Genomic DNA, 60,948 nt, shown 5'->3' on the forward strand with positions numbered 1-60,948 from the left:
CGAAGCCAAATTCACATACCAGTGTCTCCAGAATTGCTCTCAAAGGCAAGTAATGGCGTGACGTATCAAGCAGCAGACCTCGGTGAGGAAAGCGGGGAAAGTCAACTACATCTGTCTTGTTTATGCGGAACTGTGCAGGGGAGAAGATGAACAACAGTCAGGAGAGTCTCCAAAACCCTTCGATGGCAAAGAGCATCCCCAGGGCCCAGGCCAGTTTTTACTACTGCAGCCTTCCCCAAACCTGATGCCTTCTTCCACCCCCACCCAATGTTGTTGGTTCACATCTCTCATCACATCTGAGCATGGGCCTTCTGCCTGGTATGGGGCAGCTGCTCCAGGTTTGCAAGTCTCACGGGCATGCCCTGAAAATAAATGGTATTTGCTGGATTATTCCAATCAAACACCCCCAAAGCACAAGTTAGCAGGTACTTCCTCTGCCCTGTCATCTCAAATCCCTTGCCTGAGGGAAAGGATGACAGCTGGCAGAGGGCACGGTGGGAGTGAAATGCAACCCATTTGACTCAGGAACTGGGCATTCTTGAACTTAGCCTCTGCAGCCGTTTTTTCAGCTGGCCCTGCTGAGCCTCATTGTGGCTAGAGGTGGGGAAGAATATCCCATGGGCTGTAATTCAGATGTTCTGTGATTCCAGTGCAGTGAAAGGAGAGCCTGCAGGATCAGGCCAATGGTCCTTCATGTTTTCACAGTGGCCAATCAGATGCATTACGTCAACATCACCAACCATGGAAGATCCATATTCACTCACCGCCCCATCATCGTCTCTCCAGGCAAGTTGGCTGAAGGTCTCCAGCCCTGTGGAACAAGGCAAGATCAACTTAAATGTACATGGTTTAAAAACAAAACATGGGAGCGTAGAAAGTTGTCTTCTACTGCGTCGACCCATTTGCCCATCGAGCTCAGCCAGCTGGGAGTGGCTCTCCAGGATTTCAAGCAGGGAGTCTCTCTCTACCTGCAGAGGCCAGGGATTGAACCTGTGACCTGCAGCATGCAAAGCAGATGCTCAGCTACTGAGCTATGGACCTTTTGCTTACACAGGCCCAGGAAGCGGGGCCGTGGGGAAATTCAGTTGCCTTACCTCTGAGAGCTCCCCATACAGTATGTGCTGTCAGAAGCATCTGCTCATCTGAAACGGTCAGCTTATCTGAAAGAGCATCAAACAAAAGAGTTGCTAGGACTTCTTAAAATGTAGCCTTTCTCAGAATTATGCCAATATATGGGGAACCTCAGAGAGATAATGAGTCTGTTCTTCTAGGTTTATAGCAGGGGCCAGTAGAAGGCAAATAAAGCATCTATACTGTCATTTTCAGCAGCCTAGACTCCTAAATGTGCAGCAGCAGCAGCAGCAACAAAAGTTCACTCCCATCAATTTGGCCAGCCTTCCCCAACCTGGTGCCCTTGAGGTGTTTGGCGCTTCAGCTCCTATTCACCCCAACCAGGATGGCAAGAGATCAGCGATGAGATGAAAAGTTCAGTCATATCTAGAGGGTCTCAGTTTGACCTCCTCTGCTCTTATTCTTCCTAAAGTACACAGGGCAGTCTCTGAAATAAACAAACGTATCCTAATTCAGCATTCAGTGAGTGATGTCTGTTGCAAAAGGTAAAGGTAAAGGACCCCTGAATCGCTAAGTCCAGTCAAAGGCGACTATGGGGTTGCGGCACTCATCTCGCTTTCAGGCTGAGGGAGCCAGCGTTTGTCAACAGACAGCTTTCCGAGTCATGTGGCCAGCAGGACTAAACTGCTCCTGATGGAACGGAACACCATGATGGAAATCAGAGAGCACGGAAACGCTGTTTACCTTCATACCACAATGATACCTATTTGTCAACTTGCACTGGCGTGCTTTCAAATTGCTAGGTTGACAGGAGCTGGGGCAGAACAACTTAAGCTCATCCCATCGTGTGGATTTGAACCGCCGACCTTCTGATCGGCAAGCGCAAGAGGCTCAGTGGTTTAGACCACAGCGCCACCAATACCTGCTTGCAATACTTTCCAGCTGCACTAAAGCAGCTCTTGAGCACAGTTGTTCAAACACAGTAGCCCACACAGCTCTGGAGGTGGTGCTAAGACACTTGGTTCTCTTACAGCTCTCTGAGGAGTCCAGCGAAGGGTAGCCATCACACCCTGGCTCAGTGACACTCACAAGAAGCTCATTACAGGGATCCTCAGAGTGGGCGTTCCCTGCGAAACACAATTGAAGCAAGCAAGGAAGAACAAATGAAAGATCACAGATAAATCATTGTCTCTGCTAGCACAGGAAACACCTGTCAATGAATTTGGGCAACGATTACACTTATTCCCCCCCTCCCCCTATAATATTATGAAAATTATTGGTAGGGCTGAGAATATGGTGACCATTGTATCAAAATTGTATTGATGATGATACAATATAAAATTGATTTGCAATAGTAAAGAGTATGTGTCTTAGGCATAGATTTATGAGTTTTTAATTCACATTTTTCTTTTGCTTGTCCACGCAATTTATTATCTGAAATAAAAGAAAGCTCCTGTCCGTGGTGTTTGATGCTGCTCGTTCAAACGTCCTGAGATCTCCTGGCAGGTGTTATTGTCAAATGAAATGACAGGTGTCTACTACTACCTACTTACATTCCAGAAACAACTGGAGGCATTTTTGTTCCAACAAGTTTCCCCAACTGCATACCTGGGTTTTTACCACGAATGTCTGCTTTGTATGGCTCTACTTCTATTTGAAACACCTTTGCTCTTTTTGTGCTTTTAACTGTTTTGCATTATCTTTAGGGTACATTGCCCTGAGGTTGTTGTTCAGAAGGCAAATAATGACCCACGTTCTAGCTGGGCCAGAGGCTAATGCGGGAAGAGCAAGAAATATAAAATTGACCTTTGTATACCAGGCTAGTTGCTACAGGCCCCCCCCCCAATTTATTGCAAGAGGTACAACCATGTTCAAGGACTCATTTGAGTGAGACAACAGCAACAAGAATGTATGGAGGGTGCCAAGCAGGGACTGTGGAGGGGCGTGGCCTACAGAGGGTTCTGGGGGCCAGATAAAAAGTCTTAGAAATGCAACTAAATAAACATGACTTGCGTTATTTTGGACAACAGCATTATTAGTGTAGGGGTACATTTTAAAATAATGCACATGACTGTGTTGATACTCCTTTTTTCCCTACACATACACACATCCCAAACAGCAGCAGCACCTCCTACCATAATATTTAGTTTATCAGAATGAGTACAAATGAAATCCTTTGCATAATTTTCAAAGTTTTAAAATTGAAATAAAACTGCTGGATCCAATGCTTTCTATAAACAGAGGTCAGACTCGGCCACGCTCGGAGCTTTCAGTTCCCCAGCTTGGAAGGGAGGAAGCGGCGTGTCTCTGGGCATGCACAGAGTTCCCCTCGGCAATCAAATCCCGCAAGCCCCGTCCGGGATGGCAAAGCGTGCAGATATGAAAGAAGAGCGGTGCTTCTCCTTGAAAATCACCCTTAGCCCCCCAACCCCGCCTGACCTGCGTCTTCGAGTCCGGGAAGGAAAAGCAGCGCCCAGTAACGTCGGAACGCCTCGTCCAGCACCGAGCAGCCGGGCCCCACGGCCGACGAGTCGGCATAGCCGAAGCGGAAGCTCCGGGCTCGGAGGCGGCAGCCGCCCTGGGCAGCCTGGAGCAGCGACTGCGGCTGCGGCCACACGGCAGCGGAGGCGGCGGCGAGCAGGGAGAGCAGCGCGCAACGGAGCCCCGCCATGGTCGCCAGCCGAGCGCGCGGAGAAACGCCGCCGAGCGGAGGATGCGGCGCAGCGGGAGGGTCATGTGACCGTGCAAAAAAACCGGTCGGAGGGGAAGCGGGTACTGCCCCGGGGACAAGGCGGAGTCGGGGAGCCGCCCGTGCCAACGAGCCTGGGGAGGAGAGGGCGAGGGGTTTGCAGCCCCCTCTGCTCCTGCAACCAGCGCCGGATTTACGTATAAGCTAAACAAGCTCTAGCTTAGGGCTCCACTCTCTTAGGTGCTTCCCCCAAAATTAAAGGAAAACACAAAGTGGATGTACATTTCCGAAATATAAGAACCAAATAAAATATAACCTACATACAGCAACAGTGTTTTGTGTTGTGTAGGCTCCTATGATGTAAGTTAGGGGTAGGCAAACTAAGGCCCGGGGGCCGGATCCGGCCCAATTACCTTCTAAATCCGGCCTGTGGAAGGTCCGGGAATCAGTGTGTTTTTACATGAGTAGAATGTGTGCTTTTATTTAAAATGCATCTCTGGGTTATTTGTGGGGCATAGGAATTTGTTCATTTTTTTTCTTTCCAAAATATAGTCCAGCCCCCCACAAGGTATGAGGGACAGTGGACCGGCCCCCTTCTGAAAAGGTTCGCTGACCCCTGATGTAAATCCTGGGCCCTGCCTGCTAGCCAGCTCCCTAAAATATCACTGGTTTGCTCATTTCTATATATAGGGTGCCTGCATTCTGCATGTGCAAATGGCTTTAGATACCTATTAGGTCCATAAATTACCATACAGCATGGACCCCTTCTGATGGATGCAATACCACACTGGACTTGTACATTGACTGCTTCCGCCACAGAATCCAAACAGATGTGACCAGAAAACACCATCGCTTACAACAAAATCTAAACCATGCTGAAAGGAGAGCCATAGGATTGGAATAACACTTGTGGTTTAATGGTGAATTTTGGATCTAATGGAGATGTAAAATATTTAGATTATTCTAAAAGATGCAGGAGGAAATGACTAACAATAGGACCCACAAAGGGGAGGAGGGAAGTCCAGGAGATGATTTGGAATCTTGTTTTTATGCCACCGGTATAAAGTTCACGGCGTGTAACGCCTTAAAAGAAAATATTATGAAAATGATTTATAGGTGGTACATGACCCCAGTCAAACTTGCTAAGATTTACCACTTGTCTGACAATAAGTGTTGGAAATGTAAAGAGAATGAAGGTACATTCTTTCACCTCTGGTGGACGTGCCCAAAGATTAAGGCTTTCTGGGAGAAGATTTATAATGAAATAAAAAAGGTATTTAAATATACCTTTCCGAAGAAAGCAGAGGCCTTTCTCTTGGGGATGGTCGACCAGTTGGTGTTAAAGAAGGATAGGATATTCTTTATGTATGCTACATCAGCAGCAAGAATACTGATCGCGAAGTATTGGAAGACAGAAGAACTACCCACCGTGGAAGAATGGCAGATGAAAGTTATAGACTATATGAGACTGGCAGAGATGACTGGCAGAATCCGAGAACAGGGAAAAGAGACAGCGGAAGAAGAATGGAGGAAATTTAAAGACTATCTTAAGAAACATTGTAAAATTGTGGAATGCTGAGACGTTGTGGATTTGGAAAATATGAGGTTGAATGCTGTAACCATTATGTAATATGAAAAGAAAGGTTAAAATTCATTTATTAGAAATTAGGGAAGGATTTGTTGATCAAAATTAATTAGAGATTGGAATGCAGTAAGGGGAGGTATGAGGAGGTCGGGAAAATCTTTTTTGAAAACAGGGTTTGAAATTATACATGTGGTGTTTTTTGGTGTTTTGTGTGTGTGTATGTTTTTGTTGTGATTTGTGTTTTTATAATTTGTGAAAAACTAATAAATATTTAATTTAAAAAAAATAATGGAATCTTGTTTTTATGTTATACGTTGGATCAGTGGCGTAGCGTGGGTTGTCAGCACCCGGGGCAAGGCAAGTAATTTGCGCCCCCTAACCCGTGGATTTGCGCCCTAACCCTAACCCCCAGATGTTGTGCCCGGTGCGACCGGCCCTCCCTGCACCCCCCACGCTACGCCACTGCGTTGGATATGTGATTGTAAAACTAATTTGAAAAACCAAATAAATAAATAAAAATTTAAATAAACCTTTGCGGAGATTCTCTTGGGAGGCCTTGTCAAAGTGGCTTCAAGGGTTGAGGGATTGGAGAGACAATCAAAGGACCGTAAGAGTTGGAAGGGAGCCAAGGGTCATCTAGTCCAACCCCCTACAACGCAGGCATCTCAGCTGAAGCCAGCCATGGCAGGAGGCCATGCAACCTCTGCTTGGAAACCAACAGGAAAGGAGAGCCCACCAGCTCTCTCTGTTCCACTGTCTTGCTGTCAGACACGGGGGCACCAAGGGGGCAGCTGCCCCCCTAGATCAAGTAAAACAATAGAAATGCTCAACTAACTGACCAAGCTTTCGCTTCCTCCCCCCAACAAAAGTCCTATTCCCTTCCCTAACAAAAATCCTGGCTACTCCCATGCTGTCAGAAAGTTCTTCCTGATGTTTAGTCCGAATCTCCTTTCTTTTACAAGCCATTGGTTTGAGTCCTACCCTCTAGAGCAGGGGTCAGCAAACTTACCGCACCTCAGGCTGGTGTCTCCAGCGCCGATCGCTTGTTTTGTTCATTTTTAAAAAGCAAGAGTCATTTAATGTTGTTGTTGTTTTGTCGTTTAGCCGTGTCCGACTCTTTGTGACCCCCTGGACCAGAGCATGCCAGGCACTCCTGTCTTCCACTGCCTCCTGCAGTTTGGTCAGACTCATGCTGGTAGCTTCAAGAACACTGTCCAACCATCTCATCCTCTGTTGTCCCCTTCTCCTTGTGCCCTCCATCTTTCCCAACTCAGGGTCTTTTCCAGGGAGTCTTCTCTTCTCATGAGGTGGCCAAAGTATTGGAGCCTCAGCTTCACGATCTGTCCTTCCAGTGAGCACTCGGGGCTGATTTCCTTCAGAATGGATAGGTTTGATCTTGCAGTCCATGGGACTCTCAAGAGTCTGCTCCAGCACCATAATTCAAAAGCATCAATTCTTCAGCGATCAGCCTTCTTTATGGTCCAGCTTTCACTTCCATACATCACTACTGGGAAAACCATAGCTTTTACTATACGGACCTTTGTTGGCAAGGTGATGTCTCTGGTTTTTCAGATGCTGTCTAGGTTTGTCATTGCTTTTCTCCCAAGAAGCAGGCATCTTTTAATTTCGTGGCAGCTGTCACCATCTGCAGTGATCATGGAGCCCAAGAAAGTAAAATCTCTCACTGCCTCCATTTCTTCCCCTTCTATTTGCCAGGAGGTGATGGGACCAGTGGCCATGATCTTCGTTTTTTTGATATTGAGTTTCAGACCATATTTTGCGCTCTCCTCTTTCACCCTCAATAAAAGGTTCTTTAATTCCTCCTCACTTTCTGCCATCAAGGTTGTGTCATCTGCATATCTGAGGTTGTTGATATTTCTTCCGGCAATCTTAATTCCGGCTAGAGATTCATCCAGCTCAACCTTTCGCATGATGAATTCTCATGATTCACATGATTAAATTTCTGTTGGCTGTACCGCAGCCAAACCCTCCATCACACAGAAAGGGGAAGCATCACATATGAAGCATATGGGATATGGAACATTGCTATTTATAATAAGCACGACTGAAATGTTTTGAAAGGTACAGAAAGACCCAGAGACTTTTTAGTGGAACTTTATTGCATATGTAAAGACTTGCAGTGGCAACAACATCATGCAAAATCTGGAATCCCTGGCAATGCTTCTGGAATAACATCTTTTACTGTTAATTTCAGGTACATCAATATGAATGGTATAAATCTTCACTTATTTATGGGCATCTGGAATACCCTATGATTTTTCTGATTTTGGTATTAACCATTGTTGTAGTAGTTTTGTTATTTTAAATTCTTAATACGTTTTTACTTATAATAAAAAAGATGGAGTGGACACAAAGAGCTTAGAGGAAGCTGTCTGAGGCTGAACTCTCATGTGTGATGCCATCACCAAGAAGAGAGTTACTCTGAGCATGTGCTGGGTACTTTGCTTTACTAATGAGTAGCAAAAGCCAGTCCTCCAAAAGCGAGGATTAGAGAAAACAGCACTTCCCAGGTCAGATGTTTCCAGGTCACTGGTTTCTCAGTGGACCTGGGCGTTAGTATTGCTTTTTAAAGACATTAATTGCTGTCAAGCCACAAAATGCATTCCCTCACAGTCCACACAGCATATGGTTACTGCTTTTCCTTGTTGTCTTTTTGATTCATACTTCGTGCCCTGTATTTATCTAAAGTGGACTGCATGTTTTGTTCTTTTAAAAAAAGGAAGAGTCATTTAATAGCAGTTAGCAATTGACCCTCAAAATGTGTGTTTGTTGGGAAGGGCAATCACATGAACTTAGTCAGACAACCTGATGACCATGAATGTTTTGCTCCACGCAGTCTTGCAAGAAAGTTTAAGTTTTTTTTTAGCAGCCCTAGAATACCCTCTCTCCCAACAGACTTGCCTGGTCTCCTATGTTGCAGACTTTTCAGCACCAGAGAAAGACCATTTTTATTTATAAAGTTTCCTGCATCTAGAATTTGGCACTATTCTCCTATGCTGGATTAAGGCTGGTTCTCTGCTCATTTTATGTTGTTTCTGTGCTAGTTTTTACAACGACATTGACTTGCTTTTCTGCTGATTTCAGTTTTATTTTTATGTATTAATATGCTTGAAGTATGCATTTGTGATGTGGCTTGATTGTGCTTTTATACAGTGTTGTAAACTGCTCAGATGACTGTGCTGAATGAGCAATATAAAAATAAGTGGTGTCCCTGTCTACTGAGAAGTAAATGCCACTGGGTCTCATTCCAAAAAGCCTAACTTCACATATATGTTGGAAAAGATGAGTCTCAAAATCTAACCGTTGGAAACAAAGGCATTGCTTGGAATGAGGCGAAGTTTTGTATGCCATTCTTCAATGTTTATACTTGTTATCATTTTCTCTTCAGTTTTGATTCAGTTATTTAATCAGGACAATTTTTTGAATTGCTCTACACGATGGGTATAGATTTTTCTTGGTACTTACTGACATTATTATGGAAATGTGGCATACAAATAAAACATGATGTGAAAGGGCTTCTCCACACAGTACATAATTACATACCTTGTAGAATTTGCTACAAGATGTTGTGGCGGTTGCCCACTTCTGTAGATTTAGACCACTGATGGCCAAACTTGGCCCTCCAGCTGTTTTGGGACTACAACTCCCATCATCCCTAGCTAAAAGGACCAGTGGTCAGGGATGATGGGAATTGTAGTCCCAAAGCAGCTGGAGGGCCATCTTTGGCCATCACTGATTTAGACAAATCCATAGAAGATGCAGGTGCCCATAGCAGCCTGCCTGTGAATGTTATTGTGGAGCAATACATCCAATATATGTTTATTGTCGGTGGGATTTTATTTTATTGAAATGGATGTCAGGTGTTTTATGGGGAGCAATTCACATGTGGCATCTAACACAAATCAACAAGATGCTGAGGAGATAGTATGGCATACATTTTCCAGAATGAAATTACAGTGAACCAGGCAGAAGGCCTTTTTCGGTGGCCACACCTTGTACTGTGACCTCCCTGCAAGATGCCCAAGAGTTAAAACAACTACATAATTTTTCGCCGATGTCTGAAGGCAGCCCTGTTTGGGGAAGCTTGCACTGTTTGATGCCGTATTTTGTTGGAAGCCGCCCAAAGAAGCTGGGGCAACCTAGTCAGACGCGCGGGGTAAGAGAAATTAATTGTTATTCTTCTCTAGCAAACTCTTGCCACAAACCGCGCGCCACTTGCCCCCAAACCCCTTTTGCCACACCCAAGATGGAGGCGCCCAACCACTCCCTTTCTGAAGGGGAGCAAAGCGAGGAAGGAAGCCTCTCCCGCTCAGAAAATGGCCGCCGCACTGGAGACTCCCTTTTATTGTTCACGCGCGTGGCCACACTCAATATGGCCGTCACCACCAGCCTCTTCTCTCCTCAGAAAAGCGTCAGCGCGCCGGTCTTAAAAAAAAAAGGTGGGGGGGGGGGAGAAAAGAGGGGCGGGGCTTGTCGCCGCTCTTCCCCACCCCGCTCTTTCTGGCCCGGCCCGCGACGCCGGCGACGTCACGCGACGCGGGGTTGCGCCCCGCCGCTGGCTGCGTGCGTGCGTCGAGGTGACGGAGCGGGCCGGACGCGTCCCTTTGTTGGCTCAGCGGCGCCTGTGAGGAGAAGCAGCAGCAGCAGCAGCAGCGGGCAGAGGCAGCAGCGGCGGGTGTTTGTTATCGGTCCGCCGAAGGGAGGCGGCCAGGCCGGAGCCTTCGAGTCCGCCCGTCCCCCCGGCGGCCCGCTGGGGCCGGCCCCGCTCCGCGCCGTCTCTCCCCGCCGCTCCAGCCGCCGCCGCCGCCGCCGCCTCAGCCGCCGCCATGGACTCGGACGAAGGCTACAACTACGAGTTCGACGAGGACGAGGAGTGCAGCGAGGACAGCGGCGCCGAGGAGGATGAGGACGAGCCCGACGACGAGGACGAGCCCGACGACGACAACCTGGACCTGGGCGAGGTGGAGCTGGTGGAGCCCGGGCTGGGCGTGGGCGGCGAGCGCGACGGGCTGCTGTGCGGCGAGACGGGAGGCCTGGGCCCCGGCGGCGGGAGCGGCGGAGGCCTGGGCAGCAGCGGCCTGGGCGGGCCGGGCCCCGGCGGAGGGCTGGGCCACGAGCAGGAGGAGGATTACCGCTACGAGGTCCTGACGGCCGAGCAGATCCTGCAGCACATGGTGGAGTGCATCCGAGAGGTCAACGAGGTCATCCAGGTGCGCGCGCGGGGCCCGGCCGGCTCGAGGGGGCCCCCGGCTTGGCTTGCACGCGGCGGGTGGCGGAGGAGGAGGAGGAGAGGAGCGGAGCAGCCGCGGCTGGAGGAAGCTCGGGGGGGCGGGGGGAGAGGGAAGGGGTGGGCGCTGCTCGTGCAGGAATGCGGGCCGTGGAGGGCCAGGAGGATCGGCCGCGGCCTGCTCCAGCCACGCCTTCGCACAAGCGCTTCGCCCAGCCAGCGAGCTGCTTGGGAGGCCCTTGCTTTTCCTCCCCCGTCCTCCCTCTCTAAGCTCTTATTTCTGCCTCTTGGCAGGGGCGACGCGGAGGGGGAGCAGGATGAATGAGGAGCAATGGCTCGGGGTGCCGTTGTCTTGTTGCGATGGGTGGAAGGAAGGGGGAATGTGCTCAAGCGGGTGTTGCCGGCTGTGTTAGTGTGTGTGCGCGCTCAGGGTTTTCAGTGAACCCGGCGTGGCAGCCGAATGGGCCTTGCTGCATTAGAAACAGCGGCTTTGTGGAACTTTAAACCAACAAACAAAATAACCTACGCTTATACGAGCTGGAGTTCCCTGATGCATAAAGCATTGTTCCCAGTTGGAAGAAAGAGAGGCGGATATATACACACACTCTTACTTGTAAGCAGTGGAGGGTGACTAATAGCCATGAAATGCATGTGTATGCATAGCCTGTGACAATTCTCTGTGGACCTTAAATGTGTATATGCCATCCCTATTATCATCAGAAATAATCGATGTTAACACTATCTTAGACTTTTTAAAGAACTGTAGCCTGTAGTCAGCCAGGAAACCATTGTTCAGAAGGTTGTACCCCTATGATCCCTAGCCATCTTTTTAAAAGCTTCTGGACTGTGAACTTAGGGATTGCACCCAGGCCCAAGAATTGAGCCCCAACAATCCTTTGTAGAGTGCACCTTCTGGACTGTGCTGTGCAGCTTTTCAGTATTGCAAAATAAAAGCAACAGGGCAGGGCTCAAGAATATGGAGTGGTGTGAGTCTGGAGTTTTTAGGTACTGTTGTGGCCTTGTGAGCTGTATAGTTTCAGATATGCTTTAGTCTGCACCCACATGTTTAGAAACACTCGTTCATGTTGCACTTTTTGCAGGTTCCACAGATACTAGAACTTTCTCAGAACCAAGGTTAATCATACTTCAAGTAGTTCCATTGAAATTGATGGACACAACTAGCTTCAGTACATTAATTTCAGTGGGTTTGTGCTGAATAGTTGCCAGGTCTGCTAGAAGGGGGATGAGCCTTCCAACTGCCAAGGGGTCTCATCTGTCTGACATAATGCTTTTTGGCTACAGTAAAATATGAGTTTGGGGACATGGAGATGCCATTATAATATTTTAGGGTGGTGTGTGTTAAAATTCTACTTCGTGCAAAATAAATTGTGTATTGATTTTTGTGAACAATTTTATTCCTAATAATGGTCATGAAGCTAGATGGTGGTTAAAACCTTTTTAGTTCTAACCAATCATTCATATTAGGCATCCTTACATGTTGCTATCTTGAAGATTGCTGGTTCTTATGGTAGAACTAGGAAAATCTCATGCTTTTATCTGGGTATTTTTCTGTGACTTTCAGTCCTCAAGATGACATACAATTGCCTAGGGTGTGTGATCCTGCCCCCCTTACACAGACAATAACTATTAAGGTAGGCAGGCAGGCAGTATTCTGTTAGCATCTTCACCATCATGAACTTACAACCATATTTAATGGTTTGCCTTTAGATAATATACCAGAATAAAACATAAGTGCTCCCTTACACATACTGATCTTGCTGAGAAGTCATTGATTCCTGCAAAATATCATTTGACTTATTCAGGAAAGTTAATAACAGATTAACATGATTCAGGAGCGCTCTGTCATAGGTACTAAAGAAGGTGTTAAGCTATGGAAGTTTTGATTCTAATTTTGTTTGGTTCAAGTTGCTTTTCTTGTTTGGCAACCATGTTACTTCTGGTTGGTAGGAATAATTGTCCTCCCTTGTCTCACAGGTTAGTTGCCATAGCAGGGGGTAGGCAATCAGTGGCTTACATAAAACTCTTTGAAAACTTCTTCCTTCAGCAGCTCCTTTGTTTGGATCAACTTGGAGAGGAAGTTATTTTGATGATAAAAGTACAGGCACCCTTACTTTGCATGGTGTTCACATGGTTGTCGAACTTGGATATAACATAGAAGATAAGTTGCACGGTGCCCTGACTGATTTCGGCCCCATCTGTACCATACTTTAAAGCAGTACCACTTTAGAGGTTCATCACTTCCCCTAAGAATCCTGGGAAGTGTCTTTTGTTAAGAGTGCTGAGAGTTATTCCACAGAACAGTATTCCCCTCACAGAGCTTCAGTTCTCGCAAGAGTCAGTCCCTCTTCCCAGGTAGCTCTGTGAGGTGAATGTTGGTCTCCCAGCAGCTTCTCAGCACTTTAAAGAGTACCTTAAATGTATAGTGCAGATGGGACCTTTGTTTTACTGCATGTGTGTGTTGTAACCATTTTCTAGCAAATACTTTGCCAAATCAAAATCTCCCTCCTGTCCTTTGAGCGGAAAAGAGATGTAGTACTGGTATATCTGGCAGGTGGAAAAAGCAGCAGGAGAGGGGGGCAGCAGTCTAACATTTATTTTAACTGTGATGAGACAGGAGAGAAGCTAGGATTGGAAAATGCATTCAGGTGATACAGAGAGGCTCTTACTGCCATTCTTCTACATTTAGATATCACAGTGATTTGGCCCTAAACATGACTAAAGAGAAGGGGCAGTGCTTTTTTTCCTGGGGAGGATGCAGGGGTACGCATTCCCCTAAACATTTTATTAATCTAAGTTTGGCCTCATTGAAGGGCAGTATTTCAGTATGAGTAGGAAAATGAGAGTACTCCTAAGCATTTTTTTAAAGGAAAAAAGCATTGAGAAGGGGTAACCATGAACCTATTTGGGGTCCTGGAGGGGGTCATTGTGGCCAGAGATTGCTCTCCTATTTCCAACAGAAGACCTGCATGTCAGTTTTATATTGGGCGTAAAACTCTCAGCTTCCAGCCCTAAATCTATAGAGTTAAACTGAAAGCAAACTGAACCCAAACTTTTTTAAGGGCCTTCACTGATGTGGTGAGAAGAATGTGAGAGGTAGTGTACTTTGCCCTGTAGATTGCAGCTGCTGTGTCATTATCTGTTCTTCTTACCCACCCTGTTTGCAGCCTGACAGTTTGCACTTTAAATACGACAAAGTTTTGCATAACAGGGAGAGCTGCAATAGATTCCGACTTCACAGCAAGTAGGAAAATACTTGTGAAGTAACTTGTAGCACCATTTGTGTACTTTTGTCATGTTGGCTACTTCACATTAGTAGTGAAACACTTGCTTTTTGGGAACCTTCAGCCTTAAGGCTTAGTCCTTCGGTGATTTTTTTAAGGCAAGGTGAAAAATGGCTGCAGTTTGATTTCAAATTGCAAGGGTTGGGTGGTTCTTATTGCAGAGTGAGTAACAGTGGGTGTGGATGCATTGCTTCTGCTTCAATTCTGTTCAAGTAGACCCTGCTCTTAAGCTTATCTCTCCTTAATCTGTAGTGTGAGATATGTAAGAAGTGTGTATCTTGGTATATTTGTGTCTGACACTTCAAGGTCAAACATAAGATTGGAGTTTTATTCAGGGAGCAAATGTGCTTGGTCAACTGGATCTCCAGTCTCAGCCTACTGCTGTTGGGTTATATGATCGGCTTCCCGGCTCTTGCTCCGCAGGTCTTCAGTTTTTGTGAGGCTGAGCTAGCACATGCTTTTTACTTGCTTAACCACTTCTACCTTGTGATATATTGAAGTTGTCTTCAATATATTACCCAGCAAACAGAAACTTTAGAATGAATGCCTTCTGGGTTGTTGGTTTTGTGTGTGTGACAGACACAGGAATGACTTACCACTCTGTAATGATGGAATGAGGTGGGGTTACTTGCTCAGTCTTAAAATCTGCATCAAAAGTCTATAATGAGCAGGAGGGAGCAGTTCAGCTAACTTATATAACATCACATGTTCATGTTTACCTACTACTTTTGCAAGCATGCTGAATGCTAAGTTACCATTAGTTATTTTGCTGAATTCTTATCCAGGCACCATGGTTCTCAAATGTGAGTTATTTATTGAAAAGTCCTGAAATGGGCTTTGGAAATTATCAGAACACTATTGCATTACTACTTGTGTTTCTGAATCTGAAGTGCTTGAGTCCACTTAACGCAAGATATTTTAGTTTTTGGAAAACATACCAGAATACAGAATACCAAGCTAGTGTCAGACAGAAGTAAATGCATGTGTTGGTATTTGTTCTTACGCAAGTGAAAACTAATTCTTTCCTAATTGTTGATTGCTTGTATTTTAAAGGTTAAGTGCACAGACCTAACATTCCTTGAAAATTGAAGCCATTAAACAATATTTCCCTTAGGCTTTGAGCAGAGGGTTAGAGAAGAGAGGGGGAGCTGAACATTAAATGCATTAAATGACTTACCAGTTACCACGTAAAATGCTACTTGGTACATTGTGAAATAATAAAATTAACACATTTTGATTCTGCCAATAATCAGGTATATTTTTGATACGAGAGATGGAACTACAAGCTGCTACAGTCTAAAGTAACTAAGCATATCCCCATGACCATGAAGAAATAAATTCATTTTTTTTTACAGACAACTCAAATGAATGAATACAAGTAGGCTTCTGAATAGCTTCTTGCCTAGTGATAAGAAATGCACACAAGCTCTTCTAATAGAAAGATTTGATCTATTTTGCTTTTACTTTGGGACTTTGCATGGAAGAAGAGAATACTACTGAAAGTTCTTAAGCTTTTGAGTGTTATGCCTCAGTATGTGTAGTAGGATAGAGGGTTTTGCATATAGATACATGTTTGCATTAGTGAGAACTCACACAGATACCTGTTGGACACATGCTCTGGCTTACTCCAGAAGGGAGGGAAGAGGATTGACAAACACCCAGACTTGGTCCAAGAACAGTTCTGGAGCTGCTGCTTCGCCAACATCTCCTTGTTTTCTCCCTTTTATGGGCAGCCCTGCAAACTGAGTCCAGATTCTATTGTGTTCTCTGCCTCCTTACTTGTGAGGGAACTGTATTTGTGGCCCCTGGCTTGAGAAATATTTTGTTCCCTTTGTCCTGAGGTCAGCTGCTAGGAAGACACAGCTACCCATGGCCTCTTTAACAACACTGCTGCTTGTTTCTTTTCTGATTTCTCTCCTCCCCCAAATTTCCTTCAACCTCTTCTCTCACTTTAGACTCCATTCTTGTCCAGTGGGCTTGTGTCACAAATTGAAGTAACAGAATCCATGTGTTTAGCTATCTTCTCATATTGTATCTGGAACCAATGGGTTATGGCAGTGGTTTTCAACCAGTGTGCCATGGCACCCTGGGGTGCCTTGAATTACGGTCATGGGTGCCAGAGACAATACTAGCCTCTGACCTTCTCGCTCGCCTTCCCTTCCTCCCCTGATGCCCTCTTGCATCTCTGCCTCCCAAAGGTTTGTGCAGCTGTTTGATGCAGCAGCCCTGGCTACTAGCTCCCCAAGCGAATGGTGCTTCTGGGGCTAGCCAGGGGGTACTTTCCAGGTTCCTGTGGAACAGTGTGAGGAGGCACCTCTCTTTGGGGCAGGGGGCAGCAACAGTGGCTGCCCAGAGGACTCCCATGGAGAGAGGAGAGGAGGCTGAGGGAACACTCCTTAAGGGAGCGTGAGGAGCTACCGGCTCTGCAGGCAGGGGGTGACATAGCTGGGCTCCTGATCCCCACAGGGGTGCTGCAGAAAGAATGTAGTCATCCCTCTGGTTGTGTTTGCTTCATGTTGCGGATTTTCGGGTTGCGAACGCGGCAAACCCGGAAGTGTATACTTCCAGGTTTTGACGCACGCGCAGAAGCGATCTGCGCACTTCGCACATGTGCAGAAGCGCACGTGCAGTAGCGGCACTCTACTTATGGACTTTTTGAGCTGCAAGCGGCACCCCGAAACGGATCACATTCGTAAGTAGAGGTACCACTGTAGTTGGTCAAGGGAGTTGTCGACCCAAAAAGATTGAAAACCTCTGGGTTATGGCACGCTAGCATGCTTTGGAACTGTTATTACATCATGTGATAAATATGATTCCTAAGACCCAAGGAAAGTCAGCATGAAGGTAAAATCAGAATTAGCTCAGAAAAAAGATAAATGTGAGGCCTAGTTCTCACATACAGCTTAACCAGTAGTTAGCCTATCTGCATGTGTCACACCGGAGTGCAAAATGATGTTCTTGTGACCCAACACACAGCACGCTATATCAGAGAAGGCCCTGACTCCTAATTTTCTATGGGGAAGGAATTTTTATTTGATATGGAGGAACATTCATTGATGTGACCCCCAGCATGCACTCAGCCCATGTACTGCTGGATCAAGCCAAAAACCAGTCATGTTCAGCAATTCTCACAAGTTCTCACAGTTGACAACCTGATGTGTCTTACATCATCATCATCATCATTATCATTATTATTATTATTACTACTACAATTTATACACCGACCTATACCCGGAGGTCTCAGGGCGGTTCACAATAAGACTGAACGCAGGACTTGAGGAGTGCAGTGGTGCTGTTCCCACTTATAATGCCCAGCAGCTGGTATTCAGGAGCATATGGCCTCCAACAGTCGAGTTAGAGCATATAACCACATGGTTAGGAGTCCCCGATAGCCCCATGCTCCTTGAATTTGTCTACTCCTCTTTTAAAGCCTGTCCAGATTGGTGGCCACCACTGCTTTTTGAGGGGACAAATTTCATAATTTATGCTGCGTGTGAATGAATACTTTCTTTTTCCCCCTGTCCTGAATCTTCCCACATTCAGCTTCATTGGATGGAGTGCCTCAGGTTCTAGTGTTACAAGAGAGGGAGGCAAACCTATCTGTGCACTTTTCCTGCACCATCCATAATTTCATACAACACTGTTGTGTCTCATTATTCACCTTTTCCCCAGTTAAAAAGCCCCAAATAGTGTAATATTTCTTTAGCTGGTAACATTTCACCAGGTGGTTCTCAACATATTTAAAAAGCTTCTTTGTAAGTCTTTTTTTCAAAACATCTTTAAAAACTACTAGAGAGTTCAGCTGCAGCAAAGTCATCCAGCTTCCTTGACAGGAAGCTTACTAGTCTTGTTCCTTAAACCAACATGTGATTCATATGCATACTTAGATGAATACTGTTCACCTTAAGATCAACAAAGGCTGAAAAGTGCCAAGAATGGACCAGATAAAAAGCCGCATATGCACCCATGATATGAAAGAAAAGCCTAAAGTTATATCATCCCACTTCTCACCTCAAGATCAAAACAAGAGAAAAATACAAATGATCAGTGCCAAATTTACTATTTTACTATTCCTCTTGTCAGCAGCCCTTAATTTTCCTGCTTCAACCTGTTTTCACCTTTCTGTGTGCCTGTGGTGCTATTGATGACATCGGCTAATTTTGTTGATTGACATCTGATGGGAAATGACTCTTGATTCCAATTCCAAGGAGCAGAACATAGAGGTGTTCTTTGTGTCTCCCCAGCAGTTGTGAGAACTCCCTTCCCCTACAGGTCTATAAAATTCTGAATCCATATCCTTTTCTGTACAAGCTGGGGGATAACACAAATTAGATATGTGTTATAAATTATTTTAGTTCTAATTCTTACCTTTGATAAGCTCTTGAAAATGGATTGGACTGAAACTGAGCTCAAAATTCATTGTTCCTTGGACTCCCACTTTATTTGGACTTCCAGGGAGTGGTCCAAAAATACTTACAGGTGTATCATACTGGAAGATGAAGCTTGTTGGATGTGGCCACACTGCCCTAGTGGTTGCTGATGGAAGCAGAATTGGAGGAAAATTGAATTGGTTTAAAAGTTGGGCATTGCCTTTACCCAACGTGAAAGCACATGAGTTTGAAGAATAAGAGTGGATTGGCAAGTGTTCATATATGTGAAACTGTTTTATTGAAGGATCATGATCAGGTGTAATGCTTTTTGTTTCTAAGGTAAGAAGCAATAGCACAAAATTTTAATAAAGAAATTTAGGTTGAATGTTAGAAAGGACTCCCTAGTAGTGATGATGATAATAATATAGCACGGAAAAGATGCCCAGGGATGTTTTGGGATCACTTGCCATTGGCTTGTAAGCAAGCTTTGACACTCTATTTTCATGCATTTGTTGATTTTATTGTAGCAGTGCTTTGAGTGCTTTTAACAGAGAAGCAACTCTTTAATATTAACAATAAATAGAAAGGTTTATATCAGGCTTCCTCAACCTCTGCCCTCTAGATGTTTTGAGACTACAATCCCCATCATCCCTGACCACTGGTCCTGCTAGCTAAGGATCATGGGAGTTGTAGGCCAAAAAAACATCTGGAGGACTGAGGTTGAGGAAGCCTGGTTTATATTCTTTTTGCCACTGGCTAATGGAGGCAGTTGTGGAAATAGCAGCACTGCAGGCCCTCATTGGCCAACCAGAATTTGACTCTTTTACTTCTCTGTTTTTCGAAAGCAGATGAGTAGCTACCACTTGTGACAGTGGCAGGAAAACCAAGCCTTTTGATTCTGGGTTTGGTGGACTGTGCTCGTGTAATGTAGTACTGTAGCTAGATTTGTTGGAGAGACCCTGCCTTAAATTCCTGCTTGGCCACAAAGCCTCCTGAGGAGCCTTGAGCTGGTCTCAGCTGAATCTACCTCACAAGGTGGCTTTGAGGATAAAGAGAGGGGGGTGTATTCTGCTCTGAGCTCTTCAGAGAAAGGGAAGGATTATAATATAATAGCGGAGCAATCTCCAGCTCTGTAATTGCATCTAGCATTAATTTTGTTTGCAAAACTTCATATATTATCACCGATGTACAAAAAAAAGGCCTAGGCTGCCTGTCATTTAAAATGATGCACACTGAAACCATTGGTACTGGAGAAATCTGAGGCTTTTATAGTCTCTGTTTGAAACCTGGCAAAGTAATTTCATACTTGGAGTATTTTGAAATGTTTCTGAGCCTCTGTGGCTGTAAAATAGATTTGTTTGAAATATTGCTGATATTTCAGCTCTGTGCTAATTGTGGCAGCCATTCCAGAAATGAAGACCATTACTTGAAGCTGTCACTTTCAATGCTTAAGTGACTTGCAGATCCTTGATATATTTTTAACTCCAGGAGGGTTGCCTACTGGAATAGGACAGCTGTTTATTTTGCCACTAGCAGTCTTTGGGCAACAAGAGCACAAATGTAATCACCCTAGCCCAGACCTAAGTAGAAAGGGGGTGTTATGTAACATGTTGCTCTCCGAGGGTTTAGAATAAGCTGGCTTGAGTTATGTGGGGTTTTTTTTTGTTTTTTTAGGCTGCAAATATTCTTTAAAACATGCGTAACCTGAATAACTCTTGGGGGGCCAACAGATCATATTGCTGTGTTTTGAGAATACCTGCGATATTTATTCTGACTTTCCTCTAGATTTTTTTTTTGTAGAAATTCAGTAGACTTTCTGCAGTGGAAATTGTATAACATAAACTCAATTGAGAAGACTCCCTCTTAAAAGGGTGGCATGTTGCACTTAGTGACCACTTGATACTAATCTATTCCTATAAAATCTTGATTACAGTGCTGTCTAAATTATTCAGTTGTATTGTATGGGCGTTTAACATCTGTCAAATCTGTGAGGACACGTTACACCACCACAGTAAGTGTAGGTGCACTTACACATGGGTACTATGTAAATTTTGCAGAAAATGCCCAAGAGACTTGGCCTGGCCTTTACTAGGATACGAAAAGCTTTTTTTTTTAAAAAAAGGCAACAAGCCCTGGTAAAAGCTAGTTTTTCCCGGAATAATGTATTAATTAATCCTTTTAGCAGTACTGTTTAATCAAATGCATATTGTGCTGCTGTGGATTGTTCCATATTGAATATTTAACATAGGAAAATCACCTTATACAAGTCAGGCTCCTGGACCACCATGTAGTTACTATTGCCTGTACTAACACCAGTCTTTCTCAGTTTTCAATATGCCAGAGATTGAACCTGGGAACCTCTGCATGCAAAACATGTTCTCTACCATTGGACTACAGCCCTTCCCTTAAGGACATCTTAAAAACTAAGTTTAGAAGCTTAGTTTTTGAAAAATGTCTGAAATTTTAGCATGAAACTCAAATATCTGGCCACCACAGTGTTTTTGCTGTCTCCTTCAAAATATACTGGCAGATGCCTAACACAAGACATTAATATCCTTGATATCTCTTTCCCACTTTTTCAAATGTGTTTCCTTTTCACTCACATTTTCCTTTGCCATATATCTTAAGAGACCCTTCCTACATGATGGCTTTCACTTGGGCAAATTTTAATATGCCAGGATACTCTGTTTTGTATGAAATGACACAGATGTAAAGCGTGTCACTAAAATATATGCAAACAGAGGTGTGACCTTTTTCCATTCACTGTTCACATTTATTTTAAATGCAAAAATAGAGAATTAGATATGTGGACACGTACTGTACATCATGTCAGGTCAGCATGCAACGAAATGCAACACTTTCCTTAAAAGCAATATTTCATCCTCCCACTCTCTTCCTTCTTCCCAAACAGATTGCCAAAACTCACCTCCCCTCTGAAAGAATACCCTACTTTTCTGGTAGAATGAAGCTTTGGGTGGAACCATATGGAAGCCCATAGTTCATTCATGAGTAAAGGTGGAAATTTAATAACTGGGCTGCTCTTTTCTGAAGCAATAATATTTCTAGGGCTTCCCACTTTGCACTGTCACTTCCTGAAGTGGATACAGGTAAAGTAATTTTGCAGTAATATGGTGGGTTGTACATCATTATACAATAAAACCAAGCGTAGGAGATTGTAAACCCATTGTCTCAAATTTCTAGTGTAAAGCTTTTCACTGGAGCGGATTGAAAAAAACACCTTTTCCCTTTCATTAGTTTTCTGGTGCTAGTGTCTTTCCCTTCATTGAGAGCTAGTGTGAAATTCTGGTTAGTTTTTTGAGCTTAGATTCAAGGAGCTCTAGTTTGAATACCCACAAAACTCACTGAGTGACATTGGGGCAGCCAGTGCATAAAATGTGACAAGCCCATTGATGTATGCCACCCTGAGCTTTCTGGAGGAAAGTGGAACAGTAATGTGAGAAATGATGAGTCCGGGCTTCTAAGTACCAAAACTAGCTTCCATTTTAAGCTTCATCATTTGCTCCTTGATACCATGCACTTTCAGGTGACTAGTTTTGCGCAGTTGAACGTTTTCTGACGATTTCAGTGGGAAAGGGTAGGAGACACTTGCTGGCTAAGCATGTAATGAAGCCAGTAGAAGTGGTACATGTACAGAAGCGGAGCCCCTACCTTAAGCCTTGGCCTGTAGGAGAGCTAATGCCATCTGAAATTTTGTGAGTCAAGCGTGTGTCTACTTAGGTAGAAATGATTTTTAAATTTAGCCAGGAACTGTTTGACATGGAACGGTAGGCAGGAATGTTTTGGTAATTTTGAGTTGTGTTTTAGAAATGCTGAATGAAATGCTTCTTCATTAACTAAAATGTGTGTGTGTGCATGCATTCAGAACAAATGGATTAATTGATTGGGCAGTGCTTTTTTACATTTGAACTATGACGTGCCATAGGGAGAGCCAAGAGTTCAGCACTCCTGAAGTCTTTCCCCATTGAACTACCACTGTGCCTATCCAGTGCTTGGGATGCAATACTGAATTTTTGCTAGTCTTATCCTGTAGGCAGATTAATATTGCTGAATATCTAATCAGTTTTTCTCTTGCTTTCTCCTTGCCTTCCAAGTGTCTTTCACTTCCCTTGTATTGAACAACCCTAGGGTGTGTAGCCATGAACACAATTCATGATTTAAGTACTTTTTAATTAACGTTTAGAATTCATACCAAAAACCGACAAAATCTTGCTTGCATTAGTGCGGCTAGGTAATTACAGTGGATGCTTGGGTTGCGAACGCGATCCGTGCAGGATGCACATTCACAATCCGCAGCGACGCCTCTGCGTACGTGCGGGTTGCAATTCGGGGCTTCTGCGCAAAGTGTGATTTGCGCTTCTGTGCATGCGCGACCGCCGAAACCTGGAAGTAACCTGTTCCGGTTTCGGCGGTACGCAACCTGAAGCGTCTGTAACCCGACAGAGCTTGGACCTAATGTTGTTATTTCCTCCCTCCCCACTCCAGATACTGTGGGCAAGAGTTTTGTAACAAGCCCAGGGCAGTCAGCACTGTAGTCCTACAGACTACAGCTACCTTCCCCTCTGAGCACAGGCCATACTGGCAGAGACAGATGGGAGTTGGAACCCAACACTGTCTGGCAGGACACATATCCCCCTCCCACATCTCACTGTCTCCAGTGTTATGTTAGTAGCTGAAGAGTAGGGTATGAATGAAGGGGATGTGGGAACTCCCATTAGATGCTTTTAAAAAGAATCCATGCTAGTTGAGTTGCAACTTCAAATGTGTTTTGTGCTGTGGGCATACTCTTGACTTTCTTGCAATTGGAGATCAGTTAGATATTGGTCTTCAACTGGTGCTGTGGGACTCATAAATGGATTATCTGAGGATTTTTTTTGCATCTCCCTCCCTCCCAGTGTGGATCCTGTTTTGCATGTTGGGATTAAAGGTGGTTTCTGGGTCTAAGAGAATGTTGAAGGTGTTTCTATTATAAACAAGCATAACAAAGTTGCTTTTCAGTGCAGTGAAACTGTTGCATTCTGGTAGATTATTTGTGTGGATACAAATTCTACATGGTCCTAGGATTGACAATTTCCTCTGAGGTAGCAAACCCATAATCTCTTACAAATGTAGCATAGTACTGTAATAGAAATGAAGTGATCAAAGCAACTTGATATTTAAATTCTATGTTGCGAAACCTGCAACTCCCATCAATTCGTCCCTGATCATTGATTATGCTTTGGGGGCTGATGGGAGTTGGAGTCCAATAATATCAGGCTGTGTGTGCATGTGTGCCACAAGTTCCCTACCCACCTACCCTGGCTGTAGCATATAGTGGCAGATTTTGTGATTTGGTTTATATTTGTAGTGCTGCACATTCATTTTACTAGCACTAGTCTTCTGAAGTAACAAATTGTTACTGTAGGCTTCTGGCAACGTTTAGAAACTTTAGAAATAGGTTATGAATATGGCGGGTGAGGTATTGAATGGCTTTATATTGTCATCTTAAAAACTGTTGTCAAAATCGCAACACTCAGAATTGGGTAGTGTAACTCTTGTTCCAGATCGCAGCTTACTAAAAAAATCCCACATGTCTGGCCTTTGATACTTGGGGTACTTGAGGTAGTATGTGCTATGAGTCTGAAGTATTGCTGGATAATTAGAATATTGGTCATTGTGTAAAGTAATGTCTTGTTGGAGCCATTTCTGAATTTCTGTCCATGGGTGCTAGAACCAGTGATGTTGCTTAGCTTTGCAACTGGGATGGAGTAGGGCTTAGAAATAAAATAAGCTTTTATGACATGAGTCAATATACTATTTGTATTTCAGCTGGGCTCATAAATAAACAAACGCCATTTTCAAGGCTCCCTGCCCTGTGTCATTCTCCCTCCCCAAACCTTACCTTCTAGCAGCAGTAGTGCTGGGGCCTGGCAACCTACAGTTCTCAGGCACTTCCCGTTTGTAAGTCTTCCTGGCCTTATGAAGTCCTCACTTAACAGATTCCTGTTGCTGAGTGTAAGTTGTAGTGTTAGAAAGGTACCAGGCGCGTTTTGCGACTAGTGTGGGTCCAATTGTGACAACATGGAGATCTTCGGATGCCAGATTGGCAACTGGGGAAAGCAAAATGTCACTTAGAGAAGGATCTGAAATATTTTCTTTGAAGCTTGAATTTGTTTTGTTCTGGGTTGTTTTATTTGATGTTTTAATATGTTGTAAACTGCTTTGAGATTTGTTCTTTAAAATATAAAGCAGTGTAGAAATTATGATGATGCTAACAACAACAAATTCCACCGGGAGGGCAGGGATGGCACCTAGACATTCCATTGTGGAGACTGTAACCTAGGTTTAAGGTGCCATTTGGCGATTAGATTACGGTATATATCTGATTTTTGAACACTGGCAAGTTGTGTTGTTTTTAGGAAGCAGGTAGGTGTACGGCCACAACATTGTATTTGGGACCACAACATTGTATTTGGGACCACAACATTGTATTTGGGATGCGGGTGGCGCTGTGGGTAAAACCTCAGCTCCTAGGACTTGCCGATCGCATGGTCGGCGGTTCGAATCCCCGCAGCGGGGTGCGCTCCCGTTGCTCGGTCCCAGCGCCTGCCAACCTAGCAGTTCGAAAGCACCCCCGGGTGCAAGTAGATAAATAGGGACCGCTTACTAGCGGGAAGGTAAACGGCGTTTCCGTGCGCTGTGCTGGCTCGCCAGAGCAGCTTCGTCACGCTGGCCACGTGACCCGGAAGTGTCTGCGGACAGCGCTGGCTCCCGGCCTATAGAGTGAGATGAGCGCACAACCCTAGAGTCTGTCAAGACTGGCCCGTACGAGCAGGGGTACCTTTACCTTTACCTTTAGGTGTAGCTAGCAAAATATGGTGGAGGAAATCAGCTGCAGAGAAGTCTGGGGATAGTGAAGGATCTGCAGTTGTCTTCGTCTTTAAGAGCTTTGTTTTTCTAAAACCCTTGATTACTTAAGATTTCTTTTAGGAAAACAGGAAACATAAGCACATTGTAATCAAAAGCAAGGTGCCTGTGTTTTTTTAATGTAACCTTAAAACCTGTTTTTACTTGCCAGGGTGGCTAACCTGTGACCCTCTCCCTATTGTTGGGCTCCCATCATCCCCAGCCAGCATGACCAGGCAGTCAGGCATGATGGGATTTGTAGTCCCACTGAGTATCTCCAGAGCTTAGCATCATGTCAAATCATATCCACCAATGTGTGCAGGGGCAATGGAACCCCTGTGCAAAATATTTGTCGACTGTACTGCCCAGAGCTCCTTGGAGGAAGGGGGATGTAAATGTGTATTGGAGCTTTGATGCCTACGCATGTTAAACTTCCAGTTCTTCATGGGCATGCCTCTGTTTTGCTGCTCATTAACTTCTACCATGACATTTCCCCCCCTTTTTCTAGAATCCAGCAACTATCACCAGGATACTCCTTAGTCATTTCAACTGGGATAAAGAAAAGCTGATGGAAAGGTAAGCAAACTGCTTTTCTCCTTCTGGAAAGTGTTCTGGTAACCTGGTAGGTTTATTATTTCAGTTATCTATACTTGGCTGCAGATTAGCATTCACAATGATTTTCAGATTTTTGTGAGAGCAAGTTCTCTTAGTGAAGAAAATGGTGTTCAAGCCACCCTGAGTATGTAAGTGCTTCATTCTATCTAGACAGTCACCAGTTGCCTATGTTAGAGGCAATCAGATGGCTGAATGCGAGACTTGCTGTGTTTTAAGGTTGTGGTGGCAGAGTGGAGAGGACAAGGGTGGGGTCAGGGAGAAGCCTCCTGTTCCCAAGAGATACATGCAGGGTACTGCCTTTTTATATTGAATATGCCCGTCTTTTACAATGTGTTCTCCCTAGGGTTTCATAACCCTCAGTGCAAGCGTAAACATGGTCCTGGGTGGTAACTGGAGAGAGAGTTTTCAAATCTGGGTGATTTTAGTTATCCTGGCTCTCGCCCTTGCTTGTACCTGACAATACTCATTGTATTAATGTCAGTCTACGTTGCTGTTGACATATATTGAACAATCGTATAATGTGGGCAGAGCTAACTGACTTGTGTCTTGCTGCATTTAATTTGTAGCTTGAGTGTTGCTATAATAAAACGCTATTTTCAGGAAATGCAGATCTTGTTTCTTTTTTGCAAGTTGTATTTGAACTGTGCCAACATGGAACTGTGGAGGTTAAGCAACTGCAAGGAAGCCAAATATTCTCAAATCAAAAGAGTTCCTTCTCTAACTCCCATGAGGAGTTCAGAGTTGGACTCATGGAAATGGTACGGCTTGGCATGAGGCACTTTCAGCATTCATTGTTGTTGCACTATATGTCCAACACACTGTCTAAAAAATCTTTTTAAAGTCCCAGCTCAAAGAGTAACATGAGAAATATGATACAAGAGGAAAAAGTGATGGAGGTAGGGAGTCTGTGGCTTGTCAGAAGTTGCTAGTCTGCAGCTACTTTAATCCCCAACCATAGTGTCTGAGATTGACAATCTACCCTTCATAGTTGCAAAGATAAATTTGAAGAATCTGGTGCTTTGCTGATTCCTCAACCAGGTTAAAATCTGGCCTTCTTCATTGTGCTCCAGCTGCTTTCAAGATAGAGGAATTTAAATCACCAAGAAAAGATTGTAAATGAGAAATATAGTTTAAATCTATTTAGAAAAAGCTGGATCCAGCTGTTGGTGTAAAAGAGAAGGCTAATTTATATTTCTTGCATATTAACATTTGGTTTGACAGCTTGTTTAAGATGGGAACCTTAGTTAAGAGAATGGTAAAGTCATATCTGAACTGCCTATTTTTCTCTTGTTTGGAACAGCAGACAACTGAGTAGGGAAATGAGGTTGAGTAATTGTGTCTTACACTTCAGAAAAATTGCTAGTAAAGTCGAAAAGTTGTAAATGGATTCATTAAGCTTTTTTTTTCATGCTAGAAAATCACCACTACTGGTGGTCCATGTTTTCACCAAGAATAAAGCATGATACTGGCTGTTTGTGTGCTTTTTTTGGTTTTAAAGAGCATAACTTTCAGGTGGCATAGCAAACACTACCCAGTAGGAAAAATATACATTAGTTGTGTGGCACTTATTCTAGGTGTCCCAAGGAATATTATTGGTAACTTGATTACGTTTATTTAGGAACAGATTCCATTTGTAGTATAGCTTTTCATTCCAGTAATGCTTGTGAATCTATTAAAGGATGCTCTTCCATGTGTAAACTGATGTAATCTGCTATTTAGCTTCGAAATCCTCTTGGGCAAACTATTAGGAAAATCCCTTGCTCTGAAATGATAGAAGTATTCTTCCAGAATCTCTTTGATTCCAAATCCTTTGGATTTCCCACTTTCTTCTTCTTCTCATGTCTCATTTCCAATTACACATGATATTGTACAGTAATTCTAGGAAGCAGTTTCCGCTTATTATAGCTAGGTTGCTTGATTCAGCATTGATTAGGAATTTAAACTTGAATTTTAACTTGTTATACAATGGCAAAGCAATATTTGTCCTTAAAGGTAAAGCGACCCCTGACCATTAGGTCCAGTCGCGGATGACTCTGGGGTTGCGGCGCTCATCTCACTTTATTGGCCAAGGAAGCCGGCGTTCAGCTTCCAAGTCATGTTAAATTTGACTAGACCCAAGACCCCAGTAGTGCAGCATTCTGATCTTACCATGTCCAGCCAGATACATATATGAAGCCCACAAGAAGAAAATGAGTGTAATAGCACTCTTCTTCTGTTAATACCAGCTGCTGAGAATCACAAGACATGTTGTTTCTGATACTGGAGGTATAGCCACATGGCTTGCATCCATCCACTAGAAACCGTGTGTTTCGTATCAGCCCAATTCTGTTTACCGTATTTTTCGCCCCATAGGACACACTTTTTCCCCTCCAAAAATGAAGGGGAAATGTGTGTGCGTCCTATGGGGCGAATGCAGGCTTTCGCTGAAGCCTGGAGAGTGAGAGGGGTCGGTGCGCACCGATGCCTCTAGCTCTCCAGGCTTCAGGAAGCTATCCGCAAGCCTTGAAAGCCTGGTGGGAGTTCTTGCGGGCAGCAGCCTGCAGCCCGAAGCATGGGGCGCCCTCCGGAGGGCTCCCCGTGCTTCGGGCGGGTGTCCGCAAGCCTTCCGCGCCCGGCGGGAGGTGGCAGCCTGCAGCCTCCGGAGGGCGCCCCGTGCTTCGGGCAGGTGTACACAAGGCTTGGGACTGCAGCCGCGGCGGGGGGGGGGGGGGAATAAATTTCATCCCCCCCAAAAAAAACCCGAGGTGCGTCCTATGGGCCGGTGCGCCCTATAGGACGAAAAATACGGTAACCTTCTCCTGGCCCTGTTGAACGTCAGGCATTTTGATTAAGCTTTTCTGACTTCTTAGTTAATTTAAACTGAATTTATGTTTTGTATTGTTTGTAAACCCACTGTACTTATAAGCAGTGGTGTTAGGTGGTGTGCAGATCGTTGAAATAAAGACCGTATTTTTCCATGTATAAGACGCCCCCATGTATAAGACAACCCCTATTTTTTTTAACCCAAAATTAAGAAAACGAAACCCTAAAATAGAAGTGAAAATCTGGGTGATTGGCGGAGGCAAGTTGTTGATCTTTTTTGGGGTGATCACCCTCAAAGTGTCCAGCAAGAGGTGCATGCAGTGCACTGTGGTGCAGAAGCAAAGGCAGCGACTGGGGCACCACACACTTCCCCTCGGTAGTGGCAGCTGCTGCTGTGGGGAAGCAGGCTCCTAAGCAGGATGCCAAGAAAGAGCCGGAGGAAGGCAGCGACCGCTCTGCTTTGAGCGATGCCATTGAGCAAACTAAGCTGACGAAGGTGGTGAGCGGGCTGGGGGCAAGGTGGGAGTTTGAGAGGGGAAGAGGAAAAAGATGAAAGAAGGGCAAGGAGAGATAGCTGAGGCAGCTCTCGGTGGCGGCGGCAGCTGCTCTTGATCCAGTGGTCGAGCCAGCGGGGGCTTCAGGAGGTGAGCCAATCGCTAGCATATAACCTGGGGGGGAGGAGAGAAAGGGGGGTGGGAGCAGGAGGGACTGCCTCAGCCCACCCAAGCCAAAATGCCGGACATATGCTTAAATATTTTAAAATTCCCTCAGAGGCCCATGTTTGGTGTACAAGACAACCCCCAATGTTTTACTAATTTTTTTTAGCAAAAAACCTCATCTTATATACACGGGAAAATACGGTAAATGGCAAATGTCTGCCATTCTACTATTGACACTCTCTTCTAAGCAACAGATTAATTTGATGCCTGTACAAAAATGTGCTGAAACACTCTTGTTAATATTTTATGTTACACTGTGTTAGTTGTGTTAGATAATGGGAAATGCCCATCTTGGTATAATTTAAGAGTTCCTTCTTGGTTTTCTCCTGTAAGGAGTTTAGCAAGACCTGTGAGAGGGCAAGTTTCCAACAGCTGCCCCAACTGGGTAAGCTCTTTCCTCCCCCACCTCTCCTCCAGAGTATTCAATGGTTTCCATTCATTCTTTGAGTGGCCTTAAATACCAGGCTATCACAGACCTGACTCAGACACTGCCCATTTATTATGTCACCCGAGAAATAAGGATGGCTGCTGCTTTTGAAATTTCCAGTGGGATAGCTCAAGATCAGGCAGTTAGTTATTCTAAGCAATGAGAGCAGCAGCTGCAGAAATTGCAAGGATTAGAACCATAGGAAACTGCTTCCTAAATGGTTGGTCCATTTAGCTCAACATTTAATATACTCACTGACAACAGTTTTCCAGGGCTTTAGATGGGGTCTTTCTGAATGCAATTTGGAGAGGATGAGAACTGAACCTGGCAGCTTCTGCTTGCAAAGCATCTAGTCTGCTACTTGAACTAAAACCATTAGCTGAAGCAGCATAGTTTCTCCTATCTTAATGCAACTCCTGTTTAAACGTAATAGAGGCAGGAAGATCTGTTGCAGAAACTCGGAAGTGGCAGGACATTACTGTAGGAATTGAAAGCATGGCTTGTTAGAGAAGGTTCTTGAAGTATTAATCTGCACAGGTAGATGAACTTGCTTGCTTGCTTGTTGCTGTTGCTTGTTGTTGTTTTAATCGAGGTTTTTAAAAAGTGCACTAAGACAGCACTGGGAATTGGGTGGGGATGAATTTATTATGAAGTATGCCCTAGGCAGCATAAGAGAGTACAGCAATGTTATGTATTTTGGAAACTAGAGTTGCTAAATGGAAGAATTTGTCCAAAGTTTTCACATGTAACTTCGGAAGAAACTGGAAATATCTTTTCCCCCTGTGAGCAATTGTTGCATAGCAGCCCTGCTGTCTGCGCAAGTCCTAATTTACATTCCAAAGGCTAAATTTGAAGATGCTTTGATAAGTTGCCATCTTGACAATCCAAACAACAACTGTTTTATAGTTGTTTTAAAAAATGTCTTGGCTACCTACAGATCTAGGGTAAGTGATCCAAAACACTGCCCATATACTAGGAAGGGCATGAACCTGAACTACTCCTTTGATGCAGGAAGTTCTTGAAGCAAGGCAGCTTAGATACGCCTGTCCTGAACTTTGTATCTTTTGACTGCTGGTGTTTTCCTGACTGCAAACATTGCAGGGCTATTTGGATTGCCTCATCCTCACAGTTTTACAGGGCCAATACAAATGGCAAGGTGAGGCATAGGTGGTGGAGAAAGAATAGGCACCCTTCCCATTTTTAAATAAGGACTGAAAAGCTCCTCCTTACTTACTCAATCTCTACTATTCTCAAGTGAAGAACATTTTTATTTTGTTGTTTTTAAACATTTGGCTTCACTTCCCTTTTGTGTTCATGCAGGTACTTTGATGGCAACCTGGAGAAGCTCTTTGCAGAATGTCATGTAATTAATCCTAGTAAAAAGTCTCGAACACGTCAGATGAGCACAAGGTCATCTGCACAGGACATGCCTTGCCAGATCTGCTATTTGAACTATCCTAACTCTGTGAGTAACTTTAAAAAAAGGCATTTAAAGCATTTAAATCTTTAAAACATTGTCTCATTTGAATTCTAAACTCTTATTTTGGATGTCTGCAATTTAGTCAATTTGTATAAGGGTGTTATGGAAGATAATAGCCAGTAGTCTTTCCTATATCTGTCTTGGCCTTCATCTAGCTATCTTCTCTCTGACACATGTGTTTTCCCTGCACAGGGAATTCTTTTGTATAGACTAGAGGAACATTTAATGTAACATCTTTCTACAGGCTGAAGTGGTACATGGTAGAAACAGGTTTTCCTTATTTGTTGTTTGAGAACTTGGCTTCTTTTTCTTTGAATATAAATATTTCAGTAAAGCTATATATTAGGCTAATAATAAAACTTATTTTATACAAATAAAGAACAGGAAAATAACACATGTATTTCAAAACTAATAAGCTTATCATAATGCAATTGTATCAATATTGTAATTTTTGGAATGCAATAAATGATTGCTAAATTTTCCTTGAAGTTTTTATACAGTCTATTCTTTAAGCATTACTGTTTCATTGTTTGAGCTGTGTAGCACACTTTATTTAACTCTTATTTTATGGCTAAAAGATTTGAAGTTTGCCAGAGTTTTTGTGGTTTGTTTTGGTGCAAGTAATAAATATGACACTAGTGAGTAATGTGTATTTCTAATGATTCAAGAATAATCAAAAGGTATAGCTATTAACCAATAATTTAACTTGATTAAGGCTCATATTTCTAGTTGAATATGGATCTTTGACATTGTTCTTCAAATTATATGGCTTCCAAGTGTTACTCTCGTTGACTTGCTTGCCAAGGCACAGCTTCCCTCTTCTGCATTATAGCAGAAGATTTGGGGGAATGTTGTAGGACACATACTCAATTCACATTGGACCCCTGCAAACCTTTTTGAATCTCGGTGTTACTGCATTTGCATTCTCTGTGACTTCCAGTGTGACCAACATTTCCAGCATACTCCATATTGAAGATTAACAGTCACATGCAACCTGCCTTTGCGGGGACGTATTATTTGATCTTACTAGGGAATCCCAGGGTTTCTCAAACATTTGGAAAATGCTGTTTTGTGAGATAACCGCTTCTTTTTTCATCTCAATAACATCTTGATAACATTGTTCTTCTAAGAATTTCATGCAGTCTTTTAACTTTGCTTCTGTTTTATGGGATTTCTATCCAAGTACTTCTGACTTCATGTAATTTAATTTTATAACAAGTTCTAATGCCAGTCAGCGAGTAATAAAAATTGAGTTTCCTAAGTAAAATGCAATATCTTCATGTGCTGTCTTGCATTCATTTTTTTTTATTGTGTATCCTTTTGGTTCTTATATCATTTGTTTGGATCATTGTGCACAAGTTAAACCATAATTGTATATATGAATGCTGTCCAACTTCAAGGCAGAGTCTCAAATGCTTTTATACTTGCCAGTTGATACTGAGTTACTCCTTCAGCTGGCATACGGTGCATCACAATGTCCCAAAGGATTTGGATCGTACTTGGATGGGTGTTGCTTAAGGGGTGTTCCCCATGGAGCCTTCAATGTAGGGTTCTGCAAGGTTCAATTTTATCCCCTATGTCAGTGGTTTTCAACCTTTTTGAGTCCATGGCTCCCTTTGAGTCCACCAGCTGCTTACACTGGGGTTCCATTACAGGACACACATAAGTGGAGTTTCCTCCCATTCTGCCCTCCCTCTTTTTGGCACGTCTGTAAGTGGGAGCACATGTTGGCGGGAACCCAAGCAATGCCGCTTCTTTGCAGGGCCAAGCTGACGCACTCCACGTAGCAACCCTAGCCTGCCTTTCCTGAAATGAGAGTGTACATTGGGTTGGGGAGAGCGCAAAACAATATTAAGATCAGAAGCATTTCCTTATTGTGGGGAAGGAAACCGAGAAACACAGCACAGGACACACATGCATACATGGCTCTTTCCTGCAACATTCTCCCTGTCCCCATAAAGCTTGGTGACTGTTAAGGAGGAGTGGGTTGCCTGCAGGGAGAGGTAGAGAAGAAGAAGAAGGAGGAGGAATGTTGAGGGTAGAAGGAGAGGGAAACACAGAAGACGCTCCTCACTTTCAGGGTTATGTTTAAATCCCTCCTTATAGGACACACACACACACACACACACACACACACACACACACACCATTGAGCTCCTTTGCTGTTTTCTTACATTTCTCAAGTGTAAAACTAAGGAACTGTTAGTTACTGAAGCTGGGGAGAATTTTTTTTGGGGGGGGAGATTTAAGTCATGCAAAAGTGTTTCCCCACTTTCCCCCCACTGTTTTATTTCGGGAAGATAATGGGCTGCAGGTTAAAGTTGCCAGTTCCCCGAATGTTCCTCAGGGAGAAAAAGAGAGAGAGAATATGCAGGAAGATATGGGCTGCAAGTTAATTAAAGGGTCCCCCCAGGGCTCCCCTGAATGTTCCTCAAGCCATCCCAGGGTGCCTCAGCACACTGGTTGAAAACCCGTGCCCTATGCTGTTTTAACGTCTACATTAAACCCACTGAGAGGGGTTATCCAGAGGTTCGGAGTATGTTGTCGGCAATATGCTGATGGCACAGAATTCTACTTCTCTGTATCTGCAGGTGAGGCAGTGCTTGTGTTGGACTGTTGTCTTGCTTCGGTAATAGACTGGATGAGAGCCAACAAGTGAGCTCGATTCAGATAAGATTGAGGCATTGTTAGTGCATGGTTCCTTAGACCAGGTGGCTGCCTGCTTTCATGAAGTTACACTGCCTATGAAGGAGTTGGGTATGCAGCTTGGATCCTTGGCTGTCGCTTGAGGCTCAGGTGGCCTCAGTAGCATGGAGTGCCTTCCATCAGCTTGGGCTGGTGGTCCCCATGTACTCTTTATCTGGACAGAGCCAGCCTAGAGCCTCTCTATGTTCTAGTATCTTTACAGCAATGTGTTATACATAGGGCTGCCTCTGAAGATGGTTCAGAAACTTCAGCTGGTGAAGAATTCAGCAGCCAGGTTGCTCACTGGGACAAGACTGTTTGAGCATATTACACCGATCCTGGTCCGACTGCACTGGCAACCAATTAGTTTCCAGGCACAATTCAAAGTGCTGGTTTTGACCTATAAAGCCTTAAACAGCTTAGGACTGCACAAGGACCACCTCTCCCCATATGAACCTACCTGGACCCTGAGATCATCATCTGAGGCCCTTCTTTGTGTGCCTCCTCCATGAGGGGTTTGTAGTGTGGCAACACAAGAATGGGCATTTTCTGCAGTGGCTCCTCATTTGTGGAATTATGTGTATAACTGAAACCCAGTGAAAAACCCTGCAAAACACCCCACCCCAACCCCTTTCTGCTCTTTTAGTGATGGTTCAGTGATGTCTTTATGAACACGTATTAAGTAGGGGGCTGCCTGTATACCAAAGTAGTCTCAAAATTAATTTTCTAAAATTATTTCCCTTTGTATATTTAGTAAACTGTTGTTCAAAGGGATCCTTATAATTTTTTGTTCTAATCTGTTTTGGTCCATGGTGCATTATCCTGTTGTATAGCACTTCCAAATATCCGTTATCCTTCCCTAGCACGTGTTTTTTATAATAGTTTGTCATCTTTTTAAAAAAAATTCAACCTGATATTCTTATGTCCCAAGAGGAGTTAAGCACAATTAATGTTGGTGGATGGATGAAAAATGGATTTAGGCCCAACTAATCTTTGTGGGATTTTAATTCTTATCACTGACTAGCTACCTTTCGTTAGCAATGTTTTTAAAAAGTGTAGAATAATGAATTAATCTTGAAGAAAATGTGAGGTGATATTGGGGTTTTGCCAGTGGTAATACCAAAATGCACATCCTTCTCTTGAAGTAGATGAAAATGTATAATTAAACATTAGAGATTCTGTTTTTCCTCTCATTAATTCCAAATTGAATTTTCCCCTTGTCTGTCTTTGCTCACTCCCCAGTGTCTTGTGACCAGGCCATTGGTGCACAGAGACCTCTGAGTAATGCTATATATGCAGGGGTTAGAAAGAGTTCAGTGGAGCTGTTTGCATAGGATGATGCAGCTGTATGAATATTGCTTTGAGCGCAGATCTCTGCTTGTGAAACAGCAAAATTAGATAGAAGAATACTGATGCTAGAGTCAAAGTTTGGGACTTATAAAGAAGCAGAGCAGGTATTTCCCACAAGTAATTGAGAGTGACTAGTGACTATAGCCAGGACGCGGGTAGCGCTGTGGGTTAAATCACAGAGCCTAGGACTGATCAGAAGGTCAGCGGTTCGAATCCCCGCGACGGGGTGAGCTCCCGTTGCTCGGTCCTGCTCCTGCCCACCTAGCAGTTCGAAAGCACGCCAAAAGTGCAAGTAGATAAATAGGTACTGCTCCGGCAGGAAGGTAAACGGTGTTTCTGTGCGCTGCTCTGGTTCGCCAGAAGCGGCTTAGTCATGCTGGCTACATGACCCAGAAGCTGTATGCCGGCTCCCTCAGCCAATAAAGCGAGATGAGCACCGCAACCCCAGAGTCGGTCACGACTGGACATAATAGTCAGGGGTCCCTTTACCTTTACTTAGTGACTATAGCAATAAAAAAATGGCCTTCCTGAATCAGCCCAAAGTTCATCTAGTTCAGTGTTCTGCTTCGAACAAAGGCCAGCCAAATGCCTTGAGGTCTTTTGAGGCAGGCACATAGCGTAGTGTGGTGCTGTGGGTTAAACCACAGAGCCTAGGGCTTGCTGATCAGAAGGCCGGCGGTTCGAATCCCCGCGATGAGGTGAGCTCCCGTTGCTCGGTCCCTGCTCCTGTCAACCTAGCAGTTCAAAAGCATGCAGTACAAGTAGATAAATAGGTACTGCTCTGGCGGGAAGGTAAATGGCATTTCCATGTGCTGCTCTGGTACGCCAGAAGCGGCTTAGTCATGACCAGGAAGCTGTTCCGGCTCCCTCGGCCAGTAAAGCGAGATGAGCGCCGCAACCCCAGAGTCACCTTCGACTGGACCTAACGGTCAGGGGTCCCTTTACATAGCATAGTGTGTCTTGACGGGGACTGCCTTTTCATGGCAGCAGCTGACAGGGCCTGTGGTGGCATTGATCAGGCCCTGGGCCATGTCCTGATATTTTTCAGCCCCACGTGTGTCTTGACGGGGACTGCCTTCTCATGGCAGCAGCCGACAGGGCCTGTGGTGGCATTGATCAGGCCCTGGGCCATGTCCTGATATTTTTCAGCCCCACCATGTTAATTATGTTATCCCCACCCATGACATACATACATTGAGGCAGAACTGGAATAATTAATATGGAGGTACTTCCAGCAACCCCTGAGGCTTGAGAGAAGAATCCTGTTGTCTGGGTAGCCCAGGACCTCCTTACACACAGCCCAGGCTTGTGCCCCAGAGAGGAGGCGCAATCCATTGTCTCTTGAGACAGACGGGTGCCAACAACTACAACAACCAGAGTTCACACGTATGACCCAGGTTGACAGTTGGCTCCACTGGGCAGGAACACTGACTGCAGGGCTGCATGTCGCAGGGACTGGGTGGTAGTAGCCCAGCGGCAGCACTGATTGGAACTTTTATGTTGCTACCAGGGAGGGCAAGCATGTGCTCTCATATAGCGAGTCTGAATGTTCAGAGTCCAGGAAGCAGAACTTTAAACTTGGCTATAGAAATACTTATTCACTTCAATCCACAGCAGAAGGCAGCACAAAACTTGAACTAAAAAACAGCGCAAATGAATAAGCCTGGGGTGAGATACCAGAGCTCTTGCAGATTTTACTGGGTTTGGTTGAGCCGTCGCTCTTAACTGCCCACTTGCTGCACTGCATTAAACACGTGCCTCTCAGATCTCCTGGTGAGGGTGAACAAAATAGGAGAGATGCTATATAAATAGCTGGCAACAAATATTTCTGAGTGGGGGAGCTTCTCATGCCATTGCTTTTGTCAGCAGCTAGTTACTAGGCCAGGCTTTCTTGCCGTTTCCTTTCCTTGAAGTCTGTTGACTAGTCCATAAACGTGATTTAAGTTCAACAAGTTAAGAGGAAGCCCTGAAGAGAAGGCAACAGTGGAGGTTTAACACCATGCATTTAATATCCCTTGGCTTAGCACATTTAGATAGAGGGAATTTACGAGATATATTTGCATTGCCAGTTGTTCTCAGATTTGAAGCTTTTGCAATAAAGTAGCCTAAATTTCATGTGAAGCTAGACTTGAAAAAAAGCCCTGGGGTTGTTGGTGGTGCTGGGAACCATCACTTCTTGTCACAAATAGTATACATGTTTAATAGTTGCATTGTATACTTTAGCTTCCTGCTTCGTCCTGGATAGTAAAAGGCAAAATCTTCCCTACCCCTGCTCCAGTGCTGGGATGCAGATGGGTACAAATGCAGCTGTTTAAGGAGTGGGCGGGGATCTGTCCAGCCACCCATACCTCAGTGCTGGAGTGGAGAAGGTTACAAATGCTGACTGTGTTTGTGCCTACCTGATGTGAGGCTGAGAGTGTGTGTGTGTGTGTGTGTGTGTGTGTGAGAGAGAGAGAGAGAGAGAGAGAGAGAGAGAGAGAGAGAGAGAGAGAGATGTGTGCTTGTGCCAAGGGTGGGGAAATAAAGGCACATGTTTTTTTCTTCTTTTGGGGGGAAGCTTTTTGTGTATGCCCACTAAAGGTTAGGCAAGTTCTAATACAACTCAGGCTGATAGAGTTTCCCTACCCTGGTAGACTACATTTATTACATGTAGGGAATGTCTTTTTGCAAGTGTAGAGAATTCATTGAAAATGATTAATGAAATGCTGTCAACAAGCCTGCATTCACATCTTTCAGCTTTCAACACTTTGGGCTACTATACCTGGAAAACTGGGCTGAATTCTCCTCCTCCTCCTCCTCCTCCTCCTCCTCTTCTTCTTCTTTCTCTCTCTCTCTCTCTCTCTCTCTCTCTCTGTGTGTGTGTGTGTGTGTGTTGGTATGGGGACTGGAAGCACTGGGATGTGCAGAAATTAGTTGAGACATGGGAACAGCAGAGGGGAGGGGGCAGTAGAGCAGAGAAGGCAGTGATTATACCTTTCACAGGTTAACTGCCATTCATGAACTCTGCATGTGGATGGGAGCAGGCTTGTGCTTTTGGCCATGCCTCTGATTATGTATTTCCTCTGTGTCTATGCATTGAGTGGAAAATATGCGAAGTGTACATGTTCCGCATGATCCAGGACCTCTGCATGGAATGCAGAAATTGGCAGGGTTGGGCTTGGCAGGGCATGTGATACGGAAGGGGGCAGTAGTCACAGCCACCCCAGCACAAAAACTATATGTGTGGAGGTTAATCTGTGAAGATTTAAGTCAAATTGGAGGTTTTGAGAACCAGTGTGATGAAAATAATCATTCAGTAGTGCATTAAATGATGCACAGGAGGCCAATGTTGCTTCTAGCTCTCTCATGTTGCAAATCTCATTGTCACAACTTTCTGCCTCCACCTTTATCTTTGATATATCACATAGAAATGGCCCTCCAAGCCCCTCTGAACTCTCCCCAGGCCACACCCCCCTTACTGTCCCTGCTTCACATCCTCCTTGAGAGACTTTGCCTGACTGTATTGTGTTCTTGAACTCCGAGAAAATTCCTCTTGCTTCCCTTGATGGAGGATAGACGGGTTTGTGAGTGTGAACACTAGGCTAATTTCTATGCAAAGGTAACAAAAGGATTGATTGCTCTGCTCAGTTTTGCCTCTGGCCACATCCATCACTCTGATGTGACACCTCCCCCCCCAAAAGGTTGCTCAGAAAAAAATATGACCCACTGCCTAAAAATGGTTCCCTAGCGCTGATTCCGATGATGCCTTGGCCAGAGAACTCCATAGTGCACAGAGTACTATTTTGACATCTGGCATTATTATAAAAAATGCTTTGGGAGGAAGCCCTGAGTAAAAATCCATACCTGCTGCCTTGCGGGACATCTTCAGAAGAAAAGGCTATGGAGTAAACCCTACACACATCTGGAATGTAGTCCCTAAGATAGTTGGATAGCACCTAGTACGCCTCCTTCTGACAGCTTCTGCAGCCTAGTCGGTGCCAAATGTATTGCTCTGCTTTCCTATGGACCACGGTGAGGCTGAGAGCGTGGTCTTGTCGTCTGGGCAGCCCAGGATTTCCATGCCCACTGCCTAAGTTTGTGCCTCAGAGAGGAGGCGCATTCCATTGTCTCAAGACAGACGGATGACATCAACAACAATTACTGTAACGTGTTTATGATCATGTATTCTGGTTTTCTTTCTCCTGCGCTTCTGATTTGTGATTTATTTATTTTTTACATTATGAGAATGAAGAGTGGGGATATCTACTTTTTATGTGCTATTTGAACTCTGAAACAAAGGGACTAACTGCACCATAAGATTTCCTGGTTAAAGCAAGTGAGTGCAGTTAGGTCAGTTAATACTTGAAAGAAGCTCTAAAGTAACTGCTATAGCAGTAATGATAGCTAACAGCCTTCCCCAACCCAGTGCCCCTCACATTATTTAGGACTACAACTCCTATCAGCCTCAGTCTCTAGGTTGATGAAAGTTGTAGTCCGACACAATCTAGAGGACACCAGGTTGGGAAGGGATGCTCTAAAGGGAAGATGTTGACATTTTGCAAGATGATGATACTTTCAGGAAAAACTGCATACAGCTAATCTTGCAGCAGTGGAAAAGAGTACACATTACACATAACGTTCTCTCTCTTTGCAGTACTTCACCGGTTTGGAGTGTGGACATAAGTTTTGTATGCAGTGCTGGAGTGAATATTTAACTACCAAAATAATGGAGGAAGGCATGGGACAGGTAAAACTTTTTTCCATTATGTTTTGATGTCGGAGAAAGAATTGTTTGCTCAAGGCTCCACAACTTTGCTCACCATTTCAAGTGTCTAGGAGGTGTGGAGAGCCTTAGGGTTTGCCCCAACCATGAAGCTGGAGGTGGGCTTGCCCCTCTGGTTATACTGCACTTGGCCAGTTTCCTTCCTGCCCCACCTCCCCTGCTCACAGGTTGAGAGGAAGCCTGAGGACTGTAGTGCTTCAGAAGCGCAGTGCTTAAATGACAAACTCCCAACACTCACTCCAGCTCTGTGCTGAAGGGGTGATAGCTTGCTGGCTTGACTTTCTTCTTTCAAGGCATTCTATTGCATCAGAAGCACCTTGGAGCCCTGGCTCCAGCTGTGAACCGAAGAGGGAAACTGGATCTTGTTATCAAGCTATGCTTCCATTCAGTGCAAATCCAAAAATGATCCTTCACCTGCCTTCCCAGCTCTAAGCTTGGAGCAGGGAATTGTCCCTCACTCTGTGCTGCGTTTTGGAGGTTCAGTGCAAGTTCAGGGATAAGACACCCACCTGCCTTTTCAAATCTCCCCAGTCAAAAACCAGTCTCTTGGCAACCACAAACTACTGCTTGACAACCAGAATTTGTGACTCTTTGTTTAGGTTTTGCCTTGGGAGGGTGTTTAAAACAATCACCTGGGAGGTTTGTTTTATATTACAGCTGATGAGTACAATTAAACTTAAAGCTTATGCCCTTGGCTGGCCAACCTCTTGTAACCTGTGTTGTGTTTTAGAAGTGCTGCTGAGTGTACACAGTTCTTAGCGATTCTTCACTGCCATTCAAACTAAATCAGATGTTCTTTCTGACTCCTGTTTCCCCCCCTCACCAGACAATTTCATGCCCTGCTCATGGCTGTGATATCTTGGTTGATGACAATACAGTTATGTAAGTATTATAGTTGATACATGACTTCAGTAATACCTCCCTTCCTGTGTTGAGCGCTAAAACAGATCGGTTGGCTGGCCCAAAGCTGTGTTTTATCAAAATATAATGGGTCAGTCTTATATGATCATCCATGGACATCTTTGGATGCCTTGGGAGAAGTGAGCCTCCTCTGTAGTCTCCATAATGGACACCAAAGAATGCTTCTGCTTTGCCATCAACTTCACCTTTTTGCTTGCAGTATGTTTTGCTTGCAGGAGCTTTTTTACAAAGTCATAAAATGACTGTTGCTGAAGTTTTCCATTGGCTGATTTCACAGACTTAAAGCAAGAGACCTCTGAACTGCAGTTAGGTCATCTAATAAATTTAAGTTCATGATCTCACAGCCTTACATTAGATGGTTTAGTCAACCTTGTGTAATCCTTTCCAGGAATAAAATCCCGAGTTTGGCCTTATTCACCCCTCATTCTTTGTAGATTGCTTTTAGTGTTAAATTAGTGTTGTGGTCCTTTTTCTACTGTTTCCATTTTAAGTTGGGACTTGTTTAAATATGGACAGTAGGTATAACTGTACTGATTTTATAGAGTCTAAAATAATCTGACTAAAACATAGCCTTTTTCTGATTATTAAACTAGTTTTATCTTGTAATACAACATCAGTTGCAAGGGAGTACTTTTGAGACTGTCCTCAAAAAGCATAAAACAAAAAGGCACATGTTTTTAGGTATCCTACCTTTTCTTCCACATACACGAATTACGTATCATATTTTTAATGAGAACTGTTCAGAGAGGAATACTGTGCCAGCAGTAAATGTCATTATCTGCTAGCTCATTGTGTATTGAATCTTTTTCCTCTGTCTGACATCCCCATAGTTTTAAATGTTGTGTTCCATTCATTGTCCAAGCATCTCAGAGGTTCACAGGTGGTCTCCAGGTAAGGTACCTGTCGGACCTAGGTTTGTTTTGGTTCACAGAGAATTATACCCCCAATCTCTTGTAGTTGTATTTTTTTATGTTTGTTATTTATTTAAAAGCATTTCTAAATCACTTTTTTAAAAGGAAAGAAAAGCCCTAAGTGTTATACAGAAATACAATATAGAAACAATAAAAACAGAAATTCAGTTAATAGGGTTCAATCTCATAGGTTCAGGCAAAAAACCACATCTTTACAAAACACATTAGAAGCAAATGATGGCATGATGCTTCAGGTATGGCACACTTTGACAGAGGGAGATTGCTTTAAAATCTTCAAGGCATCAAATCAGTGCACTTCTCATGATGAGAACAATGGAGTTATAGGGTGGTGGTCAGTTTTACTCAGAATAGACTCATTGAAATTAATGATACGACTAAGTTGAATTCATCAATTTCAGTGGTGAAACTTAATTGAATACCATGCATATTCCAAACCATTTGGAAGGCACCAGGTTAGCAAAGGCTGATCTGTACCCTTTAAAAATGTGTGCTTCCCCAAGTACAGGTTGAATCATTTGTTATGCTGCCTAGCAGCCAACACTTTATATCCAGTGCCAGCCAATGAATAAACAAGAGGGTAAACAGCGGACACCATATGCCCCAGGTACATAGTGGCCTTCTGCAGCTTTCCTTGACCCCCCCCCCAAAAAAGAGATTGTATGTGATCAGCTAATACATTTGTTTTCCTTAGAGTTCACTGATTGAGTGTTTAATATGCTAATGGAAATCCCTAGATTATGGTGCACATTTCTATTCATGGCCATCTGTATGAAGGGACGTCGTCTTCCAAAAGTTTCTTGTCTTCTGTCTTTTTAGACAACTGTTACATATAATTTGATCCAGTAGTGCAAAGTGGAAGAGCATCTAGTCTAGTGTACAAAAGTTGGAAATTAGTATTGTGGGTTTTAGTGTGCCAGTGCTCTGGAATATGCCTTAGCTGGCTTGCCTCCTTGTTCTTCAGACAAGGAGCACAGGGAGGGGAGAGGCAGGAGACAGTAGCTCTAAGGTCACCTTAATGCAGAGGTTTTGAAACTTGAATTTTATGGGGATACCCATGTTTCTTCAGAAATGTATTGGGTGTATCTAATTGAGAAGATGAGTAATGCAGGATAAATTACCCAGAAAGGCTGCTTGTGCACAGTTACCAAAATTCCCCTGCAATGTGGCTGCAGGAAGGGATTTGTGTCTCAATGTGTGTTTGTTTTTCCCCCCCCCTCTCTCTGTTACACTCAGTTCATATGGGACAGGATTGAGGCCCAGTTGACCTCTGCAAAAACTTTGTGCATCCCTGAACATGTCCCCCAAATCCTCTTCAGTTAAGGTGGATTTCTCAACATGGAAAGTATTTCCTGTAGGTAGAAAGCTTGAAATGGGACAAATCTTTACTCAGTAACGAACAGTGTAATATTAAAAGAATGAAAGTGTACTCTTGGTTTGTACACATAAAGCTCCTTCGTGGGCCATGGAAGTTCTAGTTTCTTTAAGCAGCCCATACGAGGCTAGGTAACATAACAATAACACATTGAAGCAGTCCTCATTTTAAAGAGTTTCAATAGAGCTGGCATCTGCAACCCATTAAATGTTACAGAAGTAATGCTTCAGATGAACCTTTTCAGATATATCTGCAAGGCTCCTCCCTCTTATCACCAGGCACCAGCCATTATATCAGGCTGCAGCAGAGGAGGGGGTGAGAAGGGATGCCACTCGCATTAGTGTAGCTGAGAGACTGGCAACATCTGGTGCCACGTCTGCTTAATCTGTTTCTACTCCAGCTCATCATTAGAAAAACTTGTAATCAAGAACCTGTTCATGAATTTGCTTATTTATTCTTCCTTCCCAGTCCATTTGACTTTTATATTATGCCTTTTTAGACTGTAAGCCTGAGGGCAGGGACAGTTCCTGTTTGTAGTCATTAGTAAGATCCTCTGGGACCTTTTTTGGCAGAACAGCAGAATAAACATAAAGTAATACAACAAAGCAATAAAATGCTATATTGAGGGTTTCTGGACTTAACTTCTGCAGTGAAGATTAGGGGTCAGGCAGGCAAAAAATAATCACCACCATCTTTTGTACCTACCAGATTATTTTTGTGTGTGGACACATAAGCGTGAGGAGGCTTATCAGTATCAGAAATGCAGTTCCTCAATCACAAAACATGATTTTAACTTTGAATAGCTGTCTACTAATGGAAAAGGAATTATGTTAAATGCATGCCTGCTAGTGTGTTCTAACACACATTTTTAAAAAGCGGATTGCCATCCCTGTGCTTTGAAAAATGTATTGTTTTGGGGTTGTTTTTTAGTATTGTTGATACCCTTTGTCAGCTCTGATGTAAGACTAGCTCAGTTTGGCTGCTCCTCTCGCTCAGCTATATTTAACTTTACCTAGTGGTGTTTGAATTTTCGTGTTCTTATCTCACTATACCTTTCCCCCACACTTCTGTGTTGCGTCAAATGGTTAACTTTAAGGCAGGGATTGTCTTTCAGCTGCTTTGCCTTTTGTTGAACGCTAGCAGGAGGCAGCATGTGACACAAGTGATCCAAGGTTTGCACAAGCACCCTGTTATCTTCTGGGCTACGTTTAAAGTGCTAGTTATTGTTTATATAGCAATTGTGCAGCTTGGCCCCAGTCTATCTTCTTAAGTGCCTGTGCTCATATGAACCCTAGCATGCTTTTTTCAGTGTCTTCCCAGGAGGCCCAGGCTGCCTTCAATATCTGCCTGTTAGGTTAGTTGGGACCAAAGTGTAGCTTTTTCTGGTGGCGCCCCTGGCTTGGGATTCCTTCCATAACTCATAGAACTGTAGAGTTGGAAGGGACCCCGAGGGTCATCTAGTCCAAACCCTTGCAATGGAGATCTCAACACGCCGTCTCCCATCCAATTTGAAACCATAAAAGACCCTGCTTAGCTTTGCAAATGTGTTAGCGGTTTTATTGCCATGCCACTAGCTAGGTATTGTCATGCATGTAAACTCCTTAGAGGTTTTATTTATAATTAAGTGATATGCGAATTCTGATTGATAAATAAATAAATAAGGCTTAGCCTGACAACTAAAAATGTTTATTTGGCTGATACCTAGGAGTTAACCCAGGACAACATAAAAAACACTAAGTATACATCTTTCAGAACCACCAGGGGCTTCAGTATGGCATGTGCAGGGAAGACATGCTGCAGGCAGAAGTGACATGTATATTCCCATGTACTTGTCCTTTAAAGCAACAAAAGTATTGTAGGCCATATGCCACAAGATGTCCATTTGCAAAGCTGCTTGAGTTAATCTCCACAGTAAAAATTTTACTTAGTTGATGGAATAAATAATGCAGATATTGGGAGCTGTGCTTGATCAGACCAAAAATCCAAATAGTTTAGCATTTTGCTGGAACCCCAGAAAGAGGAAATAAAGCTGATGGTCTTCTCCCAAAGTTGCTCCTAGTTGCTGGTATTTAGTGGCAAATTCCTCCTGAACCTAGAGGTTGCATATAGCCATTAGTCAGGATTCTAAATATTAATGTTGGACAACCATTACATTCCTTGAAGGAAACCCCTTTGTCACAGGCTTCTACTTTCAGACAGAAGTTTTTTTGCCTAGTATACTTGTTTTAGAGCAGAATTATCTAAATAAAGCTGCAAAGCATATGTTAAACATCACTGACGGAGACTGTCACTAAATACTAAATTAAAATTTGATCTTTGTTATGGCTCTTCATTTATCACATGGTGTACTACTTTGGATTATTGCCTTCAATAATGCATGAAACCTACATTAAAACATTATTGTTTTGCAGTATATGGTAATTTTAAAAAAAAGTCTCTTAAATATTTGATTGGTGTCACCAGAAATCTACAGGTGTCTGTTTTAACTTTTGATGATAGGTTCTGTATGGTATGCATGTTGCACTAGTTAGCGTCCGTTTTTCATTTTGCTTATGACTTTGCAAGTACAGTGTTGTACGTCCATTCACTAATTTACATTGGGATGGAAATCAAGATTAAACATTGCCTTTGTGTTCTGGGCTCTGTGAAGGAAATGGTTGCAGGCATGCCAACAACTGAGTAGAAATAAGCAAAACATATTATCTGGGGAACAAGAGAGCGAATAAAATCTGGTCACAAAACAGTGGTGGGTTTTTTTGGTTTTTTTTTAAAGCAGGGTATTAATTCTGCTTTTAAAATGTGTGTTTGCCAAGTAAAAATACAGCATGCCTTAAAATTGTGGGGGTAGGGGTGGGGAATTACGCAGTCTGCGAAAATGATTCTCCTTCCTCACGGCTTCTGCCAAGCAATAAAGCTGATGTAGCAAACAAATTTCTGGACTGCCAAAAAATGAATGTTCTCAATGAAATGTTTTTTCTCCCTTCTCTTCTTAGGCGCCTCATCACAGATTCAAAGGTTAAATTAAAGTACCAGCATTTAATAACTAATAGTTTTGTAGAGGTGAGTGTTATGTTTCAAACTATGCTGTAGCGACAGGCTGTGATTTGAGGGCTTTCGCCCATCTCTTTCTTGTCTTAGCAGGCATTTACATGTAGTTTTCATGGTGGGGGTGGGGGGTCAGATTTTGTTCAGTTGTTGGCAAAGGTTGCTTCCCCCACCCCAATTAACAGGGTTGATCTTACATAGGCTCATACTGATAGAGAGTGTTAAGCTTTTTGTTAATAGGTGGCATGATTTTAGCTAGAATGCTGCTTCAAATACGAAAATACTTTAAGCTGGAACGTTGCTTTATAGCACAGCATTCTGCAGCAGAAATTTGAAATCCCAGTGCCTAATGTAATGGCTATAGACAGCTGTTCAGGAGATTAGAGAAGGTAATAGTTGTTAAAGGCACATTGCTGATTATGTGCCAGGTATTTCAAGCACTCGATTTATAGTCCTTTGAGAACAACTAGGCACAAACTTTTTGTGTCTTCATCAGAACCTAGAGCAGGTACTTCTGAACTGAATCCAGTATTACTGTAGGGTGCTACTTAAGCAGATGTGTTACAACTTTAGAATTGGTGAACCTTTGAGGAAACTCAAAAACAGCCTCGTTTGTTGTCCCCTCATTTGTAATAAAAGGATTTTTGAATTCAATTTGTGGAATGCCGGTGAAGCCTAAGCTGAAGAGGACTGAAGAATCACAATAAGCCACATGTGACCCTCAATTCAATCTTCGTTAATGTGCCTGCACTGGTGTGACGCTAAGCCACAAAACTGCCAGGTTCTCCTGAGCAGACGACACATGGGAGCGACCCATATGTGAACATCACGGACCTTTGGCCCCCTAAAAATTAAACCACTTAACATGAAAGATGAGCCATTTCTAAAACTACCTTGTCAAGCTACCTTGCTTATTTTTGAGCTGAAATTCAGATTCTTAAAGCTTTGCCAAAGGGAACAAAATACTTTAGGATGGATGGGTGGCTGTCTTTTAGGCATAGATTATGACCTTTAGAGTATCTTAATTTGCTTTTGTCATCAGAGTAGATTTTCTTATAGGTTGCATTTGTAGTCTTGGTGACAGTTGGGAAGGTTGGTGGGGGACTAAATTGATTATCTGGAGTTGGTTCTATTTAGAAGGTTATCCTGGGTAACATTGGGGGCCCCCATCTCATTTTATGACTGATTCTGTGAAATTGGCTTGGCATATTCTGCTTGGCTGTTGGTGTGGAGGGACAAGGTCTATACCAAAATGAGAATTGTGGCATTTTCCTGTGAAGATGAAACAAAGCTTTGGCTAAAAGGAGACTTCTGGGGAAATGGAAGGGAAATACCACACTTCGATATCTTTAATTCTGGTCAATTTCCAAGTAAGATCTGGTAGCTTTTTATTTTTGCAGTGCAATCGGCTGTTAAAATGGTGTCCTGCTCCAGATTGCCACCATGTTGTTAAAGTTCAGTATCCTGATGCTAAGCCTGTTCGCTGTAAATGTGGCCGTCAGTTTTGGTAAGCAAACATTTCTTGTGTTGGGTTGTAATGATTTTGGATTACTTACCACTAAGCGGAAGGTGGTTCCTGTTTCTCTTGAAATGACAAGTTGCCTTGGTAGGCCTATCCATGCCGACTACCAGCAAGCCAAACACTGTCCGTTTGGGATCTGATAAACTTGAGTGTTTTTGCTTCCTGTCTGGGATTGAAAAATTGAGGTTCTCAGGTACCCGTCAAGCCACATTACCTTGCTGGTATAATGTTTGGCTTAGGAGGTAACAGTTACAGTTGCTTGAATTAGAGCAAGCCTCTAAATTTTCGTGTTGCATAACCATAGACTGTGTAATATGTATAAATCTTTTTATTTTTACAGCTTTAACTGTGGTGAAAACTGGCATGATCCTGTTAAATGCAAGGTGAGTGTCTATGGCAGAGTGCTGGAAAAGTAAACTAGCCTTTCTGCTTAAATATCACAGTTGTAGTGTTGTAAAATACTTTGATGATACTTAGCAAGCTATTCAGACATCTTTGCCATGGTTACCTGTTTAGTTTCCCTTAAGTTGTGTGTAATTCACCCTGAACTATTTGACTCTGGGTAACAAGTGTATGAAAGAATAGTCCATCTTGACTGTCACAACAAAATAAGCACTCCTCCCCTTAGTTCAGATCTTTTATTTCCACCTAGAGGATATTTGACACAAACATGAAGAAAATCATAGTTGTAAGAGATATCCACGATACATAATTATTCAAAGGTTTATTTTGGAATCCTGATGTGTTATCTTGGAGTGTTGGATCTGAATGGGCAAGCCTTGCTTAACAGGATATGATATGTCCAGTTCAGAGGAGCCTGTGAGCCATGAGGTGCAGATGCACATTTCTCTGTGGCCTTTTTCTACCATTCTTTTTTCTCTCTCCTGACAGTGGTTAAAGAAATGGATTAAGAAGTGTGATGATGACAGTGAAACTTCAAACTGGATTGCAGCAAACACAAAGGTTTGGTAGCATCACATTTCTCTTTAAAACATGCCATATTGGCCCGAATATAAGCTGCACCTTTAAAATTCGGAGGCTTGGGAGCCGCGGATGGGCTGCGCACCTTTGCCCTGTGCTCCAGGGTGGCGGGCTTTGCCAGCGAATATAAGCTGCACTTTAACTTTTCACAATCGGAATTTGGGGGGAAAAGGCTTATATTTGGGCCAATATGTTAGATGCTCAAAATTTCACACTTGCAGAGCTGCTTTTCCCCTTACAAAGACATAACTGTCAAATCCTGAACTTCCATTGTGAGTAGTGAGGGGTAAGTCCTCCATGTAAATAATGGGCTGTGTTTTCCTATCCCCCCCCCCCACTTCAAAGTTCACAGTGAAGCCAAACATTACCACCAAAAGGTACAACAGGCTTCTGTCTAGCTCTACTTAAAATGAGGCTTTTAGAGCTAAATTGAAGGGAGGTGCCAAATTGGCAAACATCTCAGTACTTTATAGATTGAGAAGTACTTACATGTGGTTTGCTGAGTATAGGAATACAGAAAATTGCTTTAGGCCAAATCATACCATTGGTCCTACCTAGCTCAGTATTGCCTATGGAGACTGACTGTGGCTGTCCAGGATTTCAGAGTTTGGCCATTCCCAGCCTTTATGTGGCGATGTGAAGGGTTAGACCTATTACCTTTGGTTTGCAAAACATGTGCTATTTCACTTCACAACGACCCATCCCTTTAGTATGTTCATTCAGTGCATGTGGAACCCAGTCTCACTGGACTTAAATCAGTAGATCTAGAATGTGTTTAATATCAAGTGTCAAAGCTGAGCGTGACACACACACACACACACACACACACACACACACGAAAATGTCCCACTACTTGCAAATGGCTTCCTATCTAAGCTATCCCATGAACTGGAAGAAGTGCAACTTTTCCTGGCATTGATCTGTTATTTTGTGCTATTATATTGCTATAAGACGACCTTTTCACTACATTGCTAAGGCAGCAGTGGGAAGCCAGCTGACAGCTGAATGTGTAACCAGAAGAGCCACTATTGCAAATTCTTTGTAACATCACAAAGCACTGTCTGCATCCCTCCCCATTTTTTTTAAGTTGGAAGACACCCACTTTTATTTCTTTCCACCACTCTTCATACCCGTCACAGGAATGCCCTAAATGCCATGTGACCATAGAAAAGGATGGAGGCTGCAATCACATGGTCTGTCGGAACCAGAATTGTAAAGCAGAGTTCTGCTGGGTGTGTCTTGGTCCCTGGGAACCTCATGGGTCCGCCTGGTAAGTTTAAATGAATTCCTCCCAAGCTTTCTTTATGTGTCTAATTGTACTGCCATGTTTTGTTTCTGTGCCCTGCAAAAATAATTTCTGTGGGAGAAAACCACAGAGCAGTAGCTGGTGCATATGTCTATACTTCTTAAGGTGAGAAAGGTCTGGGCTGTTTCTTGTTGAGCCTCTGCTCAAGGTATCAGAGGGGCTTATTATGTTTACAGTTATGTACTGACCAAAGAATACTTGGAGCCTCAGAGCGGCAAAAACAAAAGAAGTTCTGGAATCCACTATGCTCATAAAAATCTTTTTTTCAGGTACAACTGTAATCGCTATAATGAGGATGATGCAAAGGCAGCAAGAGATGCCCAAGAGGTGAGTCCATAACTCTTGGTGACCAATATTATCAGCTTCAGTAAGATGGTTTGGCCTAGCTTTTCACTGTGCTTGCATTTTCGAATTGAGCACTGCTAGCTTTCAAGCTGAACTCCACAAAACTGTTAGACTTTGACACAAGAGGACCACCCATTTTGTTACTGGTTCCTGATGTTGTCCTGGCCAACTTGTAAAACTATCCAACATGGGCACTGGAAGCAGTAATCTGAGTATGAATATGCCCAACCCCATATCCTACCAGCCAAACCCTTCTTGCCAGTTGCTTATTGCTGAAAGAGGTTTTCTGCCAGATTAATTTCTGTATGGATATCATTTCTGTCTAGGCAATTTATTTCACCATCTTGCACATGGGCAGTTTTGCCACAGAACCCACTGCCAATAAGACCTTTCTGCTATGTATTTATATGGAAAAATAAAAATGTTCGTTCATCGCATGAGCGGGTATATGCAGTTTATCAGGTCCACAAATGTGGCAAATAGAGAATTGCAACAAAATGAAGTATATCCTAAGTCCCTGTTCAGGGCTCCATGATCCTGTAGCACTGTTTGGGGATTGCAAGGGACTCTTTGTTTTCTTTTCCACCTGCTTAAAACTCTCTCTTCTGTGTCACATAGTGCCAACAAGATCAGACTCAAAGCAAAAGGAGTACTGTGGGACTTTGAAATAAGAACATTGCCCTGTTGTGGCCACATTTGCCAAGGCCCCTCATTTATGGGGCAAGTCAATCTGCTATTACTCTGTTTTAACTATTGATTTTCTTTTTCCCTAATGGGAATTAACACAGCGATCCAGAGCAGCCCTGCAGAGGTACCTCTTCTACTGCAACCGTTACATGAACCATATGCAGAGCCTGCGCTTTGAGCACAAACTCTATGCCCAAGTCAAGCAGAAAATGGAGGAGATGCAGCAGCACAACATGTCATGGATCGAGGTCCAGTTCCTGAAGAAAGCAGTCGATGTCCTCTGCCAGTGTCGTGCCACACTCATGTACACATACGTCTTTGCCTTCTACCTCAAAAAGAATAATCAGTCCATTATCTTTGAGGTAAGGAGAGTTTACCAGACATTTTTTAACCCAGCTGTTGGGTCCTAGCATAGCATAAGAGTCCTGTAGGATCAGATCAAGGCTTATTTAGTCCAATATTCTGTTCCCATAGTGGCAAACCAGATGCCTAAGGAAATCCCACACATAGAACATGAGCTCAATAGTCCTCTTCCAGTCCTTTTTCTTAGTAACCAGCAATCCAGAGCCTTATTGGCTCAGTTTCTGAAGTTGGTTATAGTAGCTGTTGATGAGTAGCTCGGGTGTAGAATTATGGTCCATTGGATGAGTGACTTGTGCAGCCCCTAAATTGGACTTTCTGTAACAACTATGTGATTTTTTTTCCAGCGGCTTTGTTCTGAAGGCCTTTTCTGTGATGGCTCCAGAGTTGTGCAGTCCTGTCTGCCACAAACTCTGTATGTGTTCCTTAGTTAAACAAAACCAATTTCATGCAAGTGCCTGGGGTGATTGGCAATATAGGCTTATTAACTTTGTTGATTATTTACCGCATCCCACTTTTCAGCAAAAGCATCTGCAAGTGATCTGCAACTTAATACAATGGCTCACTTCTTTGCAAACTTAAGATGGCGGTGGGCATACATGATGCAAAACAGTGGGTCAGGTGTTAACGTACATACATACATACAGGCATAATTTTATTTGCCTTTCCACAGATCAGACCCTGCTCAAGACTGCTGACAACAGGAAAAAATACATAACTAAAATATAAAAGTAGCCATAAGCAATAAATAAAACATTAAAAATGCACAATCAAACTGAACAATTTTCACATTAATCGTAAGATTTAAAATAAATATACAAAAAACCCCACACATCAACAACAGGGGGAAAAATTCACAGCAAAACCCCACAAACAGTTCTCCAGCCCAAGATTCCCTTCAGCAGCTTCAACTTTTTTTAGCTGGAGTCAGTCTGGGCCCCACCCTCCCAGGCCAGGTGAGAAAGGCCTGCAAGGCAGGCAGCAGGTCCTCCAGGACTCCATGACAATCTGCAAATCACCAGCATTCTACTGATTTGTCTGCTTTCTGGCCTGCCCTGACTAGAGACATGATTAGGAAAGAATGGTGGAAGAAGTAAATGCAAATTCAGCTCTCACAAAACTTATGTAATGAAATTATATAATGACCAGGTGGAGGGTCACTGCAGGAGGCAGTTCAGAGAGGGGAGGAACACAAAAAGACAGCTGTTTTTAGTTTGTTCTTTGTTTTTATGCACTTTAATTTCATATTTTTGTAAGCCACCTGGCAAAGTGTCCTGTTGAAGAATTCCCATAACTATTCAAAAGTCAGAAGTTGTGGAGTTTCTTCAGAATGGTGGGAATCAAAGTTTGTTTTAGAGATACATAACTTGTCCATAAAGTCTCCTTGCCTTTTGAATGCCTTCTCTAGGTAGGCCTGCTTGGTACCCTCATTGCTATCATTTAGGAACTAAGCAAAGGGACAGCAACGAAAAACAACTACCAAATTTAGCTCTTTTGTTAACTTGTAGCAGTTTTGATTTTTACTTTCTACTCCGACACACGACTTCGCATAAGATGCAGCCAAGAAGGTCAACTCTCTAATTTCATTAGAACAACAAAGGGAGTTAAACAAGGATGCATTTTGGCCCCCTTTTTGTTCAACATCTATATAAACTCCCTAATAGACCACCTACAAGGAGCGGATACACACGCCCCAAAATTAGTAGACAAAAAACTGCCTATCCTACTCTATGCAGACGATGCGGTTATATTGTCCCAGACTCAGATGGGCCTCAAAAGAGCTCTTAACAGCTTATCCCAATATTGTAGAGAAGAGAAACTAGCAGTGAACTACCAAAAAAACAAAAATCATGGTTTTCTCTAACAAAAGGAAAATATACAGATGGAATTTAGACAATCAGGAGATTGAACAGGTGACATGCTTTAAATATCTAGGAGTTATATTCCAAGCATCAAGGAAGAAGACTGCCCACATAAATTACAGCTCCTCTACAGCACAAAAAAGTACAACAGCAATCCTAAGATTCCATCGTACAACGGGAGGAAATTTCATTCCTGCTACAATTAAACTATTCGTTGCAAAACCAACAGCACAAATACTATACGGCGCACCACTCGTCTCCCTCTCTAATCTAGACCCATATGAAAAGATACAATCAGGTTTCCGTAGATCACTCCTGCAAACACCTGAATGCGTCCCAAACGCCGCCCTACGACTGGAAGCGGGCTTATACAGCATTAAAGCCAAAGTATGGATAAGAACCTTATGCACTTGGCTAAGACTTAACAACTCGCCGGTTGGACTACTTTCCCTGATGCTTCTTGACAAATTCCAATCTAGTTGGTTGAAGGGCACTCTCAGAAAACTGGCCACATATGGTCTCTCCCCAGAGTATTTATTAAGTTTAGAAAGGGGAAGGGCCAAGAACATAATCAAAGAAAGACTCAGGGACATTGAAGCCCAAAATGACTTTAATCAACTTCCGATAACTTATAAACTTCTATACAACCCCCAAAGGCCCCATCTAGCAAACTATCTCAAAGTTCTAGACAACGCTAAACACCGATGGGCATTTTCCAGGGCCCGCTTTAACGCTCTCCCTTCAGCTCTTCTAGAGGGAAGATACAATAAAATACCGATCGAACAAAGATTATGTCCCTGTAACAGCAATGAAATCGAAACCATTGGGCATGTCATCTTATACTGCCCATTATATCGAGACTCAAGAAAAGAGCTGATCGAACCGATTCTGAGGAAAATACCTCGTAGTACAGACGACACCTATATCAGACACCTCTTAGCTGACAAAGAGCCCGAAATTAACAGGTCCGTGGCAAAGTACTGTTACATTGCAACAAGAATAAGACGAGCAATGATGTCAACATCGGAGTTCAAATTGTAAACATCGAAGGAACGATAATAAACAGTAGCGACACCTGAATTGAATTTTTAAAACTTTAAAAGTCGAAACCTGGTCATAAATATAAGCACCAGTTCTGTGAATTGGCCATATTTCTACTGTTATTTGTAGCACAATACTACTTCTAATGTCATATTTTTATAAATTGCTTCCTGGTCACTGACCGTATTAAAGATATTTGATTTTTTTTCCTACTCCGATAAACTTGCTGTTTTAGTTGGTGTCTCTACAGCTTATTTTCTTTTTTATTGTATTTTAATACCTTATTACTTTGTTAGGCACTCTAACAATATAAATTTATGTTGACATATTGAGTCAACACGAGATCCCATTGTATTCCAGCATAAACAAAAAGTTGCTTCTTGATCTTAGGAACCATTGTGCAAAATTTGTTCACAGTATCTTAAGAGGTGTCCAAATGCATAGCGAACTGACAAACCACTTTCCAAACACATGCAAATAAATAAATTTCAACTTGCTGTATTACCAAAAGTGCAGTATAGGTACGTTTTGGAGTTATAAAAGGAAGTGTAAGCAAATTCACAATTTAACAAGTAAAAATTGCCTCTCATTCCTTCAGCCTTGCCACAAAGGCAATCTTTAATATTAGATTTCATTTCCTGTGGGATATCAGAACAGGAATAGCCCAAAAATGTAAACAGTGTTGTCCTTGCTACCTCACCAATTAACAAGTGTAGGGGTGGGGCCCACTTCTAGGAAACTTAACAAATGCCACAAATGGTGAGTGGAGTCAGAGACAAATGTGTGTGGAGTAACTAATATAAATTTTACCTTATTACAGTGTTAGTTTTTACATACCCACCCACCCAATATGCCTCCGTCCATATGAGCGAGAGGCATTATCAGACACATTTTAGTCAGGTGAAAACACTCAGTGATGCTGTAAAGCAAGATCAGTGAGAGGCATGAGCTGGTGATAATTTTGAGAGCCAGATAGAAAGGCCTGGTTGGTAAATAGGTTTTTCCCTAACTTATAAAATGCAAAATAATTAACTGCTGGAGCCAATTATAATATAGCTTCCACCTGACTTCCAATACAGGAGCAGTGAATTGGTCACATAGATAAATGCCCTTAAGAATTGTGATTTCTTAATGGGAAAGAGTAATGGCTGTTGGTCAGAAGTCATGATTGCCCAGAATAACATCTACTTGGTTTGCAGCCACGAGATGGTTTTGTCTGCCAGTAGTGCTATAGAAAGTGATGGTAAGTTTTCCAATACGTTAGTGTGTTTTCCCGCCTGCTATTCATACAACCAAATGAGAGAACCGCTGTAAGACTAGAAAAATACTCAAAAGTAGGCTTCAGTGAGTATTTGCTAGCAAAAGGGATAAATTCCATTCATGTGGTGATTCTCAGTTCAAGGAACTGCTTAAGTTTATTAAAAGTCTGCCTTGTATTTTGCCTGCCTAGAATAATCAAGCAGATTTGGAAAATGCTACCGAGGTCCTTTCTGGGTATCTGGAGCGAGATATATCTCAAGATTCACTGCAAGACATAAAGCAGAAAGTGCAAGATAAGTACAGGTATGTTCCTTGTTCAAAACTGATGGATTGTTAATTCATTTCATGTGCCAGTCTCTAAGGCATTAAAGTGGCTTGACTTACAGGAAATGGCTGAGAGAGATTCTGCTGCTTACTCCCAATACAATCTGTGGTGGAGGGAGGCTAGCCAGCTAACTTTCTGTGTTGGCCTTCAACCAGGTTTCCTGATCGACTGCTGCAGTTGAATCAAGCAGCTGGAGACAACAGCAAGTTGCAGCACATGGGAAAATCAAGTTAGCATGCCCTGTTTACAGGGGCTTCTTGCTGTTAACATTTTGAATTGTAACCTAGCAAGCGAGTCCTTATTTTTTTTGGCGGCTCTTGAGCTGAAGGAGGCCACTGACCTCAGGTTGCATGCAATATGGTTTTCTGTTGCTTTAAAGGACATGATCTTGCCTTTATGAGTGAATGAGAAATTGGCACATGGGACTGGTTTTGTGACACAGTTGTGCCTTAACGGTAAAGGTAAAGGGCCCCCTGACCATTAGGTCCAGTCATGACCGACTCTGGGGTTGCGGCGCTCATCTCGCTTTATTGGCCGAGGGAGCTGGCGTACAGCTTCTGGGTTCATGTGTCCAGCATGACTAAGCCGCTTCTGGTGAACCAGAGCAGCGCACAGAAACGCCTTTTACCTTCCCGCCAGAGTGGTACCTATTTATCTACTTGCACTTTGACGTGCTTTCGAACTGCTAGGTTGGCAGGACCAGGGACCGAGCAACTGGAGCTCACCCCGTTGCTGGGATTCGAACCGCCGACCTTCTGATCAGCAAGTCCTAGGCTCTGTGGTTTAACCCACAGCGGCACAAGGGGGTCACAAAAGGTAGTTTTTACACCTACAAGGCATGGTTCCTTTAGTGGGTTTCCTTGGGATAACATTTTTGCAGGTGAGGGGTTTAGTTTAGTTTGTGTCGCACGGGAGGAGCACTGTCTCAGCCTACAAAATTCTAGGTTGTAAATATTGTGCCGCCCTCACAGTTAATAGGCTCCACTTTTAAGAAATTGGGCCAAGACCCATGCTTAGCAAATACAGCTTGAGTTCAACTGTCGTAGCATTAATAAAAATAATGATTATATGGTAATAGGTCCTGCCTGCTCTGCTTCAGCGCATAATCTCTCCCACCTGTGAAATTATCCAGATGGGAGGCCCTTTGTCTCTGCTTCCATTCTGAGCAAGGTAAAGGTAGACATTCCCACTGCGAGCCGCTGTTGACTAAACTATTTCCATGCTGCCTTGAAATGCATTGTGTGCGAAATATTCAGCCTTTGTTTTCTTAACTGTAACTGTGCGCCCTTTCCCTTGCAGATACTGCGAGAGCCGGCGAAGGGTTTTGTTGCAGCATGTGCATGAAGGCTACGAGAAGGATCTGTGGGAGTATATTGAGGACTGAGACTGGCCTGCATAAAACGAACTCTGAAAACCTTTTACCATCTAGAGTGCTCATGCAATTAAAGCAAAACACACACAAAAAGGGGCACTACGCCTATTACACCGCTGGTCTGTAGTACCGGAATTCTGTTTTTGTTAATGGAAAAAAATTTAAGTAAATTATATTGTAATAAAAAAGGTAGATAAACCATTGTACAACAGTATTCTAGGTGGCCAGTAAGTGTGACAGACGCACTAAGAAAAACAAAACAACCCTCCAACTTTAACTTGTAATGTAGCTTCATTCTCCAAGCTGACTTTCCCCCCTCCTTCTTTCTCCTATGCGTATTACAGATAAAACTTAAAACAGTTTCTTGACACTGCTTTTCATGTCCAACCAGCCATTTTGATGTACTTTGGTATGAGATTTCGCCCTCCCTCTCCCCTTCTCTACTCTTCCCTCCTCCCCCCACATGCACCAGTTCATGGGTGAATGTTGTTTGGCTTATTGTAAAGAGGATTTGGGGCGGGGGGAGGCGGGGCACACAGCAAGGAAAAACTTTGTATATGACTTTTAAAAAAACAAAGAGGACAACACAGTATTTTTCAAAATTGTATATAGCGCATATGCATGGACAAAGAGCAAGCGTGGCACGTGTTTGCATAATGTTTAATTACAAAAATATTTATTCTTTAAAAATCTTCAAGATGATGTCTATTTGCTGTGCATTTTTCTTTCATTTTGCTTTTTACCTGAGATTGGGATGGGGGGCAGTGTGTGCTGCTGTAACAAATCTTTCCCTTTCCTTCTCTCTCGCTCTCTCTCTTTCTCTTTCTCTGAGAGATTTTGATTTCCTTCTTCCTCCTCCTGCAGCTTCTTTGCAACTATTCCATGGTTTGGGTGTGTTCATTGCTGGCAACGGACACCGTCCCATTTGCACTTCAGCTTCTGATGCAAACTGGTTTACCTTGGTGTGTGTTTTTAACGTTTGGAAATGAAAGTGTAGTGATTCTGGCTGCTTTGTCTTTTTGCTCAGAATAGCCATCCCTCTTGTCCATTTCCATGCATGTCCAACATTCACCTTACACCTGGATCATCGTCATACATAGGAAGTGTTAGGAATTTTCTTCTGTGGATTGAAGTGCTCAAATGGAACATTCCTTGTTGCTTTGTCTTGTCAGTTGTGAAACACCGAAAAAAGGGAGACGGAGCTCCTCCGGGTCACGTTTTTGCGGCTTGGTTGTTGGAAAAAGTGCCTGATACAGCAAACACTCCATCTAGTTGCAAGGATCTGCAGTCTCTGAAGTCATTGGGGTATTTCCCCTCCCTCCCCACCCCACCCCCACCCCAGTGAGAGGGAAGAGTGAGTTTCATCTACACAGTCCTTTTTTGTAATAAAAGCTATGATAAAGCACCACTTGGAAGCAATTTGTTTAAAATCTGCTCCTGCGTTGTGTGGGTACTTTTCCACGATGGCAGTGTTTTACACTTTCAAGTTGAGAGAGAAAAAAAGTAGATCTGCTAAAGCGGTATTTAAAGCCAGCTTCTGCTCGTTCAAGTAGAGATTGTGGCCCGGATCCAAAGATCTGCTCAGCTAGTTCCATGAGTCCCCAGTGATGGTTTGGCTTGTGTTTCCAGAACAGCAGCCTCCTATGTCAGCTGGCAAAGACTTCTGAAAAGAAAAGGAACTGCAGCAAGCATGTGAAATATTTCTGAGCGCCTGCTCTTGAAAAGAGTAAGAAGATTTTGCTGAGCTCTTGGGTTAATGTAATGCTGCCTAGCTTGTTTGTTGAGCGGTACATTAAGAAGCCGAGCTTTGCATCTGTTCACACGTAACTTGTCTGGCAGGGCTTATTTAGTTGCTTGCTGCCCATCTGCAATGTCCCAAAAGCTGAATCGGGCAGAAGCTATAGAGGGAAGAGGAACTTCAGCTTTGGCTTGGTAACATTTCAGTGGAAGATGAGTTCTCGCGTTCAGTGGGGTGTGAATATTTATTCAAAGAATTCCACTCCATTAAACTGAGTGTGGTGCAACTGTTGCTTGGATACTTCTCCTTCTAAGGCTTTCTGTCATGTCTTTTACTATGCTTTTGCACACTGCTGCTCAGACTGAACTTCCAGTCTAGTTAAGATTTCTTTTCCATGTTCTTTTAGCATCTTTGCCTAGAACTGGGCTGATTGGAACAGGTGGCCCTGCTGTGTGGGTGTGTAAATTGGATGAATGTGTTCCATACTTTCCGCATTTCCCCCAGATTTTTCTCATTTCTAAACACCTTGCTCTTGCCATACCCTCCCCCCGTCCATTTTTTAAAAAATAAATAAATCCAAAACTGTATATAAATCTGCTGTATCTTCTGCTCCTGAGGATCGTACACTTAATTTTGGAAAACTTTCTAAAACTCTGTGGGCTTTGGAGTGAGATCACTTGAACAGAAGCTCTTGTAAAGGCTTGCTCATCAATCCTAGACAGTTTTCCTCCTCCTCTCCTTTAAGCAGTCTCTTCTTTCCTTAAAAAGCAAATACTTGGCAATGAAGATGCTACTCAAGCTTTGGTTGGTGCAATATGCTTAAATAATGGTTTGCGTTGACTTTATCATGGGCTAATTGAATGAGGGCCTCTAGCCACACACAACAGGAGAGCAGAGCATGGTCTGTATTTAGCACCCACCCTCTTTCTGTTCCACCTAATTCACTGCAGCTGTTTGGGGTTTTTTTTTTTTGTAGTGTATGTATCAGACAGTCTTAATTTTCAAAACCATTTAACCCTGAAATGTTTTAGTACAACTGCTGTGTTAAAAATCAGTTATTGCGTGAGACAAGAGCAGTGCTCTTTGGAGAACCTTTCCATGGACAGGAGGATTTTGTTATTCAGCACTTGGGGGTTGGTATGACAATCGGACTGGGCTGTGAAGGACTGAAGACTTGTAATCTTCTAATTTTTCCATCTAGAGAGCACCTCATGCTGTGGAAATAACTGTTATTAGACTTCATTGTAACTGCTGGACTGTTCCGTGTTAAGGCTAAACAGAGGGAGAGAAAGTGTTCCTAATTCTAATAAACTTTTATTTTGTTATTTCATTAGTTTTTTTGTGTTTGCTTGCAGTAATTTTGTCCTCTGCTTCTAAATTGGAGCAGGCATCTCCTGTCACTGCCTGGTTGTTGTTTTTTAAAGGGCTTGCTGGATTGGGTGCTCCATCTCTTGAAGTCAGAAATGCTGACAACTCTAGTAGTAGTAGTAGTAATAATAATAATAATAATAATAATAATAATAATAATAATAATAATAATTTATTATTTGATCCCCAGCCACTCTGGGTGGCTTCCAACAAAGATTAAAAATACATTAAAATGTCACACATTAAAAACTTCCCTGAACAGGGCTGCCTTCAGATGTCTTCTAAATGTCAGGTAGTCGTTTATCTCTTTGACATCTGATGGGAGGGTGCCACTACCGAGAAGGCCCTCTGCCTAGTTCCATGTAGCTTTGCTTCTCGCAGTGAGGGAGCCACCAGAAGGCCCTTGGCGCTGGACCTCAGCGTCCGGGCAGAACAATGGGGGTGGAGATGCTCCTTCATGTATACAGGGCTGAGGCCATTTAGGGCTTTAAAGGTCAGCACCA

The 60,948-nt window shown here is 43.3% G+C and overlaps 2 protein-coding genes across 4 annotated transcripts in view; one reads left to right on the forward strand and one right to left on the reverse strand.

Moving 5' to 3' along the window:
- The window catches only part of HEXA (hexosaminidase subunit alpha), a 21,676-nt gene extending 17,895 nt beyond the window's left edge, over positions 1-3,781 (reverse strand). For both annotated transcript variants that reach the window (XM_053364913.1, XM_053364912.1), the window contains exons 1-5: positions 3,511-3,781; positions 2,103-2,198; positions 1,095-1,160; positions 765-811; positions 20-130 (exon numbers count right to left, since the gene is read on the reverse strand). In XM_053364913.1, coding sequence (XP_053220888.1) covers positions 20-130; positions 765-811; positions 1,095-1,160; positions 2,103-2,198; positions 3,511-3,742 — 552 coding nt within the window. In that variant the 5' untranslated portion in view covers positions 3,743-3,781. The remainder of the gene's footprint in view (positions 1-19; positions 131-764; positions 812-1,094; positions 1,161-2,102; positions 2,199-3,510) is intronic.
- A 6,151-nt stretch (positions 3,782-9,932) lies between these two features.
- ARIH1 (ariadne RBR E3 ubiquitin protein ligase 1) lies at positions 9,933-60,402 on the forward strand. 2 transcript variants are annotated; one of them, XM_053365288.1, is made up of 14 exons: positions 9,933-10,576; positions 25,677-25,744; positions 31,052-31,196; positions 39,880-39,972; positions 40,835-40,890; positions 46,227-46,293; positions 47,679-47,785; positions 48,141-48,183; positions 48,692-48,763; positions 49,921-50,051; positions 50,357-50,413; positions 51,208-51,481; positions 55,833-55,945; positions 57,267-60,402. In XM_053365288.1, exons 1-14 carry the CDS (start codon positions 10,193-10,195, stop codon positions 57,349-57,351), a joined length of 1,695 nt encoding a protein of 564 aa, XP_053221263.1. In that variant the 5' UTR covers positions 9,933-10,192; the 3' UTR covers positions 57,352-60,402. The 2 variants fall into 2 exon arrangements, with proteins under 2 accessions (XP_053221263.1, XP_053221264.1); XM_053365289.1 differs by having other exon boundaries at positions 9,938-10,576; positions 50,357-50,414; positions 51,221-51,481.
- Positions 60,403-60,948: the final 546 nt, after the last annotated feature.

This window comes from Podarcis raffonei, chromosome 14 (genome assembly GCF_027172205.1).
Source record: "Podarcis raffonei isolate rPodRaf1 chromosome 14, rPodRaf1.pri, whole genome shotgun sequence".
Lineage (NCBI taxonomy): Eukaryota > Metazoa > Chordata > Lepidosauria > Squamata > Lacertidae > Podarcis > Podarcis raffonei.

Coding starts and splice junctions, on each gene's coding strand:
- ARIH1 (XM_053365288.1), top strand. CDS start 10,193: ATGGACTCGGACGAAGGCTACAACTACGAGTTCGACGAGGACGAGGAG. Junction 31,197..39,879: donor ATTTGAACTATCCTAACTCT/GTGAGTAACTTT, acceptor CTCTCTTTGCAG/TACTTCACCGGTTTGGAGTG. Junction 46,294..47,678: donor TAACTAATAGTTTTGTAGAG/GTGAGTGTTATG, acceptor TTATTTTTGCAG/TGCAATCGGCTGTTAAAATG.